Genomic DNA, 72,089 nt, shown 5'->3' on the forward strand with positions numbered 1-72,089 from the left:
ACGATGGACGCGTCTTTCAATTCCTGAGGAATAGACCCTTGATTCCAGAAGGACTGAAACAGTTGAGTGAGTTTGTCGACAAGCACTGCACCACCATCCTTATAAACTTCTGCTGGGATCGCATCAGATCCTGAGGCCTTGCCACTGGACAGCTGGCTGATGGCCTGTAGGATTTCAGTCTCTGATGGTGGAATGTCCAGGCTGTGGTTGATATCCGCCTGGGGCATTCTATCAATCGCCTCGTTATTAATGGAAGATGGGCGGTTCAGTACGGATTGAAAATGCTGTAGAATCAGAGTCTTCTCAGTAATGAGAGTTACACCATCTAAATCCAGTAAAGGAGAGCTCCCTGAGGGCCGAGGGCCGTACAAGGATCTGAGGGCTTCGTAGAACCGTTTGGCATCGTTTCTATCAGCAAACATCTGGATTTCACCTGCCTTGGCACTCAACCAGGAGTCCTGCATCTTGCGAAGCTTGCTCTCTACGGTCCTGCGAGTGTTGTTAAAGGCATTTTTCTTAGCTGATGACGACGGGTCATTCTGATGAGCACGGTAAAGGTGGTGCTTTTCAGCAAGTAAGACCTTGATCTCTTCATCGTTTTCATCAAACCAGTCCTGCTGTTTCCTGTGTGAAGGTCCAAGAACCTTTAGTGCAGAAGAGTGCACAATATTCCGGAAGAGTTCCCAGTCCTTCTCAGCATTTTCCTCTAATTGCAGCTCTAAGAGTTGGTTGTCAAGATCTTCTGCTAGTAAAGCTGCTGTATTGGGGTTCCTCAGTTTACTGACGTTAATCTTTTTCACCACAGCTCTGTTTCCCTGCGGACGTCTCTTTGGCTTGATGTAAAGGCTTAATTTAGAGATGATGAGTCCATGATCAGTCCAACAGTCAGCACTCGGCATGGCCTTAGTCACCCTTACATCCTGTCTGTCTTTCCTCCGCACAATGACATAATCAATGAGATACCAGTGCTTGGAGCGTGGATGCATCCAGGACATCTTTTTGCGAGTGGGCAGGCGGAAGATGGTATTGGTAATGATCAGATCATGAGCCACACATGTCTTCAGGAGTAGTAGGCCATTGCTGTTACATTTGCCGATTCCATTTTTTCCAATGATGCCATCCCAGGCAGAGTGATCAGATCCTACTCTTGCGTTAAAATCGCCAAGTAGAATCAGCCTGTCGGTACGCTTCACAGATGAGAGTAGGGCATCAAGATCTTCATAAAACTTGTCCTTTACTTCATCCGGATTCGTCATTGTGGGTGCGTAAGCGCTATTAGTATAGCTTGCTTTCCTCTCGGTAGTGGAAGATGCAGTGTCATGAGTCGGTCGTTCAGCAAGATAAGGAGGGTTTGAAGTACCAGTGCTGATACATCTATCAGCCAGATTTTCTATGATAATTAAGTGACTAAAGATGCAGATAGGCACCTAGTGAGATTTTCAAAAGACATTAGGCACCTAACTTCCTTTGAAATCAATGGGAGATTTAGGAACCTAAGCATTAAAAAAAAAATCACATGCCTAAATACCTATAGAAATATGGCCCTAACTATCTAGGCATGGGCCTTAGGAATTCTCCTTATCTACCACCTTTCCTTCGTACCACTTCTCCCATGTCTCACTAGCCCTGCTTAGCCAATGGTTTTCACAGGAAGAAAAGCTAAACAGATTTTGTTGAATTTTGGAAACCATATTTGCTTCCCATGATTTTATATATATATAAACAGTTCTAAATAGTTATGTTAACCAAATAGGTTTGGGATTTAGTTCTTTATCTGCCTAAGAAGTTGTATACCTTAGGCATAAGTGAACTAGATGATAGTCTTCTCAGTGCAATCTATGGGTTTAAGAAGCTAATCTTGAACTGATAGCTTAAGAACTGTTCACCGGACAACATTGGAATTACCTGTTGAATAGGTATTTCTTTGCTGTGAAGTCTCCAGAGTTTGAGGCTGAGTGGAGCTGCAGCCTTCAGCAACTGTAAAATTTTAAATACAGATCACAACTGTAAAAGGAACAGAGGAAACTTAAGGTGCGGGGAATCACAACATCATGGATAGTTTTATATACATAATTTGTCTTCAGGGAATTAAGTGCTGATGGTTTCCAGAAACTGAGATTGTTGGTATTGCATGAATGTCAACCCCGGGAGATTATGATATCTGCGCAAGATCTGGTGCATCCCAAGGGAAAATATCTTGTTCGGGAGTTCTGACATTTTAACTGATCTATTTTTACTTTCAGCTGTTTTCCAGTTATTAAACTCCAAGCTGACAGTACAGCATATATTATGAACATTTACTCTAACTAACAAAGGATCCGTGTGCTCTTTTAGAAAACCCTAAACCCAGGATAAATCGGTGACAAATTTGTGGCAGAAAATTATATTAGACATTCCTGGAAATATAAGGTTATTTTAATTATATAATAACCCAACTTGAAGTTAATAGGTTTCCTTTCCTCCAGTTAGTAGCTGTCTCTTTGAATAAGCATCCAAAAGTGTGTTTGCTAATCTATAGTTTACTATACACACATGGTCTGATGCACATTAAATACCAAAATGCACATTGCCCTAGAATAAACAGCTACTGAAACTGGAGAAATGTAAACCCGACATTTGTAAGACCATGTAAGACTAAGCTTGATAAGTTTATGGAGGGGATGGTATGATGGGATAGCCTAATTCTGGCAATTGCTCAAAGATCAATTGCCAAATTATCAGCAGGTGAGTATGCCCAGTGGTCTGGGATGGGATGTAGATGGGATGGGATCTGAGTTACTACAGAGAATTCTTTCCTGGGTGCTGGCTGGTGAGTCTTGCCCACATGCTCAGGGTATAACTGATCGCCATATTTGGCGTCAGGAAGGAATTTTCCTCCAGGGCAGATTGGCAGAGGCCCTGGAGGTTTTTTGCCTTCCTCTGCAGCTTGGGGCACGGGTCACTTGCTGGAGGATTCTCTGCAGCTTGAGGTCTTCAAACCACAATTTGAGGACTTCAATAACTCAGACATAGGTTAGGGGTTTGTTACAGGAGTGGGTGGGTGAGATTGTATGGCCTGCATTGTGCAGGAGGTCAGACTAGATGATCATAATGGTCCCTTCTGACCTTAAAGTCTATGAGTCTATGACAGAGAAGCAGAGGGATCAACTATCTCTTCTTAAAAGTTAGGATGATGATAGTCATGAAGAATGAAGGAGATAAGAGTTTGAGATAGGGGATTCAGCAGCTGGTGATGAAATCTGGTCTGGTTTAACTGTAGTTACTATAAATTGGGAGTACTAGCTTAAAACTGCTATATAATAGTAAAGCATGAAAAAGAGGAAATTGCATTTGAAAACATTGAAAACTGAAGTAAGGTGCCATCTCATTTCACCCAAAGTTTTCAAAAATGGACCAATTTAACTGAAAACTCATTAGAAATATTCTGATCGTCACTCCAAAGTAGATTTATTTTTTATTAAAAAAAAATCTAAATTTGAAATATCTTCTGGATAAAAATCATCTTGCATAGAAAATATGGAGAAATGTTCATTTGTGGAAATAGTCATGAAAGGGGAGGGCAGCAAAGGGAGGGAGATTTCCCTGTCATATAATGGCTTGGAATAAAATGATGAATATGTTTCTATGCAATTTCATTAAATTATCATAACTTTTGTACAGCTGTACTGTATAACATTAATATTAATATTCTTGCATCCGAAGAAGTGGGAATTCACCCACGAAAGCTCATGCTGCAAAACGTCTGTTAGTCTATAAGGTGCCACAGGATTCTTTGCTGCTTTTACAGAACCAGACTAACACGGCTACCCCTCTGATACATTAATATTATGACACTATATTATGTGTCACTCAAAAACAACTAGCACCTCTCATCCAAACAATGAAAGTGCGAAAAAATAAAGAGAAATACCACACAGATTATTCTTTGAATAAAACAAGAAGGCCCACCCTTTCTCCCCACCCCACAAAAACATGCTCTTACAACATTTTGTCAGCAGTATATCAGTAGATAAGTATAAAATGCTTCATTTTACAGGCTGTAATCTTGCAATGGGCTTCAATAGGGGACGTTGCAGGGGCAGAGGTCTGAAGGTCATTGTAGGATTGGACTATACAATTGATTCAAAGCCCACTGATGTCAGTGGGATTTCTTCTATCGCTTTCAGTAGACCCTGGATCAGGTCCATGGTGAGGTGACACAGGTTAAACAAGACTGGGGCCTTTTCTGATTGTCTTTTCCAGACCTCTGTGGCAATCATGTGGTGGTATTTCTCTCTGAAACTGGTCCTTTCTCTCTCACATATGTGCCTTTTCTTCTACTTTAATTCAAATAACTCCTTTTTTGTGGTACTTGCATTAACTTTAGAGCATGCTAGAAATTGCTTGCAGACTTTTATGTGAATATTTGGTGCTTCTGGCAAGGCCAGAAATATGAAGAGAACACCTGACCAGATCCAAAAAATGTATTAAAATGAAAAATAAAAATAAGGGTTAGATTTTTTAAAAAACTTGTCTGGGCCTCTTTAAAATTCAAAGGTGTAATTTGTGTTCACTTTGACCTTTAAGTTCAAAATGGTCATAATTACAGCTGGTCAAACTGAGTGAAAACTTGTTTCCTGCAGTATGACTGAGCTTTTCCTTGCATGGCTTGAGCAGTACATTCTGAATATTGAATTGGCCCAAATAGTCTCTGTAAAAGCAGTTCACAAATAATGCTAACCTCAAACATGGTTGTAAACACCATTCATCAAACAATTTTAAATAACAAAAAAGTAATTGAAAACATTATGTTTGTGGATAACTCACAAATGGAAAAGGGGTTACAATTATCAAATAAGTTGCAACTCAGATTTCAGCCAGCTCTATTTATTATCAATGTGTGTATCTAACTGTGTGTACAAATATCTTTAGCATCTGTAGGACTAATGTTAAAAAAAGATGGGTATTGGTATTGGTATAACCATTGATAGAGTAAGGTGGCTAGGTTTAGAACTGTGAATGTTAGTATCTAGAATGTTGGTAACCTCTGCAAAACTGTTTTTCAATGGAAAATTGTTTTTTTTAATAACTGATTTTTTTTGAAGACTCAAGGAGCTTGGCTTGTTTAGCTAACCAAATGAAGGCTGAGGTGAGATATGATTGCTCTCCATAAATACATCAAAGGATTAAATACTAGGGAGGGAGAGGAGTTAAACACCAATTTTGACACATAGATATAAATTAGCCATCAACATGTTTAGGCTTGAAATTAGATGAAGGTTTCTAATGAGTGAAAATTTCAGAGGACTGAAGTTCTGGAATAGCCTTCTAAGGGAAGTACTGTATATGTGTGAGGGGAAACAAAACTAACTGACTTCAAGACTGAGCTTGATAAGTTTATAGAGGGGATGGTATGATGAGTCTGCCTACAGTGGCCTGTAGCCCATCTGTGACTCCGAGCAGCAAATATCTTCAAAGGCCAGAGGTGGGATATTATATGGGGCAGGCTCGGAGTTACTACAGATAATTCTTTCCCAGGAGTCTAGTTTTTGGGTCTGGCCAACATGCTAAGGATCTAACTGATCACCATATCTGGGTTGGGAAGGAATTTTACCTCTGGTCAGACTGGAAGAGTCCCAGGGGCATGGGGTGTTGACCTTCCTCTGCAGCATGGGGCCTCAGTCACTTTCAGGTTTAAACTAAAGTAAATTGTGGATTGTATGTACCTTGAAGTATTTAAATCATGATTTGAAGACTTCAATGACTCAGAGATCATGGGTCTATCACAGGAGTGGGTGTCCAGGAGGTCAGACTAGGTGATCACAATGGTCCCTTCTGGCCTTAAATTCTGAGTCTATAAAATATGAACACTTGAAAACCAAAACAAGTTCAGCTGAAAACTGGAAAATTTATGATTAAAAAATGTTGCTGTGATGACTTATAGGAGTTATGGTTGGGTGCCTGGACTGTGGTCAGGGACTCCCATGATACACTGCGGAAGCTCACTAAGACTGGAAACCACAATATACCTTGAAATGTAGTCTTTCCAGGGAGTCTGGCCATGGGAGGAGAATGGAGGCATGAAGCACCTGAAATACAATTCCCATGAGACACCCTGACAGCATTTCCGAACCAAAATTTTCAATTTTCAACCACAGGTTTTTGATGGAAAATGTTTAGGTTTCAGTTTTTCACCAATAACCTGATATTGTCCTCTCCCTGCCCATCTACTCCCATTTTCTAAATAACTCTACCTCTAGGTTCAGTGATGGAGAAGTTACAAATTGTACTTTATAGGTTTGTTTGCAGGGACTGGTGTCAAGCCAGCCCATACAGATTCCCTGCGAGAGTTGAAATCAAATAACTGAACCCTCTCAAATTTCCCTCTTAGCTGGTCTCCTTGTTCATGTCTAGCGCCTCAAGCCCTATCAGTATTAGTGTTGACATTTTCCTCTCACCACAAAGACCCCTTTCGGTATTAAAGGCAATTGCTAATACTAAGAAGCCTGAAAGTGGCTGCTAGCGTGCTGTAGCCACCTGATGCCCCTTGTAAAGCCAAGTAGGGGTCCACCTGCCGACAGATTAGGGCTGGCCTTACCATGAGGCGAACTAAGGCGGCCGCCTCAGGTGCCAGACTGTGGGGAGGCACCACTACAACTCAGAGTGTAGAAAAATGTGTCTGCTGCTGGTGCATATGTATTATCTCTGCTCTAGATGCACAGAGATGGTGGAGTGCTGTGCTGGAGGAAGTAGGCACAAGAGACATAACAGACAGGCAGGAGAAAAGGAGAGAGGGAATAACAGAAAGCAGCAGGAGCTGCAGAGAGAGAGAGGAGGAGGAGCCTCTTATGTACCTCTCTAGCACCCCCAAGAGCCTGGACTGATTAACACCAGCTTCTAAGGGAGCTTCCTGTTTCCTGCTTCTTCCTTGAACCCACTTAAGGAGAACAGGCAGTCAACTGAAGTAGTAGGAGCCAGTTAGGCCCTTAAGATGCTGATTTCTTCCCTCACTCAGGCCCTGCTACCAGCCTGCTTATTTGTCCCATTCAACTGAGTGTTGAGTGTAGCTGGCGCAGAACAGCAGTCATGAGTGAAAGAAGAAAATGCCCCTCTGGGGCAGCATTCAGAAAAAGAAAGTAAAGGAAGCTTTTTTATCTAAGAAGGAAGGAGCTCTCCTCATAGACACAAATGTTCATGGTGAGCCTTCCGGCCCCAGTGAGGATGTGAGTGGTGAGGAGAAGCCTGATCTTCCAGTTAGTCAGAGTGCAGGTGACCTGGCAGCTACTGCAGCATCCATATCTCCATCTCAAATGGATGTAACCATGCACATTCCTGAAGAAGAGTGTAGATCAGAGAAGAGTGTGGTGGAGGCACAAGAAACAGTTGCTGCTGAGTTTAGTTTCTTAAGTCTAGATGATTCAGGACTTTGGACCCACTTGAGCAGTAGCCTGAGGGACTTCCTTGTACTGTATGGGCCACAGCAAGTGAAAAAATTCATGTTCCCCAAAGACAATGAAAATAGAAGTTTCCATCGAATACATTACTGCCATGAAATCCCCCAATGGTGACAAAATGGAGCGGCCATGGCTCATGTACTCAAAAACCTGAATGCTGCATACTGTTTTTGTTGCAAACTCTTCCAGTCTAATGTTCCAGCCACATTGGGTAGTATAGCAACAAAGGACTGGAAAAATCTGGCTAGAAATTTTGCATGCCATGAGAAGGCAGCAAATCACAAGAGAGCATTCCATAGGTGGAAAGAGCTTGAGATGAGACTAAGGTTAAAGGCCACCATAGATGATCAGCATGAAGAGAAGATTGCATCAGAGTCTCTTTACTGGCAAAATGTTCTGAAAAGGCTCATTGCCATTGTGAGAATGCTTGCTATCCAAAACCTAGCACTGCTTGGCACTTCAGTTCAGCTGTATGTGCCAAACAATGGAAACTTCCTTAAAATCGTGGAGCTGATGGCTGAGTTTGATGCTGTACTCCAGGAGCATCTGAGAAGAGTCACCACCAAAGAAATGTACACACACCACTACCTTGGAAAAACAATTCAAAATGAGACCATACAGTTACTGGCAACAAAGGTCAAACAGAAAATTGTGGCAGATCTGAAGTCAGCAAGATATTACTCTGTTATTCTGGACTGCACACCTGACATAAGCCATACGGAACAAATGACTTTAATGGTGCGTTTTGTAACAACAGAACCCAGTGAAGATGTCTCTGCAACGGTGACTGTCAGAGAGCATTTTCTAGAATTTATTAACGTTGATGATACTACAGGAGCTAGTATGACAAATGTGCTTCTTAAAAAGCTGGAGGATACGGGAATTGCGATAGCTGACATGAGAGGTCAGGGCTATGATAATGGTGCCAACATGAGAGGAAAAAACAGAGGAGTGCAGACACGGATCCGAGAGTCAAACCCTTGAGCTTTTTTTGTCCCATGCAGATCTCATTCATTGAACTTGGTGGTCAGTGATGCAGCATTAGCTTCTAGTGAGGCTACTGAATTTTTTAATATAATTCAAAGCATCTATGCATTTTTCTCCGCATCAACTCATCGATGGCAAATTTTGCAACATCTGGGAACATCCTCTCTGACACTGAAACCACTGAGTGCCACATGATGGGAAAGTCGAGTGGAGGCGATAAAGCCTATCAAACACCAAATTGGGAAGATAGATGATGCCATAGTTGACATTAAGTAGGATAATTTTATGACAGGAACTGTTTGTGGGAGAGCAGTGGCAGAGGGAAATGGAATCACCAGAAACATACATAACTTCAAATTTCTGTGTGGCTTAGTATTGTGGCATGACATACTGTTTGAAATAAATGTTGGAAGCAAGAAACTCCAAGGTGACCTTGATATATCTGGAGCAATGGAACAACTGGACAAAGCAAAGTCATACTTATAATCTTACTGGTCAGATGAGGGATTTCAAAATATTCTGAAGGGTACACAGAAGTTGGCAGAAGAACTTCACACTGAAGCTATTTTCCCATCCATTCAGGAATACAAGGGTAACTGAAGAAGAAGACATTTTGATTACGACACATGGGATAATCCCATAAGAGACCCCAAACAACAATTCAAAGTTGAATACTTTAACCGGGTGCTAGATTCTCCAATACAGTCAGTTGAAGAACGTTTCATGCAGCTCAAGGAACACAGCAGTATATTTGGGATGCTGTATGATATTCCAAAACTCCTCACTATACCTGAAGAAGACCTACACCAGCAATGCAGGACACTAGAGACAGTGCTGACACATGATGACATGTGCGATATTGATGCGAGTGATTTAGGTGATGAACTGAAAGCCCTTTCAAGATACATTTCAGCAGGATCAACTCCAAAGGCTGTTCTGGAATATATGTGCACAAATAAGATGACCACCCTCTTTCCAAATGCTTTTGTTGCTCTGCCCATACTTCTAACACTTCCTCTAACAGTTGACAGTGGAGAACGCAGCTTCTCCAAGCTAAAGTGAATAAAAACACATCTTCGCTCCACAATGACACAGAAGAGGCTGGTCAGCCTTGCAACCATCTCAATAGAGCATGAGCTGGCCTGGCCCAACTGTTGACCTTCAGGAAGAAATACAAATCTTTGCAACCAAGAAGGCACGGAAAGCACCACTTTGATTATTCAAACAGATAAAAATGCCAGTGTTTACTATGCAGACAAGAAAAGTTACATTTACTGTTCAGGCATTTGAAAGTTAAGTGTTACTTACAATTTTTGAACAAGGCATTTTAAGTTGTTAGTTCTCCTTTATTGGGGTAGGTAGCAGAGCAGTACCATGAGAGGCGTGGAACAGGAAGAAGGCAGAATTGAGACCTTTCAAAGTTTTGGCCCAAGCAAGGGGGATGGGGGCGTCATTTGAGTTCCCCGCCTCAGGTGCCAAAATGTTGTGGGCCGGCCCTGCCATAGATACAGAGTGGGACAAGGAAAAGACCATGGACACTCCTTGGAAAAATGAAAGGGAAGCTGATGAGGGAAGGGAGCTCTGCATCCCCACTCAGAAACCTCAGCCCATGTTTGTGAACTCTTTGTGGCTATAGTATGCAAATCCAGAGACTCTCAAACCCAGACTTTGCTCAGAGCAGTTTGAGTTACGGTGTGAATACTTTGCACAGCTCTAGTGTTGACCAAAAAGCAGACTAAATTGTCCTTTCCACTATTGCCCACATCCAGCTTCTTAGTTCAAAGGAGCCTTGTTTGGTGAATACTGCTGAAACATCAGTTTTTCTACTTCTCATCGTATAGAGGGGCTTTTATAAATACACCCTGCACTTTTAAAAAAAAGTTGCACTTGTTTTGTCACTTGCAAATAAGTTTATATCTTTCTCTGTGAGAATCTGCAGCACTGCCTCATTAATCTTATGATCAAATTTCTTTACTGATATTATAAAGGATGTAAAGCCAACTTTGCTAGCATTTTATCTCAAATGCCAATAGCCATTTCTTCTTGTCTGACTTAAGAGTTCATGCCCTGAATCCATATAAGAATACTGAGAACATAAACAGTTTCATCAGCGTAATCTCTGTTTTGATGCTGCTGTGACTGTCTTTGAAGAGACTGTTTAGTTTCTGTAGTACTGCCTCGATTAAATCTCACTTGTCAAACAGGTGTAATGAGTGATCAAACTCCGAAGTATATGAACTGTGTGTTTTCAGATTTTCCACTACCTCCATCCCTTTCTCCATTTCTGTTTTCTTTGTATGTGGAATACAGTCACCGCTCTGAATTTCTTATTATAACAGTTCAAAGCATCCTTGTTCTTTTTTTTCCCCAGACTTAAGAAACCCACTAACATTCAATAACCTTTAAAAGATATGATCTGTCTTTGTGAGTGAGGAAACTTAATAGTAGGAATACTTAAATATGCAACCTATAATTCAGTCTGACTGGCACATTAAATCATAGCCTCCAACTGCACTGTTGCTCTTTAAGAAATATGCTACTCTCAGAAGAAACATAATTAATGGATGATAGAAATAAGACTGTAATATTTAGTTTGGTTGCAAGAGTAAAGCACATTTGGGAAACATTTACTGGAGCTCAAAGAAGATGGATAAAAATCAATACTGCCTGTTGCCTTCATAGCTGTTTCATTCTCTAGTTGCCAACAAGCCATAAATTGGTGCTAGAATTAGAATTCTGACATATCATTAATCAGAGAAATAAATATGAAACAGCTTGATGAACCTTGCTATAAGAAATGCAATTTCAAATAAAAAGCCATCCCATATGTGTCATTTCTTACTGGAGCTTTATGTAATTCAGCAAATTGAATAATAAAGTCTTGCAAAAGGGATACCAGCACTGTTGACTTTATTTTTTTTAAGAGGAAAGCTCTAAAGATAACATTAGTTCCACATCAAACAAATCAGTTCTGCCTTAATGTGGTTTTAAATACTATTTTTACTGATGGAGGTGGGTTCCTATAGGGGCAGTTGTGCACTTAATATGCCACTTTACATGTTTTACTTTTTACATCTTTGTCTATCTTGATACAGATGTCTGGTCCTTGTCCTCCTTTTTCTTGGCAAGGCATATTATCCTGATTCGATGCTGCTAAATGCACCTCGGATACCAGTTAAGTAACATAAAAAATGAACTTGGCTTATTGAAATGAATGGGAAATTTACCATTAAATTCCACTGGCGGCAGGGTTGAGCTCACTTATTGCAGGTACTAATCCTTCTGCAAAGATGTCTTGCCAGTTTGAGCCACAACTTATTTTTTTTAAGAGAAGTCACAAAAATTGTATTAAACTACTACAATTCTGTGTTTTTAAGAGTATCATATATGGTGTTTTACAGAAACAGGATAGAATATGGATACGGTGATGTTATTGACATAAACGTTGACCGTATAGATCATTGTTGCAACCAAGGTCCTATGGTTGCACCAGTTCTTATACAGAAGAGGCCAAGTGGGGTGTCTATGGGAAGGTTGTGGTTTGCTGGTTATGATTATGCTATCTGTATGTGTGTATCATTTTTGTATTTGAAGTTATGAATATTGGCTATGTATTCGTTCAATTCTAAGTAGCCTCAGTGAAGCATTTGGTCAGCTTCTTGAGAAAGGACTGTTCTCACTAAGTGCCCAATCAAGAAACACTTAACTCACAATGGACTTTGGGAGACACCAATCCACATCTGAGCTTTCCTGGGAATGTTCAAACTAACATGTAAACGATGGCGTAGGCCTGCAAAAAGCTGAATCATTCATAGAAATGTGACTTGCCCAGATGACTGCAAACTCCATCTTGCTGAGGGGATTTTACACAGGAGAACAAAAGGGTTTCCACCCACAAGAGAAAGACTATAGAAAGCCCTGGAAACCCCTCCATTTTGTCTTCAGCTGGCTCAAAAATAGCCTCTTCACCCCAAAGAGATGCCTGAAGGAAACTGAAACAAAGGACAGTAACTACAGGGTGTGAGAGATTGCTGGACCCAGACTAGAAAGCAGTCTAGTCTATGAAAGAAAGAAGCTTATTGGAACATCTCTGAGGGTGAGATTTACCTGCATTTAGCTTCCTACTGTATTAGGCTTAGACTTGTATGTTTTTGTTTTATTTTGCTTGGTAATTTACTTTGTTCTGTCTGTTATTACTTGAAACCACTTATTAATTAACCCAGAGCAAGTAACTAGTAACTGGGGGAGCACACAGCTGTGTATATCTCCCTATCAGTGTTATAGAGGGCAAACAATTTATGATTTTATCCTGGATTAGCTTTATACAGAGTAAAACGCATTTATTTGGGGTTTGGATCCCACTGGGAACTGGGTATCCGGTGCTAGAGACAGAAGCATTTCTTAAGTTGTTTTCAGTTAAGCCTGCAGCTTTTGGGGGGCATGGTTCAGACCTGGGTCTGTGTTTGTAGCAGGCTAGCATGTCTGGCTCAACAAGACAGGGTACTGAAGTCCCAAGCTGCCAGGGAAAATGGGCTCAGAGGTAGTCTCAGCACATCAGGTGGCAGCCCCAAGGGAGTCTCTGTGACCTAACCCATCACAGGTACATGGTTTTATTTAAAGAAAGCAGTACATTTCAGAAAACAAACCAAATTATAGTAAAATGATGTGGGGAGGGGGAGTTAATGAGTTTAAATGCCATGTGAGCTTTGGTGTAAAGCTCTGGTCCAGGTTAAGAGAAACATTTGATGTTGACCTGCAAATAGAATAATAAGTAACTTGGCTACTTAGGGCTAAATTCTGTTTACTGTTGCATGCATGCAGGCAAACAAGAAAGGAGAACCCTCTCTCAAGGCTTATCAAAGGGCAGCCAAATTCTTGATCCTAGGGTTATCACTTTGCGAGGAGGCATGCTGGTTTCAGACATCCCAAAGTGTGTAGGATCAAGGACTTGGGCCCATCTTCCTTCCTTACTGACTGACGTGCCAGGGTTGGTGCTGGAGGGAGTGGATGCTGCAATCTGCCACAATGTATAGCAGTTGCTGTACCTGTTTGGAATTTCCAATCGTCGCTGGAGAGGCTCTGCCCATATGTCTCTTCCAGAAATCTTCCAAGCCCTGCCACTGTTACTTAGGGAATACTTCCAATAAGCAGAATATTTCACTCTTTGCACATTGCTGCCATAATAATCCAGTATAGTCTTTCTGCACTTCTAAATTCTTATGTACAGTGCACTATATGATTTACAGGCTGATTTACAGAGGTGCTGAACACTTAGTACTCTCATTGCCTTAACTGAAAATCAAGGCGTTAAGTAACAAAAGAGGTGTACTAGTTAGAAGTAACTACTTGTAACTGTATTCAAAGACACATGCACAAAAAAAATCCCCATTTTTATACCCACCTAGGAACTCACTCTTAAATAGCTTAAAAATTAGAGGGGACAACGTTGGGTGGAAGACAACTGTAAAGTAGATTTGTAAATATATTTTGGGATGCCTGCATTCTGGACTCATCATGATCATGCTGTACCTCTCTGAGTAACTCTGGAGCACTGTTTCATCATACACATGTATGAGGAGGAAGAGTCTATCTGAAAGTTTTGAAGCAATTTTGCAGTATTTCTCTCTCTTTTTTAATTGGCAATAATCATCTCCACATAAAGACACATAGTTAAAATTAACACTTTGGCTGCTGGATGACTAGTTTTCTTACATAGTTGATGTCATTCACAGCCTGGCTGTGTACTAATAGACACTAGAAAGGTAACAGGAGAAGTGTGAGAGCCATTGAATGCTGTGAATCTTCCCAGTGTATCAGTTTCAAAAACACCTGCACTAATCAGCACTGAGCTGATCTACTGTGAAAATGGCCAGAAAGTGCTCAATAGTTTTTGACTTTCATAATTTCTGTAATAGGAAAGAGCCATGGGTTGAGTGTTCGAATATAACCCATGACAGTACTGGCCCCAATCAAAATATGCAAAGTAATTTTTACAGATGGAAGAAATCCAAGATTTTACCAAATTTGTGAAAAGACAAATGTGCCATTTTTTATAACTAAAAAATGTACTGGGGCAAAAGCACTTTTTTCAGTATCGAAAGCTGTTTTTCCATCTAGCAAAAAAAAAAATGCTGCAAGGTGCACTTTGTGGTCCTGGGCCTTCTTGAAAGACATAGGGAAAAAATATATTTTTGAGGCTGGGGGTGGGGTGGGGCATCACATCCTACATGGTCTTTCTGGACATCTCTGAATCTCTGGACCATTAATGGGTATCCCATAGCATGATTTACACTGGTGATTTGCTTGTTTCTACAACTACAACTCTTGAGACCTGAAGAAGTGCTCTGTGTAGCTCTAAAGTTTCTCTGTCACCAACAGAAGTTGGTTCAGTAAAAGATATTACCTCACCCACCTTGTCTCTCTTTTTTAAAAAGTTATTGGTTTGTTTGCTCAGGTTTTTTAAGCTGATAAATTGGCATGTGGCACCAGTGGCTGCTGGGGCTCTTAGAGCAGCCTAGAGAACAGTTCCAGAGCACTGGGGAACCTGCAGTCACAGGTGAATCTATAGGTGGTCCCATTGAAGTCTCTGGCAAAACTCTCAGTGACTATAATGGGGTCAAGATTTCACCCCATAATCTCCCTACAGAAGTTGTTTTTTATTCTGTTTGAACCTAGCCCATTGAGGTTGACAAGGCCCACATCTTGCTGAGTTATATGTACAAAAAAGAGCCAGGAGGTGTTGCATAAATAAACACCTCAACAAGATTTTTTTTATATATTAAAAAGACATTGTCCCTGTCCTGAGGAGCTGAAAGGTGTGACATAATGAGAAGTGTGAGGAACAAAACAGGAAGGGCTGGGAAAGGAAGGACAGATGCAACATCACTAAGATTGTGGTTACTCAGTGAAGGCTAGTGCACAGCATGTTAGAGCAAAACGTTCTTTTAAAAATAAATACCTTGATGACTTCATCAACTAGTTCCTTCGAGGTGTCATGGAAAAAGTGCGGGGAGGGATAGCTCAGTGGTTTGAGCATTGGCCTGCTAAACCCAGCATTGAGAGTTCAATCCTTGAGGGGGGCTTTTAGGGAACTGGGATAAAAATCTGTCTGGGGATTGGCCCTGCTTTAGCAGGGGGTTGGACTAGATGACCTCCTGAGGTCCCTTCCAACCCTAATAATCTATGATTTCCTTTTCTATAGTGATACAATCCTAGAGTTTAAGGCCAGAAGGGACCACCAGATAATTTAGTCTCACCTCCTTTATATCATAAGCCACCAACACAACCTAGCACCCACAAACTAAACCCAACAACTGAAATTGGACCAAAGTATTACTGCCCACAGGAGGCAAGACTATTATGTGGCAGAGGTAGGCAATAGGATGGAAACATAAGAAAGGCCGTACCGGGTCAGACCAAAGGTCCATCTAGCCCAGTATCTGTCTACCGACAGTGGCCAATGCCAGGTGCCCCAGAGAGAGTGAACCTAACAGGCAATGATCAAGTGATCCGTCTCCTGCCATCCATCTCCATCCTCTGACGAACAGAGGCTAGGAACACCATTCTTACCCATCCTGGCTAATAGCCATTTATGGACTTAGCCACCATGAATTTATCCAGTTCCCTTTTAAACATTGTTATAGTCCTAGCCTTCACAACCTCCTCAGGTAAGGAGTTCCACTAGTTGACTGTGCGCTACATGAAGAAGAACTTCCTTTTATTTGTTTTAAACCTGCTGCCTATTAATTTCATTTGGTGACCCCTAGTTCTTGTATTATGGGAATAAGTAAATAACTTTTCCTTATCCACTTTATCAACATCACTCATGATTTTATATACCTCTATCATGTCCCCCCTTAGTCTTCTCTTTTCTAAGCTGAAGAGTCCTAGCCTCTTTAATCTTTCCTCGTATGGGACCCTCTCTAAACCCTTAATCATTTTAGTTGCCCTTTTCTGAACCTTTTCTAGTGCTAGAATATCTTTTTTGAGATGAGGAGACCACATCTGTACACAGTATTCGAGATGTGGGCGTACCATGGATTTATATAAGGGCAATAATATATTCTCAGTCCTATTCTCTATCCCCTTTTTAATGATTCCTAACATCCTGTTTGCTTTTTTGACCGCCTCTGCACATTACGTGGACATCTTCAGAGAACTATCCACGATGACGCCAAGATCTTTTTCCTGGCTCGTTGTAGCTAAATTAGCCCCCATCATATTGTATGTATAGTTGGGGTTATTTTTTCCAATGTGCATTACTTTACATTTATCCACATTAAATTTCATTTGCCATTTTGTTGCCCAATCACTTAGTTTTGTGAGATCTTTTTGAAGTTCTTCACAATCTGCTTTGGTCTTAACTATCTTGAGAAGTTTAGTGTCATCTGCAAACTTTGCCACCTCACTGTTTACCCCTTTCTCCAGATCATTTATGAATAAATTGAATAGGATTGGTCCGAGGACTGACCCTTGGGGAACACCACTAGTTACCCCTCTCCATTCTGAGAATTTACCATTTATTCCTACCCTTTGTTCCCTGTCCTTTAACCAGTTCTCAATCCATGAAAGGACCTTCCCTTTTATCCCATGACAGCTTAATTTACATAAGAACCTTTGGTGAGGGACCTTGTCAAAGGCTTTCTGGAAATCTAAGTACACTGTGTCCACCGGATCCCCCTTGTCCACATGTTTGTTGACCCCTTCAAAGAACTCTAATAGATTAGTAAGACACGATTTCCCTTTACAGAAACCATGTTGACTATTGCTCAAGAGTTTATGTTTTTCTATGTGTCTGACAATTTTATTCTTTACTATTGTTTCAACTAATTTGCCCGGTACCGACGTTAGACTTACCGGTCTGTAATTGCCGGGATCACCCCTAGAGCCCTTTTTAAATATTGGCGTCACATTAGCTAACTTCCAGTCATTGGGTACCGAAGCAGATTTAAAGGACAGGTTACAAACCTTAGTTAATAGTTCCGCAATTTCACATTTGAGTTCTTTCAGAACTCTTGGGTGAATGCCATCTGGTCCCAGTGACTTGTTAATGTTGAGTTTATCAATTAATTCCAAAACCTCCTCTAGTGACACTTCAATCTGTGACAGTTCCTCAGATTTGTCACCTACAAAAGCCAGCTCAGGTTTGGGAATCTCCCTAACATCCTCAGCCGTGAAGACTGAAGCAAAGAACTAAGATGCAAAGAACTAAAGCAAAGAACTAAGATGGACTAAGATGCAGCAGTGCCTGAGGGAAATGGCAGGGGAATGATTAAGTGTGATATATCCAGATAGTTCTGGTAAGTCACCCAAACGTAAACAATGCATAAAACACCCAATGTCATTGCCAGTCTGACCTGGAGGAAAATTCCTTCCTGACCTCACATATGGCATAGACCCTGAGTATGTGAGCAAGAAACCAGAGAGTGAAGCTCCCGAGAGAAAGAAAGCTCAGTGCTACCTCTGGTCCTTTGCAAGTTCCCATGTCCAGTTGTGGCCGCTTCTCAATGCTTCAGAGGAAGGAGAGTAATAAAATAATAATACATTTGTGGAGGGAAAAAAATCCTTTCCTAATCCCTGCATCTTGCCAGCTGAAATCCTGAAGTATGAGCTTTTAGGAACATAAAACATAACCTGGAAGTGACCCTCAAGGTTGTTTAGCCCTGCCCCCTGCCTTCACAAGCAATGCCATGATACAATGCGCTCAAAAATGTGTCCAACTAACTTATTGTTTGCCCCATAGCCCTATTGGGATGCTGTTTCAGAACCTCTTCCCTCTGGTGGCTGGAAACCTTCAAATTTCCAGACTGAAATTTTCATTGCCAGTTTATATCCATTTCTTCTTATGCCAATAGTGTCCTTTAAATAGTGGTATTTAAACCCCCTCCCACACCACACAATATATTCATAGCCAGCAATCATATTCCCTCTCAGACTTCCTTTTGGTATATTAAACAAGCCAAACTTTTCCAATCTCCTCTCAGAATATAAACCCTCCATTTCCCTGATCATCCTAATAGCTCTTCACTGCATCAGTTTCAGTTTAAATACATCTTTCATGAACATGGGTGACCAGAACTGTACACAGTATTACAAATGAGGTTTTACCAGTGCCTTGTACAAGGGCGTTAGTACTTCTCTCTCTCTCTCTCTACTGGAAATGCCTCACATGATATATCCTCAGAGCACATTAACCTTTTTCACAGTCACAGCACATTGGTGGCTCATAATCATCCTGTGATTGACCCACACACTCACTGAATTTCATCCCATTTTTGGCACTCTAGTCTTCAAGGTCATCCAGATCTTCCTGTATAATATTCTGAAGCTACTGTGTGTTGACAATGTCTTTCAACTTTCTCGCATCAGCAAATTTGATTAGCCCACTCATACTTTTTTTGCTAAGGTCATTAATAAAAAATATTGAATATTATTGGTCCCAAGACCAGTCCTTGAGGAACTCCACTAGTAATCTCCCTCCAGTCCGATGAATCACTTTTCAGTATAACCCACTGCCTTCTCGCCTTTAGCCAGCTCCTTATCCATCTTGCAATTCTCGACTTAAGCCCCATCCTCCCTAATTTAACTCATAATTTCCCATGTGGTACCATGTCAAATGCTTTATGGAGGTCCAAGTAAATTAGATCTACTGCACTTCTCTTATCTAAAAAAAACAACAACCCTGTTATATTCTTAAAGAAGGAAGTTACGTTAGTCTGGTATGCTCTACCTTTGATAAATCATCATGAATTACATACTCTTTACTATTTACCTCTGTGAATTTAATTATTTATCCTTCACAATTTGTTCTAAAGCCCTGCATACTACTGAGGTCAGGTTAACAGGTCTTTAATTGCCTGGATACCTTTTTTCCAATTTCTGAAATAGAGGTATGATATTAGCTGTTCTCCAGTCATATGGTACTACCCCTAAATAGATAGATTTGTTAAAAATCCTTGCCACCAGACTAGCAATTTCATGTGCCAGTGCTTTCAGTATTCTAGGATGGAGATTATCCAGTGCCTCTTATATGAGTGCATTAAGCTCTTTAAGATTTTTTTCCACCTCATATATGGTACTTTCCATTTCTAGACACTCATTTCCATCAGCCATACTGCTTTCATGCACATGTTCTGTACCTCATCCTTAATGAAAACCAAAACATTTATGTAGAAGGGCTTGGCTGAGGCTCATCCCTCCGCGAGGCTGAGGGGTACCCCACCGCCTCGCAACAGTTCGCTATAGGCCCTGGCCCCGGGGTCAGGGCGGACCAGTAAACAAACAGCCCGGAGCTCAGGCCCTTAGGCAGGGGCTGAGTCAAGAGTTCAATAGAAGCCCAGGCTCTGGGTCAGGGCAGGGCAGCAAACAAACAGTCTGGAGCTCAGGCTTCTGAGCGTCTGGTGCGAGGGAGAGACTGCCACCTGTGAGTGGGGTGGCAGAGGGGACGCAGGCCCGCCCACTCCACTGCGTCCCAGCCCGGGGCCCTAGCAGCAGCAGAAGACTTGCTGCTGCGTCAGTGGGGATCCTGACCGCAACACACTCACATGGGTTCTGGCTGAGCTGCGGCCAGACCTGGGTCGACTGCCCCTGGGCTACTTCTGGACTCCCCCTTGTAGGGTACCTGGGTTAGGGTGGTGTCCTTGGAGGTTTCCAGCACCATCGGTTCCTCTGGGTAACGGGTGAGGGGTAGGCTGGGCTGCTCCTCAGGGTAGCTGGCCAGGGGTAGGCTTGGCTGGCCTGGCCGGTTCTCGCGTCGGCCGCAGCCTGCCGGCGTGTCCCAACCCGGAGCTAGACCACAGGCATCTGGCCTCTCCTGTGGCTGGCTTTCAAGTGAGCTCTGCAGTTGGGCTTTTCTACTTCCTGTCCTGAGCCCTGCCCTCTGGGGGGCAGGCGCAGGACCTGCTGGCCCTGCCCACATTGGTGCTAGGAGAGGCTCATCCCTCTGCAGAGCTGTGGGGTATCCCACTGCCTTGCTACAATTTATTTCCTATGACAGTTATACTTTGAGTGTGGAGGGTGAAATTTCAAGAAAATCAGCATGTTTGAGGGGGAGTAAACATGGGTAATCCTGCACAGGTCTCCATCAAACAAAGCACAAATGTACATGCTGTGGGCAGTAGAAATGGGACCTTTAGGGGATGGAGCTAGCTTTGTCTCCATTATGAATTCTAAGATGGTGTCTACACTTGTGTCAGTGTACAGAGTTTGAGTAGCTACATGCTGCAGTGATAGGCAGGTTGTGTCCACACTCATTTCAGTGTGTAGCTACATGCAGCAATGAAAGGCTGTGGGGAAAGGCTTCAGGGACAAGAAGCTCCTAGAGCTTTTCCCCATAGCCTCCCCACACCAGAGCCTATCCCTCCAGCTGGAGTCTGTCACTGTGACAGGGAAAGGCTGTGGCAGTGGGACAGTACACCACTAAAAATAGCAGTGTAGACATGGGAGTCACTACTTAGGCACGTAGAGAGCCATGTAGGATGTACACTCTGGGGGTTCAGGCATGTAGCGCACTTGATGCTATCACACTTGACTAATACCAGCAACACTTTTAAGTGACCATTCTATTGTATATGTTACTCCATGAATGGTCCTGTTGACTTCAGTGGGGCTGCTCAAAGAGTAATGAATTGTTCCATGTCGGGAAAGCTATCAGAACCTGGCCCCGTATACTTAGGTAGGTCCCTAATAGCAGGTGAAAGATATTTACAAAGTTAACAGTGAAAATCAATTAAAAAAATATAACTCATTCTAAACAGATTCTTTTTCATTTCAGAAAGACAGGAATGTTTGCTTTACTTGGCTATAATTAGATGAAGAGGAAAAACAATGAAGAATATTATTAGTTGAACAAAACACTGAGAGAATCCTATAGTCAACTAGGTGCCACTGTGACAATGGGGGATGGGATCTGAGGGTCTAATGTATACAGTTTTAAGCTAAAATGAGATATTTGGAGAGAGGTAGAAAAAATATTTTTTTATTGTAAGTCAGCAGCGATGATTGTTTGTATTTAATCCCTTAACCTTATTATTTTATATTATGTATCCCACATGCAATCATGGAGACTTGTTATAAAAAGTTTGCTATAATAAAAAGAAAAGAAAAAGAAAATCACAATGCAAGTGGCTTTCCCCAGATTAATCATTTGCTGCTTTTCTATGTCCCATTCCCCTTACCCTCTTTTCTACTGGACTCTACAATGAGTTTTACTTTTAACATGTTGAGGGATTAATCCAGCATATCTCTCTGCCTTTGCTCTCTGTGATCTCACAGGATAAACTCAGAATTAAATCCTCATACCCTTTCCGATGCAGGAGATAAGCCTTTAGATAAAATGTTATTTCAGTTGCTGTCTTATCCGGATGTTTGAGCTGCCAGTTAAATTGTAAATTAAAGGCTCAAAACTCTGGATTATGGACTCTAGCTTCATTATTAATGAAAAATATGCCCTTTTCACAGTTTGTCATTTTTCTTTTTTCTTACAGACCCTCAAAAATATGGTAAATCTTTTTTCCCCCTCCCCGATTAACAAAATAGACACAGTAATACAATTTCCCCATTAAAGGACCAAGATTCTAGCATAAATAATTGCTTTCTGTCTATTCAGTCCACTCCAGTGACCAGCCTATGGCAATGTGAGGTTGTTTCAAAGTGCACTTCCTTTGGACTAGAAACAGAATAAATCAGCACTCCCTCGTTTACAGTGGTTTGCAATGTTTTCTTCCCAAACTATAACCTGTAACCAGAAACTTCACTAATGTGATTAACTTTTGTTCATAATCTATCATTTTGCCATTCTTTTTGGCTCCTTTTCCCAGTTATGCAGTGGGAGTTTGTAATCTCAGATATTTCTCCACACTCCCAAATTAAGTCAATTAAATAAAGACAGATCACACTACAACACAGCTACATCTCTTCTGATGCCCTCTTGTAACAAAATGTGTTCTTATGGCAAGTTCTATGTAATTACCAGAGGAGATGAAACCCATCCTTCAGGCAAAATATTGTTTTCATATATTTTTTGCTTTGGTCACTGGATATCATGTTAATTTTCTATTTTATTTATGGTTAGAATCATAAATGAGAGGAGTCCTATTTATGCAGATGACAATTAATGCCCATAGTTTAAATATTGGTCACTGGTTTCCTTTTCAAAAAAGTTGATGTCTTTAGTAATTTATGGGTGAAAATCAAGTGGTGGTTCATTCAGATGCAAATGAACACATTATATGAACACCTTTGGTTTTAGGAGCTGGGATAGAAATCTCCCAAGAAAAGTCTTTCTTGCAAGATTTACAGTACTTCTGACTGGGTCAGCTGCAAGAATAGCCTTTCACATGGCATTTCCATTTCTGGTCCCAGCAGACATAAGTAAGTGTAGAGGTATGTAGAAATGGAAAACAAAAGTCAGAAGTGAAGGGAAAAGCAGCAGAGTCCTGTGGCACCTTATAGACTAACAGACGTATTGGAGCATGAGTTCTGTGGGTGAATACCCACTTCGTCAGATACATGTAGTGGAAAGTGAAGGCAAGTTTTTGATCTCTCTTCATCTGAACTGATTTGTCCTTCTGTTATCTCAGCGTGAGTATAGTTAATCAAAGTATCCATGCAGATATTTCCACTGCTGCATTACACAGACACAGCTCCAGTAGAAAAATATCCCCATTTCCCTGAGGTTGACAGCAGAATTATTTTGAGATACTCATGTGTACACCTTAGCATTTAAAGGTACCTTGTTTATAACATCAGAGGTAAATCAAGTGCATGATTTGGTTACTTGCAGTGTTGGATGATGTATGGCTAGATATACAACTGGGAGCCAGAATGCATGACGGTTTTAACCCACACTAGAACCACCATTCTGAGAAAGTATTGATATGGATGGACTGAAACTACATATAACATGTGACAATTAATTGTTGATGATTCTGGTTTAACCACAGAGCTTCTAATTATCTCCCCTCTGAGAAAGACTAAACAGAACTAGTAGACCAACTGATACGTGACATTTATGGTTAGCTGGGCCAAAAATCTGGCAGTATTAACAAAACAGTACTGTGTATATTGCTATATATTTTATTAAGCCACAGAGGGTACTACTCGAGGTTACTATTGATTAGCTCTTTCTTGCTAAATGAAAAGTTCTTCAATGTCTGATTCTGCTCTCATTGAATTCAATGCTAAACCTTGTATTGACTTCAATGAAAGTAGGATTGGTCCCCAAGGCATAATGTCCATTGACCCTTACTTATGGATCAGGTGTCTTTCTCTGCAGTTCAAGAGATAGTTAGAGTTGTCAGTTAGTTTGGTGCATCAGTTAGATGCATAAAAATCTCATCCAAAATTAGTGTTGCTGCATACTGTAAACCCATTGTTGTGATTCAACCCATAGGTGGCTGCTCCTCTGATTACTTTATATACCCTGATCCTGCAAATGCCTCAACAGACCCCTGTACCCATGCAGATCACTATGCATGTCAAAGGGGCGCCTGTGGGAGCAAGGGATGCATTTGCAGGATCATGGGCATACTTCTATGGTGCTTTGAGATGAAAGGCACTATATATATATTTACATTATTAATAATAGCTGAGTCTTCTGTGTAGGTGCAGGTGTGTGTGCATATTGATGAATGTAATGTGTGAACTACATTGTCAGTGAAGAGGTATGCCAGAGAAAATAAGATTGACAGAATAGAAACAACAAAATAAACCTCATCTGTCAGACAAAGCTTTTCCAACCCATCCCTCTTGTGTGAGAAAGAGTGTGAGTTGTTATATAATCACATCACCACCTTTCACCAAAGGGACTCTAGTAAGAAAAGGTTGAATTTTCATCTCAGTGCTCATTTAATCCTAGGTGGTGCTCTGTTCATTCCTCAGGGCAAAAGAGAGTGAGATATTTTCTCTCTCTGTTTCCAGAAGATGGAAATGCAAAGAGTCAGAATATGTGAGGGAGTTTTCAGTAATGCATCTCAAAGATGGGATTTTTATTTCATAAAACAGGAATAACAAACATGTTAGATACATAGCCCTTGATCAAACAAAACACTAGTGTTAAAAGGCAGCATTGGGCCTGATGGTTACAGCAGGAAACTGGAATTCAAGAGACCTGGCTTCTCTTCCTGACTCTGCCACAAGCTCCCTAAATTGCCTCCAGCAAGTCTCTTAATCTCTCTCCTTCCCACTTTTCCCATCTTTAAAGCTAACTTAATATACTGTCACAGATTTTAGTGAGTGCCCCATCCTGGACAACCACTAGGACTGCTGTGAGGGGAATCCAAGCCCCTGTGTTCTGTGCTCATCCCCAGGGTGCTTCCAGCTCTTGGAGCCTGAAGAGAGTTCACTGCGCCAGTCCTGGAGTCCCCAGGCACACTTTCAAGGATCAGACCTATCTGGCACCACCTTCCAAGTGTTGGAACCTGCTGTCTTGTCACCTACCCCCTCTGGGCACATAGCTCCTAGTACTTGAACACACACACCCCTTCCAGAACTCCACCCAAAAGGAATGAAGCGTCTCATTTATAGTTTAACTCTTCCAGAGGCACACAGCAGTTGTGAAGCAGTCAAAACACACACAAACTTTGTACATCCTAACATCTTTATGCTCTTTTATCCTTAATCATGTAAAGCACAGGAGAATAAGGATAATAAAAAACAATAAACATCTAAACCACATCCTCCACTTCCGATCTAACCCTTCTCTCAGGAGTCCTTGGGCATTCACCTGGATACAGGAAGAAAGACAGACAGGACGAGTATCCCTGCCTAATCCAGGCTGGTATTCCCACACCTCCTTATTTATTCACACCCTGTCTTCAGCCCCTCAAAATCTCAAGACCTCCTCATCAACCACCTGGCTACCAGGAGGAGGAAGCTGGAATGGGGGATACTCTGCAACTGTGGGGCCTATTTCTGATCCCTCCTCAGGTCACAACTCTGGGCAGAGTCCCTTTGGGCCATGTCCATTGCCTCCCTTGACGCCTTTGAGGAGCAGTGGGCACTGTCCAGGGTACTCTGCTTGGTGTCCTCCTCTGGATCTCTCACTCCCATTCCTGCTTTCTTCATTTATTGTTCCCAGAAATTATTTGATATCTGGGTCTAGTGGCTCCTCCCCTTAAGTTAGGAGTGGTGGGTTCAGTTATGGACCCGCCTATCTCCTAGCTTTTCAGTAGTGCTGGTACATAGTGAGTGGTCTCTCCCTTATGGACTGGAGAAAATGGCCCCTAAGCAGACCAGCCTCTGCCCTTAAAACCAACAGTACCATAAATCAGGTGACACCCTTGCCAGCTTCCCCACATGAGCACAAATCTCAGTCAGGCAACTTTGTTGCCAAGGTAACTTCACACCTGCTAAACCCATTTTTCTGGGCAGGGACAAGTCTTTAGTCTAGAATAAATAGATTTCCAATGACTTAAGAGAACTACCCTCTATTGTTATTCTTTTGCCACTATCCTTTGGACTTCCAGCTGAACATGGAGGCAAACAGACCATAGAGAAAAGCAAAAGGTGGTCTATTTAGAATGGAGTTTGCAGCCTGCTAGAGACACATAGGGTTCATAATCTCATACACAATTAATAATTTGTACAGACATATTCCCAGTTCATCTCATATACTTACCTATCTTTTGACAGCACTAGAGATCTTTTTGGTGAAAGGTTGCATAGGGTGGTGGTGTTTATTTAATAAATACTGCTTATTTATCTTAGAGTTTTTATTCCTCATAATATTCACTTGGTATTTAATAAAAAATGTATCCTTTTAGACTGAGTGTTGTCTAGAACAATTGATCCTTGAATAGATTTGTGGTGTGTGGATCAACCATCTAGTTGTTAGATATCAATAAAAAGTCAAATCCATTGGGCCCAGATTCTGGGTAGCAGCCTGAGTAATGGCCCGGCCCAACCACTGAACATTTTCTGGAGCAGGGCCTGCTATCCTGCCACTTGTGTAGATCCTCACCCCTAAACTCCTTTTTTTTTTCTTTTCCCAAGGTCTATCTTGTAACAAAAGCACCACTAGAACACTAAATACAGCAGTTTCTCCAGTTAGCTTGTCAGCCCAGCTGCAGTGACAAGTGGTTGGCAAACTCTCCAGGTCCCCTTGCTCTTCCCTAGCAAAGGTGTGTCTCTGCTCACATTCACCTATCTGCCCTAGAAACTCTCCTCCCAAAAGCCTACGCAAGCCAGGTGGCCATGCTTCCCACTTAACCATGCACACCTCTTCCACTAATTTCCCCCTCCTTATTCCTGACTTTCAAACAAACAAACAGACAAACAAAAATAACCATGAAGGGGTTAAAGAGGGGAAGATTAACTTTGGCAATGGTACCACAGTGATGACTAATCAAATCATACCCAAGAAGCAGCATCAGCATCAGAAATGATCCTGAGAAGGGGTTCTGAAAGTTGGTGGGTACCTTAATATGTGAGTGGAGCACAGATCTCTATTGCTTAGACTGTATCCTCTGTATATTTATATTTTCTCATGAATTCTCAGGCTTACATACGGATGCTGTGAACTGAGGGTGAGGAGGTTGTGGGGAGTAGAAAAGAGGTGCAAACTTTTGAATAAGCTAAGTATTTTTCATTACACTGTACCTGAGAGTACTGAGTTTCCCACCACATGCTAGCCTTTCTTCATGAAGAATCTTTTTAATCAGCTACAAGAAATTTTACAAAACACAGCAAGCAGTGACCACATTTCTTTTGGTACATTTTTCTTCATCTTCAGGTTTTATGTCATGTAGAGCAGACAACAGCTTTCAACGTGCTTTTGTCATCTCAGTTTTCTGTTTTTGTTCCAGTTGCTGTAATTTACACAATAAGGAGAATACCTTATTTGTTGCACTCACCACCCAGGCAGAGGGAAACTTTGTGATTAGAATGGATCTAACAGTGAGATGCCTTGGGTTTGTTGCCAGAGTTCTTTGACAAAGATGCTCTTTTTTCTTACAAGTAAAACTAGGTGGCCTATCTAAGAATAACCACAACGTATGTCCCTGGGGTAAACACGAGTTGCTATAGAATGTACAAAAGCAATATACCCAAGATCGAGTCCTGCAAACTCTGATTTTTGCTTTCTTAAAATTGGTGCAGTGTGTTTGGAGAGAAAATATTAATTTAGGTAGGGCTGAAAAAGCTGACATTGTGTTAATTAATCCCATCTGCTATTATTATTGTCAGGGCTGCTGCAATCTGTTCACTAAAGATTCAAACTCTAATCAACAAGCCCTTGTAGATTCACCTAAAAGTAAGACTCTTGGTCCATTACACCCTCTGCCCGACATTCTTGCATCTGAATTGTACCTTTAAAAATCAGTTTGTTCTCCTTAGTGTCATGCTCCAATTAGCAAGATCTTATTCACCCAAGTAGTCTATTCAGTCCCACTGGATGATCCAGATGAATAACTGCGCATCAGTGTGAGTAAAGACCACAGTCTGGACTTAATCACTGTTTAGGTTTTTTAAAGGAAATTTACATCACAGTTCTACATATTCAATTGCTAAACAGTAAAACAAACTTGCTAATGAACCACTAGTGTGTGATTCGGTAAAACTACTACGAATTTCACATTGAAAAAGGAAGGAGAGAGGCTATCCCAGAAAAGCTGTGGAAGAAGTCCATAAAGAGAATGGGCCAAGTCCATCACTGGTGTAAATCCACTAACATTAATCACCAGGGATTAGTTTGTCCTAATTTCTCTTTTTAAAGTGCTTTGCTCCAACTGAGTTTTAGTTTGCTTAATAGTGTTGGCATTTAAAGTGCAGATGTACTCTGAGGAGTGACTGAAGAAATGACATCATGGGGCTTCATATTGATCCAGGTCTAATGACTTCCAAATCAAATTTGCTCAGTTTACAAAACAAAAGATATTTTTATTTTTCTTACCTGCTAATGATACAAACTGTAGCTGGATCCTTTCTGATGATCAAACTAAGTATTTTTGTTCCTTACCTCCGTGTCAGTAAATATGATTCTGGAATCAGAATTTATGTGACAAATTTTGTAGATTTTAGGGTTTGGACAGCATGGGAAAGTTACAGTGGTATAAGCTAAGGTGGTATAAGCTAAGGTGTGAATTTGAACCAATGTAGTTATATGTTAAAACATCCTACGTGGACACCCTTATTATTCTGATGTTGAGTGTCTTTTTTGGTTTAGCTTGAGTCTTGTTCAAAGCAACATAAGCTAAACTGAAAACCAAAACAAAAACTCTCTTATACTGGAATAAGAGTGTCCACACAGGGAGTTATATATAACTATATCGGTTTAACTATGCCTATATAACTGGTAAAACTTTCCTGTGTAGACAACCCTTATTCTTATATGGCTTTATTAGGGTATTGAGATTAGTATCTCAATTACACTAATGTAAGCCCCAAACAGAAAGTAGTCCTTTGTCTACATCGCCGGAAGAAAAGCAAGACACCAGGAATGTGATTTCAGTAGGCCGCAACCTTATTAATTAACACATCTGTGAACTATTCAGCAATAGTTCATCAAAACATTTTTGGTTTTCAGCAACTGAAAACTAAAAATGTTCAGTTTTAAAGTGTTCATTTTTGTGTGTTTTTTGACAAAAACCTGAATATTTTTGGTGAAAATGATGTTTTTTTAATGAAAAATATTATTTTCAATGTACCCCCTTTTTAAAAAAACCAAAACCATCTAGCTGAAAATATTTCTACCAGATCTAGCTGTCATCTAAATAGTTTGACAATGTATTGGGAAAACTGGGAAGTTTTGCAAGGCAAAGAGTTATTAACTTATGGCCTGACTACTTCAATGGGAGTTCCCAGTGTTCAGAATCTTTGAAAATCAGTCTGCTGTTAATCAAACAAACAAAATCTAAAAGCTTAGGCCAACGCTTGCAGATGGATATATCTAAAGTTAAGCACCCAAATCTATGAATTGTAATAAGTGCCCAGTATCTTTGCAAATTGAGCCATTTATTTAGATACCCATGTGACACTCTGTACCTCAGGGAACACCCTGCACCCTCATGTTCATCCTTATAATATGACTGTGTGGTATCCACTGCAAAGTTTGTCACGTTGGGTGTCTTCGGAAGGCTCATAATGCACTGTAATGTTATAGGTTGTAGTTTCATGTATATAGTTATGAGGCTGAAAATATGTCCTCATGGCTTAAAACAAGCCCAGGAAAAAACTCTGCAGGAGCAGAGGGGCAGTTCACACCTCATCAGGGCATGTATGGGACAAACCCAGCCCAACCTCACAGGAACAAAGGACACTGGCCTAGGCAGCAACAAAGGATCTGTTGGACTCTCAAGTGAATCTCACCTCCTCCCTTGGTCAGTTTGGGACTATGATGAGGTAATGCTCACCTGACTCTGAAGGGGGGGCAAAGCCAAGAGGGAAGAAAAGACATGATAAAAAGGAGAGATGCTCTCTCTCTCTTCCACCTCCATCTACAGATACCACCCCTAAGCAACTGAAGCGCTGATTAAAGGGGAGAACCTGGCTGAAGGGCTACCAGCCAGCCTGTGGTGAGAAGCATCTAAGTTTGTACGGGCACGGAAAGTGTTAAGATCAGCTTAGAATGTATTTTGCTTTTATTTCATTTTACCAAATCTGACTTGTGCTTTGACTTATAATCACTAAAAATCTATCTTTTGTAGTTAACAAATTTGTTTGATTATTATACCTTAAGCAGCGTGTTCAGTTTGAAGTGTGTCAGAGACTCTCCTTGGGATACCAAGCCTGGTACATATCAATTTCTTTGTTAAATTGATTAACTCATATAAGCTTGCAGTGTCCAGTGGGCATAACTGAGCACTGCAAGATGGAGGTTCCTACGGTTGTGTCTGGGACCGGAGATATTGTCTAGTGTCATTCAGTTGCACACACCAAGCAGCAGTTGGCCAAAAGTGCTCACTCACGTAGCTGGGGGCAGCTTACATGCTAGAGGCTGTGCATGAACAACTCGGGAGTGTAGATTCTTCTCACAGCAAAGCAGGGTAAGGCTGGTTCCTAGAGTTGAGGATTGGAGTGACCTAGCAGATCACCGGTCCAGATAACACCAGGGGAACATCACAACCCAATTACGGATTATTTTTTTTCAGCTTTAGGCCAAAGATGTTTGGCTTTACATTTCTCACCAAAACCTCAGCATTTTACACAGGGAAAACAAAATCAATTTTCCAACCAGCTCTAGTTGGAGAATTTGGCAGAGTTGGGTAGGGAAGTTTGCACTGCCCTAGCCTGCCCTATGCTGTAGTTCTTTGGGTAAACAAAGGCTAAGGATATTGATTCACTAGCATTAAATTGAGTAAATATAAATACATTTTAAAAGCCCAAACAATTATTTAGCCTTCTCTGAGGGCTCCCTCAGGTTCTTGTTGGGAACTTATTAAACAATAGCCCTTCAGCCCTTAGCCATGCTGGGGGGACCACATTGGGGTGTTTTACCTTTGGATCCTCATCTTCTTGTTCATCTTCATTTCAAATGCAAAAGAGGAACAGGCTTACCCCTCCACAGGTACCACGGCAACTGCCTGCACAATCACTGATTTGAACCTCAACTTTGGATCAGACTCTATATGAAGTCAAAGGAAAGGCCCTCAGTGACTGTAATGTGCTTTGGATCAGGCCCTGAGGGAGGAGACATGGGACTGCATTTTTCTTTTTATCCCCAGGAGCTCAGAGAATCTTACCACCAGAGTTTACATCACAAATAAACAGCTTGCTGCCCCTCTTATTACCTAACAAAGTTCATTGTAGTTCTTGGGGGCATCTGTTATAAATCATAATACAGTTATAAACAATTCTGAATCTATGATGAAACAGTGTGCAGCCATAATTACAGTCTGCGCATTGCATGCTTCATCTCTGATTTATTCATTTGCCAATAAACCATTTTCATGTAATAATGTTGTAGCTGTTACATTGTCACATGAGCTGCTTAAATAGCAAGTGTTTAGCAGATACTCCGAAATCACTGTGGAAAATGCATTCTAAATACATTCTTTGCTATTATAATACTTTAAAAAAATCTGATATAAGCCCTAGGTAACAAGTTTGAGTCTTTCAAATGTCACCCATCTGCACTGATGAGGATTCGCTTATTCACTGGCACTGACGTACTGCTTATGTACTCCTCCTGGGGTTAACTGGCTCATTAAAGAGAAACAGGAGGGGAAAACAGGCCCCTGCCTTAAAATATATAGTATTTACAGTCCCCAGCTTTTTAAACAAGAGTGTTTTTCCAATTCTTCATTGACAAACCCTTACTCATGTAAATAATCCTATGGAACTTCTATAGGAGTAGCCACATAAACAAGGATTTATTATTAGGATACAAATTTTGCAGAGCCCAGAGATTTGATTACTATGAATAAATATCCAAATATCTGGATATATCTGAATGAATCCCAAGCCACAAACCTTTGGAGGCTCTTTTGTAGAAGACGAGGATTCATTCCCCCACCTCCCTTCTTTCTTTTGCAATGAGACACTTGCAGACAGGATTTTAGCACTCAACAGGAAAGGTCTGAATCCAGTAACTCTGAACTTTGGAGATAGGAAGCAGAATGTTATGGGAGCACTGAATGGGTGGCTTTCAGTAGAATGATTAAGCAAGAGTTGTGAGATTTGATTTATTTATTTTTAAAGCATGAGGAGATTACAGGAAAGAGGTTCAGAATGCTTTTATTCTGACTTTAATAATGTCAGGGAGAACTGAACTTCACTCTTAATTGAAGCTTCCCTTTCTTCAGGATTTCAAAGAGAGCTTACTAGACTGGTGTGAATAAATGACTGTCTTTAGCTGTCAAACACCACAGACCACCTTCATTTCGTTACAGCCCGGTCATCCAAAAGTGCCAACTTTTTATAAAAAGAATCAATCCCCTGAAAGCACTAGATGGTTGTTAATAGATATTTTTCCCCCTTAAAATCGGATTGGTTTGCGCTTGGTTAAGAACAGTTTCATCATCAATCACCGGTAAAAAGTAGGCCTGAGTAATTCACAGAAAGGGAAAAATATGTAACAGCATATGAAGATTTAGAATTGGAATCCTGATCCAATCACATTATGAACCCAAACACATTTTATTAAGCAATATCTAGAAAACTGGCAAGAGGATCTTGGCAGCATCCCATCACATTTTTGATGTATGTAAGAGAGAAAGGGAAGATATATTTTTTTCTTCACAAATCATAAGGGTCATTCGATCGGCTGCTCCTTACAGAACAGAGTGTGTGTGTGTATGTATGTATGTATGTGATCAATATATATATTGCTCCTACAGTTGAGGTGTAAATTGAATTATATGGTGGCTGAACACTTTGAAAGTTGCCTGGTATGAGATTTTCTAAGGTTCACGTTGACAGCATGTTTGTAGTGCAGTGTACAATATATAGCACAGGTTGTTCTAATGTTTACAAAACAGTTCATGAAAACACAAAGTTAGTGCATTTAAATTGTTTTTTAAAGAAATTTTTGTCATCCCATCAGAAGTTCTGATCATGCTCATGTGTAGAGAAGGAAGAACTGGAGCGGATGAAACAGGAACTGTGTGTGTTATCTCCGCACCTCCCTTCTCAGAATCTTTAGCCAAAAATTAAGCTAACTTAGAAAAATTTGGATAACTTTCATAGTAGGATTTGGTTTGAGGGTTGGATCTGAACACCAATCTCTGAAGGTGTTCTAAACCCAAACTTAGATTTGAATCTACATTTTGCAAATGGCTCCTGGGTTTACAGTGAGCTGAATCAGAACTTTAGATCTGACCACATTGTTATTTTGGAGTATTCAAACTATGGACCTGAACTAAGCCCTTTTCTTGTCAACTGTTTATATATCTATAATTTCACATTTTTTGTGCCCCTCTACTTTTCTGGGTTCCAGCCAGGAGCAGGGGAGAAGGTGCCAAAATACAGTGGGAGATGCTGCTTTCCCTCTATTTCTGGCACAACAAGAGGCAGGAATTGCTGGGGTACATGAGAGAGCCTAAATGCCCTATATCCTCTTAGTCATGCAATTTATTCTAAAATGCACAATAATCCCATTGACATCAATGGAAGTTGAGGACACTCAACACTTTGCAAGAAGCACTCGGCATTCTCACAGGATCATATTAACTAGGCTGTCCCTGTTGGCATACCCATTATGATCCAAAAACCCAGTCTAACAAACCCTTACTCATGTAAATAATCCTATGGAACTTCTATAGGAGTAGCCACATAAACAAGGATTTATTATTACGCTACAAATTTTGCAGACCCCAGAGGTTTGATTACTATAAATAAATATCCAAGTATCTGGATATATCTGAATGAATCCCAAGCACCAAACCTTTGGAGGCTCCTTTGTCACTAACAATACTTAAAGACCCAATCTCAACACTTCTGCAATCAATGGATTTTAGCACAAGAATTATATTCAGAAAGTTCAGCTCTGAAAAGAATTACTCACTTTGACTTCACTTTTCTATGTTGGATTCCCCAGTGCCTGTTTCAGACTACACAGTGGTGATAGCTGTTGCTAGTGTCTTGGGCACATTAAGTCATTTCTATGTGTTGCAGAGTATCTATTAAACAATACCAGTTCTCATTATGGAAGTGTTAGAAATTCAAATCCATAGAGAGCTAGATAGATCAAAATATTGACTCTTTCTTCACTTTCCCAGTCATTCCAAACATCAATAACAGTAGCATGTCTGTGTGTGTATACATGATGGAGGGAGGGTATGGTAGCAGTGGACTAATGTAGCTTCCTTCTATCAGAATTCCAGAGTTTGCTTTAATTAAGATTGATTTTATCCAGGTGTTGTACATCTCTTAGCTAACAGAGAAGTCACAAGGGCACATCTTACGCATTAACAATGTGAAAAGAAAAAAATCAGATGCTGTTAACTTAGGAAGTCTTAGAAAATGTAGAACTATAATATTTTGTTTTCAAAATCTGATCAGAGCCTTGGAGTAGCAAAGAGTAATATCTATGTTCTATTTCCATCCGATTTCCTTTCAACCCCACACCATGCTTGTCAATGCCCTACATCAAATACTGAACTGTAGTTTAGCCAAAACTGGAGACAGATTAGTACTAACATTCTTGACCCATACAGTCAATGCCCTTCCAGAATACCTTTGCGTAATCTGGTAACCTGACTGCCTGATACCTGTCCTGAAGAAATTTGAGCCTACTGTTTATAAGGCATATGAAATGGCTGCATTCTCAGTATAGCCAGATGCACAGAGTCTGACCATACAACAGCTCTATTGTTAGTTGTCCCTAAGGGCTGTATATAAGGATTAGATCTGGCTGAAATGTTTTGGTTGAAACCTTTCAGATTTGAGTCAACAGAAACATTTCATGAATTCATGTTAACATCTCTAAATTATTTAAATTGGGGGCGGGGGGAAAACCTAAAAACAAATCTGAAAAAGTCAAGAATGTTTTGTTTCAACATTCTCAATATGAAACTTTGATTTTTCTATTTGAAATTACTTTTTCAGTTCAAAATGTCCTTTTTTTATTTTTTTAAAATATTCAAACACAAAATGAAACGTTTGACTTTGGTTTGAATGAAACATTTCATGTGACCTGAAATGGCATTTACTTTACTTTTTTGTTTACTAACATTTGTTTTCATTTTTTGTATGTAGCCAGCAAACCAAAAAAAGCAGTTTGGAGAGCTCTGTACAGAACAGTATGAGTGGTGCTGCCTGAGGGCTCCTCTATGACATTCAATAAAGACAAGTACAAAGTACTTCCCTTTAGGAAGGAAAAATCAAAATGCACAACTACCACATGAGGAATAACTGGCTGGATGGTAGTACTGCTGAAAAGGATCTGGGGGCTATAGTGAATCAAAAATTGAATATGCATCAACAGTGTGATGCTGTTGCAGAAAAAAAGGCAAATATCACGGTGGAATGTATTAACAGAAATTTTGTATGCAAGACATGGTAGGTAATTGTCTTGCTGTACTCAGTGTCAGTGATGTCTCAGTTGGAGTACAGTGTCCAATTCTGTGCACCACCCTTTAAGAAAGAAGTGGAGAAATGTGAGAGAGTCCAGAGGAGAGCAACAAAAATGATAAAGGTTTAGCAAACCTAACCTCTGAGGAAATGTTAAAAAAACCAACCAAACAAAAAAACTGGGCATGTTTAGTCTTGGGAAAACAAAGATTGAAGGGGTACTCATAACAGTCTTCATATCTGTAAAGGGCTGTTATAAAGAGGACAGTGATAGATTGTTCTCCATGTCCACTGAAGATAGGACAAGAAGTAATGGTCTTAATCTGCAGCAAGGGAGATTTCAGTTAGATATTAGGAAAAGCTTTCTAACTATAGGAGTAGTGAGGCCCTGGAACAGGCTTCCAAGGAAGGTTGTGGAATCCCCATCACTGAAGGTTTTTAAAAACAGGTTTGACATACACCTGTCAGGGATGGTCTAGGTTTGCTTGGTCCTGCCTCAGAACAGGGGGCTGGACTTGATAATGTCTCGAAGTCTCTTCCGGCCCTACATTTCTATAATTCTATACTTCAAAATTATATTGTGTTTGAATGTGGTTAGGAAGAATCAACCTAGCTGACAATGTTAACTATGACTTCACAGTCAAGGTACACCAGGATATATGTTCAGTATCATGTCTGCTAATCATGATTTAAACATTCAGAGTTTAACCATGATTTGTCCTGGTCTATCTTAGCAGTAAAATTGTGGTCAGTCTTGTATCAGTTGACTTGATTCCTCACAACTACATTGAAACATGGTAACTTTTTCAGTGAAAAATCCTGATGAGAGCTAACTTATCATGAGTCCTAAACTTCAGGAAATGCTACTTGCTTACACTGCTCCTTTTTAATTAGAATATTTTTCCCTTGTGAGTAACCTCCTTAGGCAAAAGTTATGCCACTTCCCGCAGCCAGTGAGGAGGGTTGCGCTCTAATCTAGCCAGGTGCTTGATTATCTTTGTAGCCCGCATCTCTGTATTAAAAGTGATGGTTCTGGAGAGCCACCCAAGTTTTAGAATTCTAAGGATTGCATATTGTTTTGTTTTCATAAAATATATAGTTTCTGCTGGGATTTTAATCATTTATACTTCTGACTTTCATTTCCTCACCTCAGGGCATCAGCTGTCATCAGGAGCTGAGAGCAGAAGAGATCTTTCTAAGGTCGTTACAGACCGTGAGTGAAATAATTTGATTTAGTGTTATTAGAAGTTGATTTTGCCACTGCTACTGCTCCTGTTGTACCTTTTCTCTGGATAGAGACATAGGTGCTGGAACTGGGGGCTGCTGCCGCACCCGCTGCCTTGAAGTGGTTTCTATCACCTACAGGGTTTACAGTTTGGTTCAATGGCTCTCAGCACTCCCACTATACGAATTGTTCCAGCACTCATGGATTGAGGGCTTCAGTCCCCAGGCCTGTCACTGCAGCTCAGTCCAGGACACTAATTTTAACAAAAATTAAAGAAAAAAGAAAAATATTTTTAGTAAGAAATGTCTTAATTACAGGTTGCAGTAAACATTTACAAAGTACCTACAACTGTTTTATTGTATAGACATTAAGCTCCACTGGAGACTTTTTTATATGGCTAGTGATTGATGTGACAGATTAGAGCAGCTCAGGATTTATTGTCTTTAGGGTAAGTAATGTGTTAAAAATAAACAAAGAACAAAATTCCTTTCAGTACTTGTGGAGAATAGGGAGCCCTCTTTCTTTTCCTGTCTGTAATCTTGCACTGAGGCTAGCTGAATTTATTGCCTGAGAATTAAAATTAATGAGCAATGCTGAACCATTACAAATAGATCCTGAAGGTCTGCTTTGACACTGCTACAGAGGGCCTGAATCTGACCTCCCTCTTCTCCACCCCCAGTGCCACAAGTGACTCCAAGTTCCTTGAAAATGAGCCTTCTTAAGACTAAAGAAAAAGAGTCTTATACTCTAGCCTGCTACCACTTTATTAACTATTATATTGATGCTGGAAATTAATCTTGTCTACCATCCTTACTAAAACAAGAGTGGCAGAGTGTAACAGAGCACTGACCACCAGGGTGCTGCCTGCTGGTTGCTCTGGGAATTAGCTCTGTCCTAGCCATGGAGCGCTCTCTGCATGTCGTGTCTCACCTGTTGCCTGCTCAGCAGTGCTGCTAGGACCTGCATTGCTCCCTGGCTTGTGACATCCTCTTCTGGAGACAGCCCTCCGGTTGTGCCCCTGCTCTGTTCTCCCCCTCTTCCGGGGGTATCAGCAGGCCTCAGTCTGCACCTGCTTTCATGGCTACCTGCCACCATGGTAAGGTGCAGTGTAAGGGAGGAGGGAGGAACCCAGGCCGGGTCCTGGCCCAGGGACCCTCTGGTGGCAGCCATGTCTTGCCTTCCTTCTCTCCTCTCTACTGCTCACGCTCCCCGGGCCACTTCCCCTTGGATCTTTTCAGCCCTTTCTTTCAGGGTCTCAGCATGGCTCTTATCAGGCTGGAGCTTTCCCTCTGCTCCCCTGAGCCTGCCCAGCACTGCACTATCTAAGGTGCTCTCTCTATTTGGAGTCAGTCCTTTTCCCTTGCTTGTCAGGAAGAGAGTCCTGCCTCCCCTGCTTTGCAGCCTTTATATAGGGCCAGCCTGGCCCTGACTGTCTGTTTCTAAGCCTTCTCTGATTGGCTGGGTTCTGCGCAGCCACGCCAAGGGCTGCTATTAACCCTTTGTCTGCCAAAGAGGGGCAACTGCCCCATTACACAGAGTGAGGGATTTCTTACATAGTTTTGGAGCTATTGCTGCTTTGCCCTGCAGAAGGCAGGCTAGCAGTGGCTGAGAACAGCAGGTTTCTGGGGTACATGGGGACATGTGGAATGTCTTTGGTTATGTTCTCAAGAGCACATGGAAAGATCATCTCTTTGTTCTGTGAAACTAGGGTTTGAGTAATATTTACATAGTTACATTAGAATTTATAGTGCTGTGGTTCAATAGGATTAATTTACACATTGTTGGGTTTGCTGTTCAATCAGATTTGTTCACTAGGGCTTGTATAGGGTTTTTCTGGGAAGGAGGATGGATGAGGAAATGGCCATTTTGAAGGTGGGGTGAGACTTGGTTGAAAGCTAGGAATCCTGCCTGACAATGGAAAAAGACTGCTCCTGCTTTAGAAAGGCTTTGGATGGGAGCTCAGATTCCAGGGCCTTTTATCTAGTGGTTAACCGAGCAGAACAGAGACCATCCCCCTAAGGGAGCCCCTCCCCCCAGGCAGTGTATGTAAATGGGGAAGTATAGCCTTTTAAAGAGATGTTGCTGGAGCTTTAACTGGAGAGTAAACCAGGACTTGCTAGGCAGAGACTGAGCCATGTAAAGTACAGAGTTTGGATTGCATGAGCAGTCCATGTTTAACTCGACTCACTATAGTACACACACTGTAATACTCAGTTTAAAGTGTTAAAAGCAAGGAAACAAGGGAGTGAAAATGCCACTGGTCTGAAGCTCAATCAAGGCCAGTGCCCAGCAGCTACTACAGCTGCTCACCAAGGCTTGGCTCTACGCTCCAAGTTCAGTTTGCAACAATGGTTCGAATGTGGTAGTCAGACCACCATATTGAAAAGCTAGGAGCAGTTGTTTCCAGCCCTGGCAAGTATTCCTTTCATTCTAATTACCATCTTGCTCCTTTTTCATATACATTCTGCATGAATTTTGTGACTAGCTTATCTACAACTGCTAAAATCAGAAACCCAAGCTTAATCCTTTTTGGCTCTTGGAGCTAAGATTCACAAGGACAAATCTTTCCTGGGATCATATCCTGAGGTATCTATTAGCCCAGATTCTCCAGCAGAAACACACACATCTGAAGCTGGTAGCGACCCCTATATTTTGGCTGCCGAAAAATTTCCAATTTAAAAAAAAAAAGAGAAACTCTAACCCTCCATTGTCTGCAGCAGGCTTTTGAAATTCATCCCCCTAGAGAAGTGCTAGAGAAGTGCCTTTTCTTGGTCCCATAACAGTCCGTGCCGGTTTAGCTGAGACATAAACATTTAAAAATTACTGTTTCTGATCAATTGTTTGAAGTGTAGAAAAATGATAGCTGAACATGAACATTATAATCTAAGGCCAGCCTCATGCCACTCTACAAGCAAGAATACCACAAAGAAACCTGGGAGCAGATATCCCTTCCGGGAGGAAAGGAAAACGAGGTGAGCTGGGCTTTCCCTATAGTAACATTCTTTGGACCCAGAACTCGACCCCACATACAAAGTTTTAGCTGATCCAGATTTTTAAAGGGCAGGGACAGCGACAGGAGCACTGAGACTCCAGACAAATAAACAATTTTATTAATTTTTCCATCTTCTAAGATCATCATGGGTATATTGACCCAACTAACTAGTTTAAAATCCCATGTAATTACAGCATTGTCTCTGTTGGGTTTGCTTTCAAATTAATTGCAGTCAATGTTGTGGCAAATTAATTGTGGGAAATCATTACGGATAAAGTGCAAGGTGCTCAATACTTTAAAACAATCCCTTCCTGCTATGCTAGCTAGAACCTCCTTGTCTGCCAGACTCATCTGAAAATGCTGAAGGGTAGCAGCCTCTGAAGGGGTAAGAGGACTTTCACTGAGCCATGACTTGACCAGGCAAATTATATCCCAATTCAGCATGTGTCATTTGCACAACTTTTCAGTGCTTTCTTGCCCAAGGTAATAGGCCTAGCAGCTAGCTAGCTGGCTGCGCTGCTGCTGCTGCTGTTGCTGTGCTTCGGCAGCTGTCATTTTGACATATTTTATGCTTTCTTTAAAGAGAGAGGTTGATTGAATGTGAGAAAAGTGGAACTTTGACAGGCTGTCAGAATCTCTTGCAGTGCAAACCTACCTGCCAGCTAACTTGTTTCAGGTTTATTTCAAAGAAGGTTTCCAGCACATGAACTTCCATTACTAATCCTAGAAGTTCTTAAATCAGTCGCTTCCATTTTGTCAAAGTCTAAATTAAATAATTTTCACCTCAAATTGGGTTAGGTTCCAGGAAATCCAGATACATCTGAGAGAGCAAAAGCATGTTCCCCTCTTTTATTCCCCACTGCCCCCAGCTCTCCCTGAATGGGCTGGATTGATGAAAGGATAGCTGGTCTTCTTTACTACCTCCCTATTATATTTCAGTCAGTTTTCCCCATTCATAAAAAGCCTTCTGAAATTCAAAAAAAAAAAGTTCATGAATTGGTCAGGAGCAGGCAAAAAATGAATAGAAATGAGCTGATTTCAAAGATAGACACTGTTAATCTAATTCTTTAAAAAATTGTTTAAACCCTTCCATTTTTCAACTGTTACTGTTGTGCCTGCACTGTCCTGGTTAGTTTCTTTGCTCCAGAAAGGACCATTGCATTATGTTTCCTTGTGTATTGTTTTCACTTTCAGAGGTGGCATGCATGAACTGTGCTTTTAAAATAGTCTGCAATATTTATTCAGAAACATTTTCAAAACTGCTTCCAGAACTATGTCCATAAAATTTGTATGGACTTTTACTTGCATGCATAAAATTCTGCATTTGTACCTTGTTGAATTTGCATAGTCCATAGTATATATATCAATATAGAATAAGGCTCACTGTATAATGCCTCTTTTGGACAGGCATTGATCTGGGTCCATATTGCTGAATAGTCTGTTGCTCAGTCTTTGCCATCCAGGCCAGCCTGAGCACATACGATTAATGTGGAGCTGTACAGAGTAGTGAGTCAAGCAGATTTATTGACCAATTCCTAAATAAGCAACGGGCCATGTTCACCATTGGCCATAACGTGGTAGAAGTGACAAAATAAGTATAACTTACACTGACTTGGATATACAAAATGAGTGACAGGCCCAGGAAGCAGAAAGAGCTAAGTAGAAGCAAATAATAGAATTATAGATATTAAAGCAATCCTCTCTCTCCACTTAAGTTGAGTTACAATTGAACCATCCCTGAAGTTACTGCAATCAAATTTACTTAAGCAGGAGAAAATCCCATTTACTCCAATGGAAGTTGCACCGACTTTTAGAGTTTGAAACTGTGCCCAGAGAACACCTCTAACAGATGTAAGTTACATTAACTTTGCACATGCAGTTGATGCAATCTGTATTACTTTGACCCAGTTATACCAAAGTGTGTTGAGTTACCCAGGTGTAAATGCAGAGAAACTCCTTTGAGAGCAGAATTTAACTCATAGTGTAGCTCTAACATGACTGCTGGATTTGTCCTTAAGCCTTTCTTCAGGAAACATTACTATAGTCTACAGTGGGACACAGCAGAGGCACAGACCAGCTTCGCTTGGTCCAATCCATCTGGTCTGATAGAGTATGTCTACATCCTGTTGGAAGCAAGCCTCCCAGCCCAGGTAGACAGTCATGGGATGGCTATGCTCAAGCTACATGCTAAAAACAACAATGTGGATGTTGTGACGCATGGAGTAGCCCCCTGAATACAAGTCTGCCCAACCCCTTGGGTCCATACTTGGGTGGCTAGCCTGTGTGTCATCACCCATGTTGTAAAGTCCATGCTGCTGTTTTTGGCATGCTAACTACAGCAAAGAGAGAGCGTCTGTGTCTGCCTGGACTGGGGGGCACACTCACAATTGCAGTGTAGGCATGCCCTAATTATCCTGTGTACTACTGTTTTATCAACCTGGTAGGAGCTCAAGATACTATGCTAAATAGCTGAAGATTAAAAAGACCCTTCACAGAACCTTATAGACACCAATACTTTAGTGTGGGAGGAGTGTTAAATGCATATGTAAACATGCATAACAACTCACCATATTAAATATTCCAGACAAAATTAAGCAGTATCCATGTAAATCATCTGTAATAAACTGGGACCATAAACTGTAGTCTATTCGGTCAATGAAATTATTGATTTATGCAAAGTTGCAATAAAAGCTGAGAAAGTTCAAGAAAGATACTGTGTCAAAATACTCAGCTGGTGTAAATCTATGTAGCTCCATTGACTTTAATAGAGCTCCACTGACTTACGCAAGCTGAGGATCTTTGCATGTGCATTCTAGGTCCCATGTCAATTTTCTTAAGAATTATGCTTTAGCCTGTTGTTCTTCATCAAAATTCCCTCTGTCGTTCCATGAGGACCACTCTGTAAATGTAGATCTTTATTACTGAGCCGCTGAGTGCCTTTCTTCATTAAGTAAGGGTCTTTTAACACCATAGCCTTTATTTGAGGGATTCAAAGAGGATCCTAAAGTTAGGGAAAGGTTGGAATTGAGGAAAGCAATTGGAAATTGTCTTCTTTAGTTTACCAGATGATATTACTCTAAGGTTAAACCAGGTGCCATTTTCAGAGGCAAATGTTCAACAGGATTGGTTTAGGTTAAACATTCAAAAATTCTCATGCTTTGCCATCCCCAAATGTTTGGATCTTTCTCTTTAAAGAACCTCAGTACTTCTAGTTTTATACAGACTGAGAATTTTGCAAGGGCAGACTCATTGTATGTTGTTAATTCTTGTCTTGAATGAAGCCATGAAGTGCAAATAAGTAATGTTCTTTCTTCCTTTCTCTACCTTCCTTTCTCTTTTAAATAAAGTACATAGAACTCTTCCAAACCTCAAAGGTTTAATTTTAGGTCTCTTTCTCGCTCTCTCTCTCTCCCCTTCCCCCGCCCATCCCCGAATAAGCAATTCCAGCCGTAGAACCTATATCCCTGGATTAAGATTTAAAATGAGCTGCAAATGCTCCTGCTTGGATATGAAGCTGGGAAATTTTCCTCTTAATAAAATACAAAATCCACAATTATCTTTGCATCAAAAACTAAAATGCAAATAAAAGTTCCAAAGGCTCTCAATCTTTTACTCACTGCTTTAAAAAAATCAGAGTCCTCTGGGGTTTTAATTTCCTCCAGATGTCAGCAGAAGATATTGAGTTTAGCAATGAAAGGCTCAGTAGGGGAAACTAGAACTGGAAGGAGAAAACTAAACAAATAGGCCCTTAAATCATTCCTTCACTGCCTCAGTACAGTGCCATGGCTATTTTAAGATGTTGTTCTTGTCCAGATACCTTAAATCAAATCATGTGGCTAAATATAAAACACATCCCCTTAGATCAGGGCACTCAAGAGCTACAATGCTTTGTATGGCAGCACCTTATTTTTCTAGTCCTTCTTTTCCATTTACGCCAGATCAATAGCCCTAATAACCTATAACAAAAATGTCCAATTGCTTGTGGCTTATAATGATACTTGAGGTAATCTGAACCAAACTTCTTGGAATTTTGCCCATTACAACAGCAGCTATTTTAAACTTGCAGTGATAACTCTTCTAAATTAGAGACCACGTAATATTATCAAAAAACCACTGAGATTAAGCAATGGAATTTCTCAGTCTTTGTCCCTGTGTATGGCAGCTCTCCATTGTTCAGGTGTTATATATTACATGCATACCCTTTAAACAATTTATGCCCTTCAATTAGATGAGATATTTTTAATACCAAAAACTCACCTTGCAAGAAATATGCACAGACCAAAATTATTATATTAATAAAATGTAACTTATTACTTGCTGTATTTGCTATGCCATGTGTTGGAAACAAACATCAGCAACCTCTAACAAGAAAGACAGACAACTACCCAATATAATCAGTGACACAGGGGTGGGTCCTCTGGCCACAGAGATGGGGGAAGAAGTAAGTAGGTCTCCTAAGCCTTCACCCACATTTGCAGTATTGTGTCCTGCAGGACCCATGTCTGTGTAGTGTGACAGCAGATACAACTTAACACTCCCTGCTCAGCCCATCCCTCCAAACCTTGCCATGGAGGTGCCCCAAATTGTGAAGCTGTTCCATTACTCCCACCAACCATTCGCAACATAGACCTGATCCAAGTCCCATTAAGGTCAAGGGTCACACCGTGTCCACAGTAACCAGGGTCCCCCATGGCTGTGGAAGAGGAGGCAGGATGTGACACAGTTTTTTGACCTGGCACTGTCTGCAGCCCCAATAACTTGGAGCATAGCAGGATCTATAGATAAATTTCATGGGGCCAGATCCTCAGTTGGTGTAGCTCCATTGGCATAAATGCAGCATTACAGATTTACATTAGCTAAGCAGCTGGCTCATGGTTTACCTCTGGAATAATACAGCTGCCTGCGAATAATTCATTTCTCTCAATGAGCAAAATCCAAGGAGCAGAGCGGGATGACAGGATCTACAAAGTTGTCTGTCCGTCTGACTGTCAGTTGTTCCCCATATTGTGACCCAACCATTTCTCCTTTCTACTGGTGAATATCTTTTCTTCTTCTTCAAAAGTTCCTTATTTAAAACACCTACAGAGACTATTCAATTGTCAATTAACTACCATGGGGAAGGCAATGCGTGTCAGGTGAATTTTACATCCTTACCAGCTATGATAAAAGCTATTCTGCAGAGCTGAAAGGAAAGCTACAAGATGCTGAAGGCTAGAAAGAAAACAGATGGGAAAATCAGAAGAGAATATTTGCTTGTCTGGGTTTTTAATTTTGTGTATCAATAGGTAATAGAGAATGCACTTACAATGGACTGAAGATAGTCGTGTGTCAATGCAGAAAAAAATAAATAGATGAAGGCCAACTAACTTCAGCCTGATCATCCTGTGGTTTTTTAAGGGAACTTCTCTACAGCATCTCTTTTAAGTATTCTGCTTTCCTAAGGCATGAAGTGAAATCTGTGAGTTTACTTCAAAGAGACTGTACCCAGATGCAGATAAGAGGAGCTTAACACCTACAGCTGAGCAACTCTTGTCAGGCCTTAGGATGCATCCTGTGTATGATATCCTTTTTGTACACAATGGGACCACAATAAATCATCTGTACCTGGATGGGCTGAGGGCACTCACTCAAGAGACCAATATACCAATTTTTGTTGTTATAGGTGACACTGACATAGCTGTAAATGTTTCCTCTATGTGGAAACAAGACTCACTGTAAAATATCTGCGCGGATTTCAATAGCAAACAATACAGTCAGAAGCACTGTACTGACTGAAGGAGATAAGTGGTATCAAGGTACTTTTGACATCAGCAGACTAACCTGAACCCTTATTTTTAATCGGCATTTTAAGGATTCCTGTAACAACTATGCAATTAAAATAATCAAGAAAGAAATAAGGGAAAGGAAAAAAAATCAGGGTCTGAACGCTTTAACTGAAAACATCATCCGCAATTATGAAATGCAGAAAAGTACCTTTGAATAAAACAATAATTGTAAACAATGTTTACTTTTAAGGTATGTGTATCTCTTTCTCCCTCTTTCTTTCAAACATACACACAAGCAGGAAAGAGTGAGAGAAAGATGTAAAAAATATAATTGCATAGTTAATTAATAAAATTGACAGTTATTTGATATTTCCCCAAAAAATTAGAATCACAGCATTGTAAAGTACGCATGGAGAAAGTAGAAACACCAGGCACTTGATCTTTCAGACCCCGAAGGAATACAATATGGGAGCACTGCACAGAATGTGAAAATTAACTGCGAGCAAGAGACTATGTTGATAGTATAACTCTTCCTCTGATAGGAGGGATCAGCGACTGTTTCTTCTCTGTTGGGTTACCTTTTTTTCCCTTTGCTCCACAATACATTGGCAAATCAGAAAGATAGATGGGGCCTTAAAATTCACCCCATTCCTCTGGCTGAGTGAGCAAATGAAATACATGGAAAAGGATTAATGTGATAGAATCATCATCAGAACAATTTTCCCGTCAGAAATGGTATAAAAAGGTGTTTCTCCTATAATTTTAAATGAGTCCCTCTTTGCAAACATGCAGATTCTGTAAAGCAGATTAACAGAAGTCTGTATAAATCACACATATACATTTTTGCCTTGTTGCCAACCTCACAAGTTTTCATGCACTTCCCTCTTTCAGTTTTTTTCTCCTTAATTGCAAAATAGAAAGAACTGTGTTGCTCTAATTCTCTCGGTTTTCATTACTCTGATGGAACACTTCCATTAGCATGAGGGATTAAACTGGGCTAGATTGAATTGAGGTTTATAGCTCCAGTTCCACAGAGTTCTTCTTAAAAGGAACATTCCAGCACCTTGTGATGTCAGAACACTGGCAATAGTGCTTTCACTTTTCAAAAATCCTAATGTAATTCTCTATGGATCTCAACAGACTACAAATGATATTGAACCAAAACTGATAGGAAGCCAGCTCCAGGCTCTATGAGTTAACTTCCCAAGGTCTTTCACGGCCTTTTCAACTTATTTTATATGTTCTGCAGCTCTTTTCCTGCTCCATTGAGAAATAACGGTCCTACCTTTAAAGGCTTGGCCTGGAGCATGGAAAGAGGAATGGTGTGCCTGGAAAATTACAGCCACCTTTTCTGAGACAGAGGTGTGTTTTGGGTTTTTTTGTTTGTTTTCATTGCAGTGGTGCTGTGAGCAGACATGGAACACAAGTAGCACTTTTTGTTTCACAGGTAGGATGGCTACTCTTGGTTCCATCTTAATGAAACCTTATTTGAGGAATACCAGTGCCACGGAGCTGCGGGGGAAGAGAATGTGCTCGTTGAATTTTTTGGCTCATTTTGGTAGTGGAATCTTAAAAATTGGGAAAGGGTAGGAAATGTTCTCTTATTCTTGGGCTATTCTAGTTCCACCTGGAAAGATATTTCTGCCTCCACTGCTCTTCTTTTACTTTTTATGTGATACTGGGGACACAGTGGCAAGGCCTTCAGTTGTGCCTAGTGGTGTGAAGGAAATGAGCTCTCTCTCGTGTGGTTCCACTCTGCATAGCTGGCTGCAGAACCTGCCTTTCAGTATGAATCCTGGTCTGAATATAATAGATTCAGAGAGGTGGACAGCCCTAGAAAAATGCATGATAGGGGAGATGAACAGAGCACATATGTCAGATAGTGGGGAGAGCTATTTAGAAAAAGACCAGTTTAAGTCTAAAACCAGAAAGATTTTAGAAACTATGTTCACAGCAATGCAATTAAGTCTCCATTATAAATATATACATTAAAAAATTAATAGCACACCTCACCTACAAAATATTGGAGTGGAAGGTAACCCTTCACCTTTTTGCCTGAACTGCACGGTTTAAACCAGCATGAGATGCACACGGGACACTTCTTTGTGTTGCATTGTGGATTTCTTATGCAGCAAGCCCCAGTGGTGAGAAAACACAGTGATCCCATGATTTATTAGCATTCAAACAAACTCTGTACAGATTCTCACATTCCCAGTATTGTCCTTAATATTCTATGCCAACTCCTGTTCGTATGTGCATGGGATTCTGTCTGCATACAGATAGATCCTTGTGGTAGGCTTGTATAGCCTGTATAGTTTCTCTTAATGTATCTCTACTTTTTACATGTCAGCTCTTAATTTTATTAAATAAAACTGATAATATAGTGGTTAAATATAAGTAGCATTAAGAAAGGAAACAGCAAGAGCTATAGGAATTCATGGCTAGAAACTGCTTCTTGCATGTCATTTCAGTATACAAATATCTCCAAAAAGGGAGATATTTTCTATACAACTAAATGAAATATTAATATTCTAATTTAATATTTGATTGTGACAGCACTTAAAAACCCTAGCCAGAGATGGGGGCTCCGTTGTACTAGCCACTGTACCTGCACATAACAAAAGGTACATGTAGAAAAGGACCTTGAGTCTAAGTGGAACTAGGTGCTTTATCATAGGGATCCTTGCTCCTGGACACAGCATAAAACTGAATGTCAATTTTCAGTCAGGGAAGAAAATTTCACACAGGAGGGGCCCAGTCAGGGCCTCACATTCCTCTGGACCACTGAACAGGAGGCTTCCAGTAGGATCAAATTATCAAAAATGTAATCAGTTAGCCAGGGAGAACTGCTGAGAGTCAGGGATAGTTAGTGTTTGTTCCAGAAACTGCCTCATGTATAGCTAGTTATTCTCTTTCCACACAAATTCATAGTCTTGCACAGTCAGTCAGTACCCAAATAGCCTACAGCCTGTAAGATGTACAGAGCATGGGGTAGGGTCACCCATATCACTGTGCAATGCCTCGCAGAATGGCACCTCTGGGTCTTACGACAATACGAAAATTAAATTTCCGTCAAACACAGCTGCCATTTTGGGGCGCAGAGCAAGAAGTAGTATCATAGGCAACTAAGTCCTAGTTCATATATGGCTTTCACAATAAACACCAGGGTGAAATTCTAGCCCTATGAAGTCAATGGGAGATTAGTAATTGACTTGAATTTGGCCATAATTTCACCCCAGGCCTTCAAAGAGGAATCTTCATTGGATCAGGAATTAGTGTAATCTGTGGAATATCTGTGTGAATCTGGATTGGGAGGGGCCTGTGTGGTAGGAAGTAAGAAGCTGCTGGAGTTGGGAGTTCTCCACCACCTTTTCACTAACCTTACTTGGAAAGGAAAGATGAGAGGTTCATGTGCTCTTGTCATTAGCCCTGGAGTGAAGACTCATGAGTTCTTATTCCTAGCTCTGGCACAGACTTTCCCTGTGACTTAGTCACTTAATCAATCTGTGCCTTAGTTTATCCATCTGTATAATTATCAATGGGTATAATTATATATAACTATCCCACAGAGGTGTTGTGAAGCAAAATGAATTAATATTTGTAATGTGCTTCGAAAAGGCCTGGAATGAAAGAAGCTTTAAAAATGCAAAATTCGGTATTATTATTTTATTCTTATTATTACATATACTGTGGCCATCCTGGGGTTTACTATGTCAGCAAATTAAAAGGGCAAAAACCCAGTAGTTAAAATAAATTTTGTATATAAGTTGTCACACTGGATGAATGTGTTAGCTTTTATCTTTGGAAGCCTTTGGTTCCTGAATATGTCACAAATGAAAATGAGTCTTCTGTTCTCATTCTGGCCTCCCATTTGTTCACACCATAAAATCACTGCACAACTTAGTATGGTCAGTAGTTTCTATTTAAAAAATGCCCAGGTCAGGAAAAAAGGCCATGGTTGCTATGTGGGAAAGCTCCCACTGTGCCTGATATAATCATTGCTACATTCCTCTCAAACAATAAACCCAACCAAAATATTTTTATGCAGTGCTACACCATGCATATCATCGTGACACATTAGGTATATTAATTAAAACAAAATGAACATTCCTAGTCATTGTATCTAGCGAGCCCTGGCAAAGAAATCTTGGAAAGAGACAACAAAATATTTTTAAATCACTTGAAAAATAATGTACTCATTAAAAATACTGGGTGTCTGGGAACTTTTTTATTGCTTATATTAAGCAGATGAAATAGAGCTGGTAAACAAATGATGACACACATTGTCAACTATTATTTGAGTAAAAAAAATGCACCGGTTGCAATATGTCATTTATTGAGGATTTTTACAGGTAGACAAATGTCACTACCTGAGTTCAGACTGTAAACTCAAACTGTCAAGTGCCTGACTTTTACAAAACTCTTCCTCTACCCAACACTCCTGTATTTTCATGTAGCTTTATATTATTTTTCAATCAATAAAACCTGAGTGTAGCACTTACTTGTTGAGAGGTAAGGTTCAGTTCCACAGATTTTTTTCTCCAAACAGTATTCTACCAAAAGTTCCCGTATGATGACTATTAATTTAGGTTTTTATGGTCTATGCTGTTGCATGGCATGGATGTGTTGGAGGGCCATGTGTAGGGGAAAGGTAACTCCCTTAAGCTATGGGGCACAGAAAACATTACTTGATTTGGATACTATGGTTAAAAATAATAAAATAATAACTGCTGAGTATTATTTTTACATTACCTAATTATTGTAGCAGGGACAGTCCCTTCATAACTCACCGTTTGTTTTCTTCATCCCAAGAATGGTATAGTCCTCTGATGGTCTTGGCTGCTTGAAGTCTTTCTCTTTTTCACAGAGCATCAGCTGACTTTTGGTAGCTAAGATCAGGTTGAAAGTCTCAGCTTCAGGGAGGCTCTGTCTCCGTTCTACCCTGGCTGGGAAATGATTCAACAAGGAGGCTTTCCTCTTCTTGTGAAGGGGAATTCTGTGTATATGAGTGAAGATCACTTGTCTCTCCTTCTCCCATTATTTCTGCAGCTAAGCTGACTATTTACCTCTTTCTTTCACAAAAGATATTGACTCTCTTTCTCTGTACATGAGGACTTCTGATCTCCTCTCTATAGAGAGACCTGAGATAGGTCCATTCAGATGCCGTTAATCAGACTCATGATTAGCTTTTCTCTCCCCCTTTCCCCAACAAAAATTCCATGTGTTTTTTTCACAAAGAAATGGGGGAGACCAGACATTTTTCAGATATTTGAGATTTTTTTTGTTATGTTTAAGAAAAGGTAATGCTTTAATTCGTAGTTTTGTACCACGACTAAATGTGTTTACTTTTAGTAAAGTGAGATAAATGAGCTTCTGTTCCAAACTCGCTGTTTCCTTTATTTATTAAACTGACCAATCCCCAGTTGTCTACATCCTTGAGAGCCCCTTTGGGTTTATTCCAAGGGCAAAATGTAGTTATGGCCTGGAAAAGGCGAAGAGCTTGCAAACCACCATTGTATGGAACATGTGCCACTCTCCAGCTAACAAAAAGGATGTGAGAAAAAACATAACTTATGCCACATGTTTTTTGAAGCCTATCAGTGTGGTCATAGAAGGGAGCTGAAAGTTTTCAGCCAATGAATGGATGGCAGCTCAGACAGCTGTGCTACCAGAGATGGAGAGACATCTAGAACCAGGTTTTTTTGAGTGTACACACAGAGACCTCAGAAATCAACTTGAATTTGAAGGTTTGCTTCTGATCTGTGCCATGCTGCTGCTGCTGGCCCCACCTTCATAAGGGGAAAATACAAACAGTAGGTTTATGGGAGCTCAAAAATTGTGGATCCTTGATGCTATTTTCCTTCCACACAGTTTTATGTAGAATTGTGCAACTGGCCAATACCAAAAGCAGGTGACTCTCCTTTATGCTGCTTCAGCTCTGCTGGCTGGCACGTTGCTGTGGGAAAGAGCCAAACTCCGCCCATTCACCACCCCTCTCCATCCAATGCCCATTCACCTGCAAGAAGTGAGCAGCCCTGCAACTTTCTTCCCTGTGCACAGACTGGTGATATGGACAAGTCATAATCTGATCTTTAATCTCTTTGCATTTGTTACCCCATCTGTAAAATGAGGATTCAGAGTATTTACTTACCTACTTTACAAGGCTGTTATGGGGCATAATTCATTATTTTTGTGATAAACCTTCAGATCCCCAACTGTTCCACTATGAAGTATTTTATTATTTATTTGCAAATTTGAAACAATATTTATTATTAATATACCACTGGGATTAAGCAACAGGCCTAAAATAGAGCCTAGTAAAACCACTCTGTTCCTCTTGGTAAATGTGCTTCTTTTGTAGAAATGAGGAAACACACAAGGATAAGAGGAAGCACACCAGGATAAAGAGGGAGCATAGGTAGTGTAAGATAAAAACCTCTAGCAGATCTTGACCCAGTCATCTTTGATATTGCAGCTCAATGTGTAACCATTAGAACACTACATCACATAATCTGAAAGTGTGAGCTTAAAGGCCATTGAACACTGCAAATTTGCCCAGTCCATCACACATAAAGAAACACCTGTGCTAAATATATTTGTGCTGATGATATACTGTTAGATTTCACTGTTCAGTAGCCTGCAAAGCCTCTTAGGACTTACCTAAGATGCTGTAGACATAATTAGGGCAAACTCCCTTAGCTATCTTTTATGTTGAGCATGTATTTATGCTAGAGGATGAGCAAACAGAGACGGCTGAGGTTGGGTTTGCCACTTTTGGCAACCTGTTCCTAAACTGTCCCCCAAGTTGTAAGCTGCAAAACTTTTCTGAGTGGGCAGCATGTCATGAGAATATCTCACTGCAGAAGTTTGGGTTCATATGCTGCAGACTGGGATGGATGATTTGGACATTTTTAAATTCTAGCACAAAACATTTACTCATAATCTGTGATAGTATTTTGACCCTGTTTTTGTCTTACATGTCATTGCATCATTCACCTGTTTCCACATGTTTATCTCCTTTCTTCTCCTTGGAGTGTACAAAGATTATCTGAGCAGCACTGCATAGTCCTCTCTTATATATTCCCAGTGGAAATTTCATTAGTTGTTCTTGGGAATATTGGTTCCCAGGTAGAAATCCACAGACACCATTAGAAAACTCTTGAGGTCAGCTGAAGTTTCCAATTAGGATGCCATATTGTTTTATACATCATGCAACTCAGTACATTTGGGGCTAGATTATACCATGTCAGCATAGCCCTGTATTTGGGGCTGTAAAGAGTGAGTACACACCAGAATGAATACTGGCGACATTCTGACTTAAAGAGGCATGATCTCTATCAGAGTTCCTCAGCTTACTCACAGCTTCATCCCTTTAAGGGATGCAGCATATTCTCCTCTTTGTTGGCCATTGTGTAGAGATGGGGGAAGAATTATGGCTCTGCTTACTGCTCACCCCCTCTTGGGCACTGAGCTGCTCATGAGGAGCACTTTGGTCACAGCCCTGTGCTTTCCTCAGCACAGGTAAAGCAATTCTGGCCAGCACTTATGCAAGTTGTACCACGATCGGAAAGCTCCTTATTCTTTCTCCCTCCACTGTGCCTGCATAAAGCCAATCAGATTCTAGTCCTATATTATCACTGACTTTATCACTGCTAGCCCTTAGCAGTGAAGTGAAACCTTACCTAGTGCAAGTTTCTTTTAAAGGTATCCAATACCTGTTAGTACCTGAGAGCCATAAGAAAAGCAAGTAAATACATTATGGAGTCTGAGAGAAATGCACACTGTACTGTTATCTTAATTTTTGTGCAGGTAATTTTCCCCTCAGAAATGTAGGCCTAGGTCTTTTTCTTATTGAAAAGATCTTCATGCTTTCCTTGCAATTCCTTTCATGTATATAAAACTACACGAGTTCTCCTTTGAATATGGCACATATAGATCCATACTCTTAGGATGCACATGAAGTAAGCAAATGCAGCCAGTGCTGAACAAAATATAATGACATTGCCAGTTACCCTCATTTGATCAATGGACTGCTATCCCTTTGTGCTACTAAAGCTTATGTCAATAATATACAATGCAATACAACCTGAGTTTGCATATTGTCTCTTCTGCTAAGCGTACAGGGGTGGCTTCAGGCCCCAGCACGCCAAGCGCGTGCTTGGGGCGGCATGCCCTGGGGGGCACTCTGCCGGTCACCGGGAGGGTGGCAGGCAGCTCCGGTGGACCTCCCGCAGGCGTCCCTGCGGAGGGTCCACTGGTCTCGCGGCTTCGGTGGAGCATCCGCAGGCACCGCCTGCGGGAGGTCCACCGGAACCGCGGGACCGGCAACCGGCAGAGCGCCCCCCGCGGCGTGCCGCCGTGCTTGGGGTGGCGAAATGGCTAGAGCCGCCCCTGTAAGCATATCCCAAAACTCTTTACCAAACCCAGTTGTCAAATATTGATGTCTTAACAGGACTTCCAGATTTCATATTGGATACTACTATTGGCACTTAGGAGTTTAAAAACCTGTTTAAAACATTTCAGCTTCTGATCTGAACAGCAAACTGCAGGATTGGGATCTCCAAGGGCTCATGATTGAAAACTGTACTTCTGGAGCTGCATTACAGAGAAGAAGCAGTTTGTAGTGTAAATAGGACAGGACATTTGCTCTAGTTAGTTTTGTCCACATTTAATTGCAGTCTAGTTATGATGCATTTCTGTGTATATTGTACTTGGAAGGTTTTTAACTAGCTCTAAAGTATCATTCTGTATCTTTACCAGTGGGCCTGCATTCTTTGCACTGCACTTATGAGCGTGTGAAAGGAAATCAGAGTGCAGTCTCTGCAAAGCAGAGGTGAGATAAAAAGCTATGGGTGATAAAAGCCATGGGCCAAGTTCACTGCTAATGTAAGCAGATACAACTCCCCTTTGCTCCATAAAAAGGTGAAAGTTAAGATTTTAGGCAGATTCTCATGGTGCTGATAAAAGCACTATCTGATAGCCAAATGCTTATGCCATTTAAATTAGGTAAATGCCAGTGAACTTCATAAGGTTGTATTAACATAACTGAGATCAGAACTTGTCTCTTAAGGTATAAATTACCATATTGTTTGAAGACGAGAGATGAGTTAATCCAAGGTCCCAGATTTTGGGAAAGTTCAGCTCTACAATGAATGAATCAAACTTCCAGGTCCAACATCCCCATTTTAGGTGCCTACTCTAGTACGGTGAAGACCGGTGTGAACCTCAGTGACTTCAGGTTGGAAGAGTTTGCATCAACTTTTATTTGGTTTTGCTCATCTGGGATTTGTCTGCTGCCTAGTTTCATATTGATTTACACGACCAAACAAACTCAAAAACTACTTGATGTCTGGGCAAATCTATTTAGGTTCACCTGGTTTCATATCAAAGGAAAATGACAGTGTCACATGATTTTAATGTAAAATCAGAGATAGACCCATCATTACTCTGAACTGGAATCTGCTCTCTTCCAAGATTTGTGTTCATGAAAACTCTTAGGAATACAACCTGCAAACTTACGTTGCTGTTTTGTTCAGCCACTTTAATTTGCTTATTTATATGCATTTTTGGGAAGTGCTCTCATGATCATTGTATTATTTGGATAATATTGGTTGATCTATTATGAAGATGTGCAGATAATTTGTGAACAGTAATATAGCACAACTAGTATGACCGATTTACAACTAAACCAAATGCCAAAATTTGATCACTTAAATTCTTCATCAAAAAATTAGTAGCAAAAAAAAAAAAAAAACTTCATAAAAATTAGAACCTATCTGGAAATGTTGAGAGTGGAAAGAAGGGTTAAATTAACTGTCGTACAATTATTCGGTGAATACAGAGATAACTAGATGAAATTCTATGGCATGGGTTATACAGGACATACTAGATGATCTAATGGTCTCTTCTGACTTTAAAAAAAACCTCCATGAATCTATGGATAATTATCCACAACAGATAATATGACCAGCTCCATTAGTGAACCTTAGTAAACTTTTTGTTGAATATTTGGACTGAGTTTCACATTTCTAACATACCCTAAACCAGGTGAGATTTGTATTTGGTATTGAAAATATCACAAGGCTGTGATAAAGACTCAGATGAGGCCACAATTACAAACTGAGAATGAATTTGGAAGGTATCACAGAGAAAAAAGTGGTTTCCTGATGTGATTTAGAGAGTTGGTAGCCGATCTGCACAAATTCCACTTTCTCAAATAACTTCTCAAAAACTTCCACAAAAATTAGTATTTGCACTTTTTCATACTTGTGTCAGATTTTATGGTTATCCATGCTGGTCTTGCCCCACAGGATATTAAATAATAACAGTCTTCAAGCAGCAAAGAGAAGAACTAATTGTCGTTCTTCTTCTATTTCACCACTGCTGCTGTAATTGGAAGTTATCTCCTTATAATTGCATCTTTAGTGAGTAGTAATTATAATTCTTATCATTAGCTTTTACTTTTAATTAGTTTTTTTTCCCTCTGATAAATACTATTTTGCACTAGTCTCTTGTCTGACTTCAGAGCACAGAGGAAAAAGAAACAGAGCAGAAATATATTATTGTTGTTAAATGCAAAATAAGACTGTTTAACTAATGTTAAGATAGTGACACAATCAGCAAAAACTGGGAAGATAAAGAGGGTGTAGTGTGGGAGTAGATGAGCCATGTACAGGAGGGTGTAGCTTTTATCTTAACTTTGATCCAGTTCACACAGGTTTCTAACTAAACTGGCTGAGACTAAGCATAATTTAAATTTTTTTGCAGCCAAACTGAGTTTTAAAATGAAGGACTTAAGCACATGCTTAACTCTAAGCATGTTATTAATATTATCAATAAATATTATGTTTGTTACAGTAGTGCCTAAGGGCCAATTAAGAATTGTGATAGGTGCTGTCCAAACATATGGTGGCAGACAGTCCATGCCCCAAGGAGCTTACAATCTAAATAGACAAGGCAGACACAGGGAGGGTGAAGGGGTAAATCGCACAAGCAGAGTGACCAATATGATGGCACAAATGTCATGGTTGTGTTATAATTTCTTCTCATGAGATCACTTACAGACATTGAAAAGGTGACATTGATCTATCTATCTATCTATAGATATGAGTTGAAATATATTGTCAATTAATAATACATTGATATACTCTATGTGTTTGAATTTCAGCTCACCCACAGCTCCCATTTACTTCAGATGGAGTTGTGTGCGCGGAGCACTGCTTAACAGCAGGCCCAAGAAAATCACATTTTGTCCTCAGACACACATGCGCTCCTGTGGACTCCAGAATTTGTCACAATAAATATATAAGCTGTTAAGACCTTTCCTAATAATCTGGTGCACTAAATGGATGTATAAAATCATTTTTTAACATTTCAATTGAAAAATACAATCACCCTTTTGTGCACAAATTTGCATTCTAAATCAACTGATGTCTTTACTTCAGATTTGTTTTTTCCCTTAGATCAGGGATCGGCAATCTTTGGCACGCAGCTTGCCAGCACAAGGCGGAGGGAAGCGGCAGCCAGCACATCCCTTGGCCTGCACCGCTTCCCACAGCCCCCATTGGCCTGGAGCAACGAACCGCGGCCAGTGGGAGCCGCGATCAGCTGAACCTGCAGACACAGCAGGTAAACAAACCGACCTGGCCCACCAGGGTGCATACCCTGGCGAGCTGCATGCCAAAGGTTGCCGATCCCTGCCTTAGATAAATAAAAGCAATCTGTGGATACAAAAGTTTCATTTTATAAAAAGAAGCTGTCTTTGAGTGGTCTCTCTATAAAGGAGAAAAACACATAAAATGATCACAATACCAAACTTTTGTTGTTCTATGGCTTTTGAAATGCTATAGTTTGCCACCCCTAAATCATATCGATATAACAGTAGATGTAGATAACTTTCCACTTCCAGGCTGAAATATTATATACAAAGACTTAGCCCTAGGGTAGTCTTTAACTGTGTGTTATAAAACCCTGAAGAACAGGGATTTATAATGAAAATGCTGATAGAACCTGAAGTAAAGCAGCAAAAAAGACAAGAATACAATGTAATTAAAGCAACAAAAGTCCAAAAGCAGTATCTAAGCAGATCTCCTTGACAAATTCTCAGAGGTTTTTTTTAGCTTTACAACTTTAACAACTTTTTTTTTTTTGAATGTCTATATTAGAGAAAGAGAGAGCAAAATAGCAATGAAATGTCTGAAGATCTGCATTTGAATTGGTTGGGTTTACAGTGATTACTTAGGTCATATGAAAATCCATAAAGGTCATAATGACATTTATCTCATTTTAGAACTGATATATGCTATTTTTATTTCCTTTATACATTGCACAGTATTTAAAAAAAATCACTGTTGAATTAAAAAGCATTTGCATTTGGCTTTTTAGAGCATAACAAACTTCTAAGGAAACATAATATCAGTAATTTAATTGACGCTTTCTTACATTAAATAGCATAATTGACCCAATCTAATGTAACTAAAATTAAAAACAAAAAAACTAGTCCAGCTAATGTTTAATTTTTGTACATAAAGAAATTTCAATTACAGGGACTGAGCCTATATTCTTTATGCACTGAGAACACCCACTGACATAAAGCCAGAGTTTAGCAGGAGGGGTGGCAGAAGTAGTACAGGATCCATTTTCTATACCAGCTACAAGCTTTCTCCTTATCTGCACAGCTTTTTTTCAATACAGTTAATATACCCTCCTAAAAACATCAGTGATATACATTGTCATTATGTAAATAATTTACCTGTAGATGTTATACATATCATCAGGTGTATAATTTACAGTATTGCCAACCCCACATGTTCAGAATTCACAATCAGGCCAAAAATAATTAATGCATTTTTTAAAACATTGCATTTGAAATCCTTTCTGTTTGTCTTGTGTCTTTTGAACTTGCAGGATGCACATTTTCAGATTTTTCTCTGCAGCCATGAGAGCTAGAAACAAAAACAAAAAACAACCCTGAGATTATGACATATTCATGTGATTCCAGTATCTTGGGATTTAAGGAGTACACCAAATATAACAACAAGAGGATATACACTCCAGATGTTTCTTGTCATATAATGTTTTAAAATAACTTATGCCTACTTCAATGAAGCACTTGAGTGTGTGCTTAAATTTAAGCATGTGAATAGTATAGTTCCACTGAAGACTTCAAGATAAGCATGTGCTTATGTGCTTTGTTGATAAGTAACCTGACCCTACAAATTACTCCATGAACGTGGATTTCCTCCCACACAATGACCACTTAATTTATGTTCACGTAGAATAACTTGCTGGATTGTTGACATAAAAAGGCTGGAGAGATGGTTTTGTATCTGTATTAAATTGTAGAAGTCATGAAACTGATAAGGTATGCAGCACCTTATTATATTGCATCCCTTGTGTAAGGCCGACAGACCCTGGTCGTCAGCGGGAGAGATTGAACCAGGTACCCCTGGAGCTTAGTGCATGGGCCTCTACTGCATGAGCTAAAAGCCATCCAGCTGTTAGCTAAAGCTGTAGAGCAAGCTTATTTAACACTCTTTAAGTGGCCTCAGTGCCACTATATGGGATAGAACACCATACCCAGAAGCTGTGTGGGTTACACTTGCACCTTTGTATATAGTTTGTATGTTTAAGCCCTGATAATGCAAAAACATACACATGTGAGTAGAGTAATTCCATTTCACATTTTCAAGTATATACATGGTTTCAATTAGTCAAAGTTTAGTGGCAAATGGCACTGAGGTCTAGAAACACCTTCGTAGAAATAAAAACTAAAACATCCTCTTTACCAAGTTGCAGATCATCTCATTTCCAGATCATGCCTTATTAGTCCATTTTGTCACATAATATTTTGAAAACAACTTATAACACATTTCTACACAAAATAGAAATACTTTGCAACATAGATTTTTCCAGGTTATACGATGCAGGGGAGGGTCAGTTGGAAAGAAACAATTATGATAAGAGAGGAATCTCAGAGTTGGCCTTTGCAGGTTCAGATGTTTTAGCAAGTACTCTCACCATCCAGCCATAGCATTTTGGAAGATGCAGCTTAAACATTTGCTTTTGTTTCAGAATGATACTTGTGAGGACCACACAATTTTGTGAAAACTGGTTCATTATTAATCATTTGGTTTTGTCTATAATAATAATAATAATAATAACAATACTGATTATTTCAAATATTACAAAGACATTGGTGTCATCTGAGATGTCAACAGACAGATACAAATGATTAAAGTGTGACATTCATTAGATTTAATGTATTTTATACCAGGGGCTGCAAGGAGGTGATATAAAAATTGGTTGTATGTTTGTTACAGGCTTTCCCTATTATGGAGGACTTGTCAGCTAGAGGGATTGCAGCTAGTCACCACTCTTTGCATTAAGTGGCTCGAAGGAAGTACAGGAAAGCAGAGAATCTGGCCCATAATCTGCTGTCGTAATTCTGATTAATTGCATGCTTTTCCATTGTGCTAGTAAAATCTATAGATAACCCATGTAAATTAATAACATTTTTATTTCCTTTATCTAATTTTCTTCACAGACATTTTCAAAACAAAATATAGGTTAGAATTTTACCCTATCCATAGCAAGTAAAATCTAGGTTTATATTCTCCATGCACCACTAGGGTATCTGAGCATTTTACAAAATATTTCTGGTCTACACAGAGACCTGATTCTTCCAACTCCTCTGGCCCACATCAGAGGTAGATAGGCTCTGTAAGAACTTAGTGTCTCTCTCCATGGCCTTCCATTCTGGTTCTTCTCTCTCACATTCTGAGAGGAAGCAAAGTAATGTTCCCTGTTTTTTGTGAATGTGTGTCTTATGGGAAGGCTAAGTCAAAGAGTTGGATTCTGCATCTTGGCTTTGGAGTGGGCAGGTTTGTTGTTATCCTTAGCTCTTGTGGAATGGAGAAGTTTCACTCTCATCGTTGGTCACCAAAAAGTCTCATTCTCCTATTCCGCTAACCTTACCCATTCTCAGAGCTCCATTGACTCTAATGAATGCAGCTGCCTACAGGGGCTCATTGAGAACTTTGAACACCAAGATGAGGATTTAACATTTGAACTAATATTGAAATAGCAGCCAGTGCAGCGATCTGAGTCCTCTTTGACATGTTTGTCATTGGCTTGGCAGTTGCGTTTTGCACTAGTTGGAGGTTGTTTTTTAATGGTTGTGATTAAGTTGCAAAAACCAAAGTCTGAAATCAAGAGTGAATGGACCTCCATGGCCAGTTCTGTGTTTGACTTTTCTGGCCAACCTAATGTGGAAGGAAGCTGTTTTGGTTGCTATTTGGTGTCTAATACCAAAGAGAAGTTCCAGAGGACTCCTGGGCTGCATACAATTGTTATGATGGTAGAGCAGACTCCCTCTGTTGAGGGTCGTGGGATAATATTGCCTAGTTCTTCAGGATCTCCCCCTACCCACTAGCATTGCCTGAGCCTGACAATTTCTAACAAAGATTTGACATAGACATTGATTGAGGGGAGATGATGGAGCCTTGTAGATAATTTTAGTCAACAAGGTGGTCAGATGCCCAGCAGATGAATGTTGTATGAAAATAAAGAGACATATTGTAGGTGCTCCAGCATCAGACACATCTCTAAATAAAGAACCCATTTATTATAAATACAGGGCATTGCCTCAGCAATCTTTAACTTGAGCTGTTCATAAAACCTTTTTTTTTTTTTTTTAAAGTGCATGGGCAGCAATTCTGTATAAGGCAAACATAATAGGTTTATGACTAAGACATATTTCTGCCTATTAAACTGGTTGGGTAACTAAATGTTACCATTTGTGAAGGAAGGAGGACAGAATGAAAGGAGATTAGTGGATGCTTTTTATGCACTATTGTAAATCAAAATAACTTTGATTTGCAACCTGAAATTTAATAGCATAATGTATTTTGTAGGGAGAAGGCGAATGATGGAATAATTTTGTTTAAAAATCTGTTTGTTTGTTTTTGCACATGCCCATTCTTTTTATTTGTAGCACAGTTTTAGTTCATAATAGCTGGATTAACATGATAAATTATAAGGCTTCAAAGAAGCCCATATTTTTTATCAGGTCACTAACCAAGGAGGGAAGAAAGATTCAACGGAAGAAAAAAAGCTATAACAGCTTTATAAGAGCTATTAGGTTGTGTGGGGGGTCAAAAAGTGTCTAAATAGGCATTTACCCAATGGACCTGAGCCATTATAATATATTGAGTAAATAAAGTGTGCCAAAATACTCTGCATACATTGCTGGATAAATTATATTCCTTTAAAATCCTATTACATTTACAAGAAATATTATGGTACTCATTCTTTAATTTAAAAGCCTCAATCCTGGATTGCATCTCAGCTGTGCTCAGCACAGGAAACCCAATGACTCAACTGGGAAACATGATTTAATTCTGCTCTACCAGAGGGGAGCAGACTGGGCACTCCCTGCTTGTTGAACAGATCTCGAGCATGTCCCCTACTCGATTTCCTGGGTCTCTGGTGTAGATTTTGTAAAGCATGGCACTAGTGCATGTGCACAGCTGGAATATAATGGACATCAGTCCAAAACTCTGCCCCAGACTTCCTGCATGATCTGGGGCAAGTAAAAAAAGCTGGTGGGTGCTAACCGCTTTTGTAAATCTAGCCATTAATCTCATGGTCCCTTAGTTCCCATTTGTAAAATACAGATGATGTTCTTTTTCTGCAACCTTGTCAACTCTTTGGACAGGAACTGTTCCATACTGTATATTTGTGTATACCAAGAACAATCGTCCCTAAGCTCAGGGGCATCTTCATGCTATTGTTATAACTAATCTGTGATAACACAAACTGCAGACACACAGCAGTTTTTCTTAATTCTATACTGATTATGATCATTATTTATTTATTTATCTTAGGTTCTGTTCATGTCCTTGGACCCCTTTAGACTTCTGGCAGTGAGTTAGCACTGGTCATGCTCAAACAGGGGATGCCGGACAAAGAGCTGATACAAGGGAAGCCCAAACAACAGGGCCAAATATTGGGGCATTTTGGGACCCTAAGCACTGGGCCTGGAAGCAGAAAGAAGGGATGAGAGCAGTGGAAGCCACACAGTAAAAGGAAACGCCGAGACTGGCACTTTTTTCACTATCTCTACAAATATTTAAAGCTAGCACTGACTGCCAAAGAACAGAATCTATCACTGGGAGTACAGAGGGAAAATCTGTGCATCAGCACTTGTTATGCTGAGGATAAAGGTTTGTGCCCCTCCGTGTGTAGGAGAAAGGCCCATATCCTCTTAATCAGGCCAAGCAATGCCCTCTTTTGGGGTGAGCAACGCTGCGAGCAGTGCTAGCAGGCTGTCTTTGAGGCAGCCAGAATGCAGCTGCTTGCTGCACAGGAAGAACAAACAGTTGCACTATCACTGCCCCCTGCATGTGTGTGAGGGTTGTGGTCTCTTTGAACCTTCTTTCCCACAGTAGCATTCCACAGGGCCAGCCATGACTTGGCCCCCAATGTGTAAATAGAAAGGCTGGGAATTAAGGAAGTCAAAGTTAGGGCTAACATCACATCCCTACTGTATCTCAGGCTTGTCTGTTAGTGACAGCACAGCATGAGTTCAGGGCAAAATGTCAGGCTCTGCTTTGAATTTCTTACCTTGTCAGTTTAAATGTAAAAGTACCTAGTTTTGCATTTAATAATATACAGGCTGGATTCTTCCTGTCTATGGCATGGAAGGGGAAAAAGTTATTTTTTAAGTGCTTGGGTGTCTGCATAGGAAACATGTTGCATGCTTCCACTGTGGGGAGGGGGTTATGGCAATGCAAGGGCCAGACAGTCCAGGGATCCAGGTGACTGCTGTTCCACACAAAGTTCATAGGCATCTCCACCTTGGTAGCAGCTGTTCCCCTCCATTTTTGAGCTGCACCCTACCCCCTCCTGCTTGGAGGGGGAGGTGGGTCCAGGGAATGAAGAGGGTACCAAGCTAGACTTATTACTGAAAGGAGGAGTAGTAAGTGCCACAGCAAGCTGGCATATAATTTGCTTGCAGCTGCATTGACAGTTCGCTGGTTTAAGCAGCTTTTCTACTCCCTTTTCAGGGAGTAATTCCCCTGGCTACATACAATTGTATTTACAATAGACTGGGAGGTCTTTCTCATGGTTTAGAAAGTGGAGGGGAGCAATGCTATTCTTTCTATACTTACCAGCCATATTTGGGTGCTAACTGAATTTGTTTACTTACCTCCATTACACAGAACAAAGGAGAGCAAGTAGCCCATGATTTCGGTAATCTGCCCGTAATTTGTAAAAGGAAGCTACTGTCCACTTAAAAATTATAACCTATGCAGGTACCTTATTATTACACATAAAACAGGATTCAAACTAGTTCTTGAGATAAGTACAGTGAAACCTGTTAATAATGGCCACCATCAGAAGCCAAGAATTGTTTGATCATCATAACATTTGATCATGATGACAAGTTCAGGTGGCTGATAAATATAGTTTAACAAAGAACCCACACATCTAATTTTCATTTACACACTACCAGTTCACTTCAATTTATGCACTTGGATAAGTCTTGTCACACAATCCCCTCCCCCGTGACACCTGATTTACTTCTTAAATAATGTAAATTAATGTACAATATAATTGCATCTCACAGTTACTTTGTTTCCCTTTCCCCACCCTCTCCCCCCAAAAATCTGCTTTATGTATCTACTGGTTGCCTTTTATCATATACTTCGATTGTAAGCTCTTTGGGGCAGACACTGTCTTTATTTACAGTGTCTAGCAGTGGGGGCCTGATCCCTCACTGGTACTTCTAAGAACTACCACACCATAAATAATAGTAATGGTAAATATTAAACTACTTTAACATTCTATTCTTCACACTAGAAAAAAAAATGAAATGGCTTCCCTTTCTGTCTGTCTAAAGAAGCTGATTGCAAATCTGAATGCAATTTGCACAGTAGGGCAGGTTTGCAAGTAGCATAAAATGTTTTAGGCAGCTGGCCTCCTGTGACAGAGTGAATTAATATGGAAGCAATAGGAAATCTCCCAGGGATTAAGTTTTTGCCAGGCATCATCAGCTGTGCCTATGTATTTGTAAGTGTAGGTGTCACTATAGTGAAACCACATTTTAAATTATTAGTAGACCATGTATAGTTTTCAAGATCATCAATGTTTTAAGATGATTTATGTGATGTTTTAGCCTATTACAAAAAGGTTTTAAGACCTTTAAGACCTATAATGAGACCCATATGGCATGACATGTATATACAAGAGGGATCAAAATCAACAGAATTCTATTAAAAAAAAGAGACGTAATATGGAAATTATTCTATTCAAAAGAACTACAGAATTTCAGAAAGAATATTACTTTTCCTATAGAATTTTTAAACAATCCTATAGAATTTAGTAGTTACCTTCATGCAGGAGATAGAAATCTACAGATTTGTTTAAAAATTCTTTAAGAAGGTTATTTATTCTCTAAGTCTAGAGAAATTCTCTATAATGTCATATTTTTTTCCATATTCAGGCCAGTGGACACAGACAAGAGAAGGTTTAGTGGTTGCAGCATTATGCATTGCATACGCTGAATTTGTACAGTGGATGAGGTTATTGTAGTGTGGCGTCTATAGAGGACCAAAGTATTACAGTACTAGATGCTAACTAGATCATCTTGGGTCACCTTTTCTCTCTCCACACATTTCCCTTATATTGTTCCCCTCTCTGGTAGTAGGGTTAACATAAAAAATGCAAAATAGAGAGGTTATAAGGGAAAAGGTTAACAATATAAGGAGGGAGGTTGTATGTATCTTGGGGGGGAATGTATCTTGGGAGGTATCAAAAGATCTCTAAGGTGTTCATAATAGTATGGAAGTATCCATTGTACAGATGCAGAAAATGAGGAATGGGGTGGGGGGATGTCAATTGACTTGCCCAAATTCAGTCGGTGAGCTAGTTGCAGAGTGAAAAATAGTTGCAGAGTGAATTAGTTGCAGAGTGAAAAATACAACCCAGGTTTTCTGATTCCCAGTTCTGTGCTCTATTCACTGATCGCCCTGCCTCCAAGTGTGACACTATCAGCCAGCTCCTTGGCCCTGGGAAGGCTGCTTTGTACCATTTATACAAAACTGTCTTAAAATTGGCCTAAGTGTCCAGCTGGAGATTCTCTTGATATCAGTCAGTCCCCAGGTAGCATAGAGCTACATCAGCAAATTCTACATCAATCCTCAGAACAACTCCTAGTATAGGAAGGTGCTCGGGTGGTGTTAGAGGAAGGGGGGCTGGCAGGAGCACCCGCTATTTTCTTGATCATTGACGGCCACAATGGCCCTTCTGCCTTTACAATCATGAGTAAATTAGAGCAGTCCCAAGACTGTTCTAATTTATCCCAGAGGCTATTAATCCCCAGCAGGCATGGGGACAGGTACTGTAAATGTATACTAGAGCCATGTTTGTCATGTTTGTCTCCCACCTCTCATGTCCTGCACTAAACATAAATTTAGTTAAAGAAGAGGATCAGGTTCCAGGTTCATATGCCTAACATTTCTGCTACTGAACAGGGGTCCAAATGAGTAGCACTGAACCATGAGTTTTCTTGCCTGAATATTACAGTTTGATCATCTTCTGGCTCATGTATGTTCAGATACTCAATTGTAGGGAGTGGATTTTTTTTTCTGGAAATCGGTTCTTATTTAAAAAATGCTCGTCAATGTCTCCAATCAAATTTAAAATAATTTTCAATTGATTAGTTATAAATCAAAATTTTAATCCCAGCACATTGTTGTTTTTATCTTCAAATTTAATAGCCATGTTCTACATTGTATAAATGGTTTAAGAGCATTAGGGTTCTTTAGTGACTATAAACTATATTGCTAGTAGTTGTTAAATATTTATAAGCCTACTGTTAAGAACAAATCATTTTCTCAATCTAGTTCACTAATAGAAATTATTTATAAGTACATCATTAATTATTTAGGTTTTCCTGGTATTATATTTGCATTAATAATTTAAATGCATATAATTATCTATTAAATCATATAAATATGATTTAGCTCATTTATTGTCTGAAACGCAAATAGCAAGTATATCAGTGACTGTAAACATATGAAACAAGATACCCTTCAATAACAAGCTCGCTGCTTGCTACAACTCATGACAGTAACCTGCTGAGCTAACGTACCAGCTTAATATCTGTGGTATGTAATTACTGTACCTGTGAAACTTTTTGGATTCTCAAGTCTGGAATGTCTTTTGTTCACTGGTTATTGTGATAGTACAAGTAGCCAGCAGCCATAATACACGTTTCTTTACACTGCTCACCAATTATTTCAATACCACCTGAGGGAGATTACCTTTTTATAGAGTAGGTAAAAAATTGATTCCCACTATAGGACACACTGGCCATCTCCTCATTAAAAACTTCAAAGAATGCCACAGCTGAACCAAATGTATACTAGTATAGCTTCATCCCATCAGTTATAACCCATCCCAATGGTAACTTTGATTTTGTGGAGCACACATTCACACATTTCAGTTTGATGGTAGTATCAAATTATTTGACATAGCATTTTGGAATGGTAGGAAGATAAGATTCATGAGTTTCTTGCTATATAATATGTCCTGCTATACAATACAGAATATTTGAGTAACCAAGCTGCTGATTTCTAATGAAGTTGTGTCTTGTACAAAACATAATTATATGACTAGCAGAATGAAACCAAGTTCAGGTCTTTATTATGCTAAAGTTACACTAGGTTCAAAAGCCTATCATTATCTGTTTAAAGTCTTCTGGCAATTACAGTCCTTCACCATAAAACCTCAGTTAATATAGTCTCTTTGTTATTATCAGTCTTTTCCTTATCAAGGACTCCTTGTGTCCAGTCTTTCAATAGCCCATTTGTGCCAATTTCCCAGCAGTCAGATCTAAAACCTTTTGATCTTGCAGAAAACCTAGATCTCATTCTCCAGAAGACTTCTACCTGGAACTGGAGACACTATTTTTTCCTCTTATTTTTCATCTGGCAACAGGAGGGTTTAGGAGTCTGGATTAACTACAGTATGTAGAGCTTTGGTTTGAAAAAATGTCCCCCCTTTTTAATGTTTAACTATGGCAACACAGCTTATGGAAATATTCTTCCTGGAAACATTATTAACAGAGACTTTCTTCAACCTTTTCCAGCTGCCTGAATGCACTTGGGCATATTCTATATCCAAAAGTAAAACCTTCTAGCAGATTTTAATAGATTAGACTTTCCAAATAGGATTTACTGGGAACACCAAGCCCTTTAGCAGGTATCTGCCATATGCAAATGTCTTGTCATTTTGCAGAAGTCTGGATAGCCCCTTCAAACAAAACCAGAGGGAAACTGTATAGGCATGTTATCTGATCTTACAGTCTCTCCATGGGTCCCAGCTTTTCCTAAATGGTCCCCTTCAATATGCCCACAATTAGAACTCTCAGCCCTTAAACTCCAGGGATTTCAGTCTTCTTTTGTCCCTTGTTAGTTTCTTAGAGACAGATTAGTGTGGGGCTGTTGTGTCTCTGCTATCCCAGGCCTTTCTGCCTCCCACTCTGTTCTCCCTCCTTTATGGACTTGTTTTCTTTATTGGTTCACAACTATGGGTGCATGCCTCCACGACTCGCAGTTGCATGTGGGTGTGGTCAACCTGATTGATGTAGACAGGGAAGACTCTCCCCTCCCTTCTTCCTGTGCTCACTATGGGCTCTGTAAAACCCATTTCAAGGCATTAATAGGGTTGCCAATTTTGACTGGATGTATTCCGGGAGATTTCATCACATGACATAATCTTTAATTAAAGTTTAATCTTAAATTCTTGGAGACTCCAGGCCAATCCTGGAGGGTTGGCAACCCTACGCATTAATGATATCATAACATGTTCTCTGTGGCCACTGGATATTTTTCTCCAGGGTCTTAATTTGACATTGTAATCACAGAAACTTTAATTAGACACGCTCTTATGACCCTTTTTATTCTTTTAACCTATTTCCAACCATGCTGGTTTAGGTTACAAGTGAGAGTAATTTTAAAGGCTTACAAAGCAACAGGACCCAAGGGGGCACTTTTGGATAATGTGAACTACTGTGCATAAGGAACAGAGCTGATGTTAACATGTATGTGTTTTTAATTTGAGGATTATGTTAGAATTGAATCACAATCTCCAAGGTGAAGAACAAGTGCTTTAGCAGAGTACTTAACCTTAGCTGTGAAAGTAACATTAATTACCTGACACACTTGTAACTAATGTCCCAGCACTACATATGCTATAGAACTGTTGTTTTCAAACAATGGTGTGTGAACACTCAGAGCTTCTATCTGTGGTGACTAATGTGCAATTGAAATAAGAGGTCATCTTATCAGCTCAGAAAATTTTAATTGTGTATGTCTCTATTCCCATACAGAATTCCCTAATGCCAATGCCTGTCAATGTCTTCCTTTGACAAGCATTTCTTTGGTGAACACTGGACTGTGATCAAATTTGTTGATGACTCCAAAACGGGAAGAGGGATATACATGTAGCAGGATGGGGGTTAGAGCAGTGTGAGGTGCAACCAATGGGAGCAAAACTTTTGCGTTCATAAATGTTAAGACCTACATCTAGGGAAAATGCTTGATTGATTAGCACAAATCCAGAAGTAATGGTGGACACAAGCAAGTTTTCATCCATCACAATAGAGGAATTTATTTTCATCTTGTTTCCTTAATACCAGCCTTGTATTAATTTAGTCACTGGGCCACAGTATGAAAGTGTACATGATTCTATAGCCTGGGGGTTAGGGTACTCACCTAGAAGGAGGGACACCCAAGTCCCCGTGCCAATTACTGTTCATTTATTTATAGATTACTTAAATTCAGCTTTTTTTTTCAATTCACTGATTTATTTTTATTTTTTGTATTTTTTTTATTTTGGTGTGTCCCAAACTGATTGATATGTTTTTAACTGCCAGTGAAACAAACCAATCAGTTATTCATCCAGTTCTATTATCAATAAAGATAAAATTATGTATGTGTATACATTTGCTGCTTTTGTAACTTTTAAATGTATACTGTAATTTCACACATAGTTTATAGTCATAGCTTCCTTATTAATAAGAATGTAAGTGAGAAGTCACTATAGTATTAGTAAGAACCCTGCCCAACAAAACATGGGCCAGATTCAGATACCGTTATAAATTTTAGGTAGTACTTGACTATGTGAGTAGTCCCATTTCAGTCAATGGAAGTACTTGTGGAACATGGTCCTACTGAATGTAAGGAGATAAGAATCTGGTCCTGTCTAAGAAGATCCTTTGGTTTAGGATGGTAGAGATATATTGCATCTGTCATAAACAGATAGTTAAGGGTTAATGCCTCTTTTACCTGTAAAGGGTTAAGATGTTCACCTAGCCTAGCTGACACCTGACCAGAGGAACCAATGGGGGAACAAGATGTTTCAAAAGGAAGGAGGGAAGTTTTCCTTTGTTGAGAGTTTCAGTTTCAGCCGGAGTGGAAAAGATCAAGGAACCAGCCTCTTATCAGAGTAGTAAGTTTTAGAAAGGAATACATAGGTTTATGTTTATTTTCTTTGTAACTTGTCTTGGTATCATTAAGGGAATTATCAAAATTGGGTATTTGGGTATTTTTTGTGTAACTAAATTTGTGCCCAGGGGAACATCCTCTGTGTTTTGAATCTGTTGTCTGTGAGAGTAGCTGGTATGCTAATCTCTCCCAGAGGGTTTTCTTTTGCCTTTCTTTTCTTTAATTAAAAGCCTTTTTCTTAATACCTGATTGATTTTTCCTTGTTTTTAGATCCAAGGGGGTTGGATCTGGATCCACCAGGAGTTGGTGGGAGAAAGGAGGGGGGATGGTTAATTTCTCCTTGTTTTAAGATCCAAGGAGTTTGGATCTGTGTTCACCAGGAAATTGGTGAAGTCTCTCAAGACTACCCAAGGAAAAAAAGGTAGTACTTGTGGGATGGTGGCAGCGATACCAGATCTAAGCTGGTAATTAAGCTTAGAAGTGTCCATGCAGGTCCCCACATCTGTACCCTAAAGTTCAGAGTGGGGAAGGAACCTTGACAGCATCACATAGTATCTATGCCTGCTAACGCTAGAGTTTTGACTTCATTTCCCGATGCATAGATCTTTCTGATGATGAGACCACAAATTAAGTATATGCAACATTGTTAGATCTAGACATACACAGAGAGGTGGCAGATTGGAAACAGCTCTCTTTTATCAATAGAAATTTTGCCATACAGTATGCAAGTAGTTTAAGATTTAATGCTCTTTAACATGATTGAGCAAAATTTGTAATCATCAGGGAGACTGACCTAAATGCCTGATAGACTGAAACAATTCAGCCTTAAACAAATGTCTTATGATTACAATTCTCAGTATAACGTGCTATATGGGTAGGAGGCTCTGGACACAAGTGTACCAACAAGTGGCTTCCGAAGTCAGCTGAAGAGCCGAGTCCTCTTATGTCATCTTAATGATTTGTGCAATATTTCCAAACTGTTCTTACAGTCAATGTATTTTGTTGAAGGTAAATCACTAGAGTAATTTCAGGATAGAAATATTGAGTGAATATTTAAATCTGAGGTGGGCCTAAAGCAATCTCCCTGATATGAATAATCCTGACAGCTGATTATGATGAGTATAGATCCAGGCCCAAACCAAAATCCTGAATCCAAACCCCTCTGAACTTTTTATCCAGATTCAGATCCACACAAACTCACCTAGTTTAGATAGTAAAGTAAAAATAAAGTAAATAATTGGAGATATACCAATCTCCTAGAGCTGGAAGGGACATGAAAGGTCATTGAGTCCAGCCCCCTGTCTTCATTAGCAGGACCAATTTTTGCCCCAGATCCCTAAGTGGCCCCCTCAGGGATTGAACTCACAACCCTGGGTTTAGCAGGCCAATGCTCAAACCACTGAGCTATCCCTCCCAATTTGATAAGGATTATCAAAAATGAGCTGGCATTAACATACTCAGTTTACCGGCTACTTGGCTAATTAGGTTGCCTGGCTTTCCTGCTATCCCTTCCCTTCCCCTACCACAACTCACTGCCAGAAAAAATAAGGTGGGGGAGAAGTTATAATTTCAGTATCCAAACACAGTAGGCCAAGTACATTCCTGATATAAGTGAGATCCCACTGACAGTTCTACCATGATTGTCTGATCTGAATGTTGCATGCAATGTAGTTGTAGCTGTATTGGTCCCAGGATATTAGAGAGACAAGGTGGGAGAGGTAATATCTTTTTATTGGACCAACTTCTACTGGAGAAAGAGACAAGCATTTGAGCCTCACAGAACTCTTCTTCAGGTCTGGAAAAAGGTATGCTGAGTGTCACAGCTAAATGCAAGATGGATCAGATTGTTTAGCATAAGTAGTTAGCACATATGCTAAGGGACCATTCAAGGTAGAGTAGCCCATTAATATCTCTGCAGTCATAGGGAAAAAAGAGCTATAAATCCAGGGTCTCTGTTCAGCCCATGATCTGAATGGTGTCTAATATCTACCAGCAATGATCTCAAGAGAAACCCTCCGATTTGGTGAGTGTGTCGGGGAGAGATAAAGGGAATTACTTTTCTAAAGTAACCAGTGGAGGCTGGTCCTATAAAAGAGATTACCTCACCCGCCTTGTCTCTCTCATAACCCAGGACCAGCATGGCTACAACACTGCAAACAACAGACTACACACATAACCTGCTTCCTTAAACAGTATGCACAGACAACTGGAAATCTCAGCCCACGC

This window comes from Mauremys reevesii, linkage group 8, assembly GCF_016161935.1.
Source record: "Mauremys reevesii isolate NIE-2019 linkage group 8, ASM1616193v1, whole genome shotgun sequence".
Taxonomy (NCBI): domain Eukaryota; kingdom Metazoa; phylum Chordata; order Testudines; family Geoemydidae; genus Mauremys; species Mauremys reevesii.